We start from the raw sequence: 55,237 nt of genomic DNA, 5'->3' as shown, positions 1-55,237 counted from the left end.
TGTTGCTTCCTCGGAGGAAAACTCCCCGGCTACAGCCCAGCCCTGAAACGGCTGCAAAGCAGAGATCCCATTTGCACAGCTGGCCGGACCCCGGGTGTGTGTTGTGTGTGTGAAGGAAAAAGGGAGGGGTCCGGAGGAGGACCGGCCGGCCGAGGGCTCTCTCTTTCTCCCTTGTTCCAAGAGGCGCTTCCTTCCCTCTTACATGGGCAGCGGCAGCATCCTTCTCCCTCCTCCACCACAGACCCCAACTCATGGCCTCCCGGAGCCCCAGAAACCCCCCCCCCATATTCCTAAAGCCGCCTAATCCAACAGAAGCCACCCACCGAGGCTCCTCTCCAAGAACCAAAATGTTTTATTTGGCGTCAGTTCAAACGGTTCCCGACAGGGAAGGCCTGCACATTCGTCTCTTTCACACCTAGGCACACCCACACCCACGGTTGTGCATTATGGTTCTGGCAGCACCAGTGGGGGAGAAGTCATCATCCACAGAAGAAAACCTGCTTGCAGGTCCGTTTTTCATGCCGCTGCTGAAGCCCTGAAGAGGAAGGAAAGAGGGCGGGCTAGAGGAAATCTGGGCCTGCAGTTCCCCCTCTAGAATGGCACCCTCCCCCCCCCCCACATCCAGACCCTCAGCCTGCCTTGCTTCGGAACAACGCCCGGGGCAGTTCCCAGGCCCAGCCAACATCCCAAGCCAACTCCCCAGATTAGAGAAACCTGCTCGGGTAAAAGCCACCCTGGAAACGTCACACAATTTGCAGATAAACGAAGAGGACACTTGCTAGGGCTGAGCTGCTCCCACCCAGTCTCTTAATTGGCTCTTAATCAGCTGACTTGTCAGTGGAACAGGCCAAAATGCAAAACCTTCCAACTTGGCAAAGAGGAGGCCAAAATAAAGTGGTGGTGGTGGAGGAGGAGGGGGAGGGGGGGCTGCTGCAAAAAGACTGGAACCTGCCATGGAGTTAGGAGGGCAACGGCTGCGAAGGTTCCCTCCGGTCCTTCCTTGCTTTCTCTGTCTCTGGGTGGGCCGTCTGTCTCCTCAGGCCAGGCAGGGAAAGCATGAGAGACAGGCAGCAGCCCATCCTAAGAGCTTGGCTGGCTGAATGACAGCTGTCAGACCCCCAAGAAGAGGGGAGAGCCACGCTAAGAGGAGCCAGAAGCTGCTTGCGTGTCCAGGGGCGAGTTGCCAGAGCTGCAGAGGGGCTCTTTTCACGACAGCCGAGGAGCCCCCAGAGTTGGTGAGGACTTCCCCATCTATGGCTGAGGAAAGAGGCCTGGTCCTGGGTCTCAGTCGGGGGAAATGGCTCAGCTGACCTTAAGGTGGGGTGGGCGGTCCTAGGAAAGCCAGGCAACGTCATCACGCAAAGCATGACTTGTGCCGCCTCCAAACTAGCCGCAGGACGGTGGTGTGAACGAGGGATCTCCGCTGGCCGGCCCTTCCACCCCTAGGGCTGCAAGGAGAAGGCACAGCCAGCTCCGTCTGGACAGTCCACCCATCTCAGCACCTGGCGATGGCTGAAGCCGACGCTGCCCGAGCAGGACTGACTGATTACCTTACTCTTTTCCAAGGTATTTCATCATGATGCTGGTCACGTCGTCTTCCTTCCCTTCTGCCTCGGACCGTGGGTCAACTTTCACCCCTTCCGCGCTCCCTTGGCCCACACAGCCTTCCCCTTCCTGCCTTCGGACTCTGGGCCGGCACTTGATGCTGTCGGCGCTTTTGAAAGACACCGCCGAGCCCGAAGAAGAGGAGTCGGAGTCGGAGAGATCGCCGGGCTCCTCCTTAGGTTTCCACTGTGGGGATAAAACGGTCTTTATCTCAGATAAGAAAGTGCGCTGAGGGGCAATGTGGTCTTCAAAATGGACACTGGGGGGCCGCTGTCCACCCTTCCTCGCCTTGGGGCCTCTGGACAGGCTACTGGTGGACTGAGCTTTCCGGATGGCAGGCAGGAAGTCATCCAAGTCAGCATCTGTTTTCCGCTCATAACTTAGTGTTGGTATTTTCCAAGGAAATGGACCCTTTCCTTCGCTCGGAATCTCCCCCAGCCTCTTGCTTTGGAACGTCAGGGGCTCCTTCCCGAAATCCAGGCTTTCTTCCAAGGAGGGCTCCAGGCAGCTTCTCCACGGGCTCGGCCGTGAGGGGCCGACCACGTCTCCACCCAGGATCGGAGAGGCAACTTTGGCGTAAGGGTCCTCCGTGTTCTGCCCCAGGGAGTCAAAGGAGCCAAACCGGGAGGCCCTTTTCAGAACTGGGGAGAAGGACGGCCGCAGCCCACAATCCGGCGAGATGCTTCTCAGACTGGAGGAAGGGACCAGGTCAACTCCGGGGTTCGCACCAAGCTCCTCCAGGTTGATTTGAAAGTCCTCGTTATCCCTCAGGGTGCTGCGTCTCCTGAGGAAGGGAGCCCCGGTTGTTTGGTAAATGGGCAAGGAGGAGGCTTCCTCCAGGGGCGCTTGGGCCTTCAGTCGCTCCCTCCGCAGCCCTTCCACGTACTCGGAGAGCGCAGAGGACGCCGCCAAAGGAGAGAGTTTTCTGCTTGGGGAGGGAGAGAGAGGAAGCGTCTCTTCAGCGGCGGCTGGAGAGGACACCGGCCTCCTTGTGGAGAGGGAGGCAGCCTCTGACTGGGGGGCGCTGTCAGATCCCCCCTGGGGCCGCCCAGAGTCACGCCTCAGAGAGCCAAGGGAAGGGCTTTCCGGATCTCCTCCACACCGTCCGTGGCCCTTCCTTTGCGCACTTAGCAAGGACGTCGACTGCCAGCTTCTCTCTTGCTCTTTCTTCGCCCTACGAGGAAAGAGTTGGACAAGAAACCCTGAGCTGGATGCTAAGCCAAAGCTTCACACCACAGTCAGCGGAGCTGAGAAAACACAACCGCCCAGGGTCCACACAGGAAATAGGTATTTACACTTAAAATCTGAGATTAGAGAAGCTGGTGGGACGCAGGCTTGGGTCGCAGCTGGAAAAGGCCAGTTGCTCCCTCCGGCTCTGCGGGACCAACCGGGGAGAGAAAAGCCCCCGGACTGCCAGAATGGCGATCTGAATCCCTCCCCCCGGCATGGGCCTGAACGGTGGGGATCCCAAACTGAGTTTGCCAGGGAGTTGGGCTATTTCTTCTCCTTTGCCCTTTGCTGGGAGGCCGGCAACACCAAAGCCTCTCAAATGGAGTGAGAAGTGAAAAAGGTCCTGCTGAAAAATTGCATAGGGTTCCTTCCCTTTTCCCAATTTCTGCTCTGTTTTCAGAAATACACATTTTAACAACACTTAGCTTGGCAGAAATAAACCCTTCTGGCTAAGGAGAAGGGATGCCATTGCCATAGCAACATTCCACAGCTTGTAATCTGCAGAGCCAAGACCACAGCCAGGCTGCCCTGAAATGAAATCTCTCTCGAGACAACCTCTCGATCCATCGGCTCGTCCGCCCAGCTCCCCTGGAAGGCTGCTCACTGGCGCCCTGACTCACTTGCTTTCCCGACCGCCCACTTGCCAAAGAACGGCACAGCCCGGATCCTGCCCACCTGCTTGCTTAGCATCCCAGAGTGTGTTTACAGGAAAAGGCGGGTACCTTGGATTGGCACCCGCCCCTCCATCTCCCACAGCGCCTGGACCGTCTTTGGGGGTGGGTGGGAGAGAGTTCCACAGTGTGGCGTGAAAGGACATCAGAACCACTCAGAGGCCCTGGACTGGGCTCAGGCGCCAGGCCTCATATAAGGACCAGGAGCTCCCGGGCCCTTCTGGAAGCCCAAGGCACCCAGGCTCCAGCCTGCCACTCCAGTCGCTCTGCTTAGCCAAGCCAGGAAGGTCCAGGGCAAAAACTCCTTGCACCTTTGTTGCCTCTCTTACACACACACACACACACACACACACACACACACAGAGTCCATCAAAGAGAGCACCGAAGGAGGCTTGGCAGAAGAGAGACCCAGGGCTCTCCCTCCACCAGAGCCCCTCAGCCAGAAAACACTTGCCCTGGGCGGCCCCCCTAAATGGGCAGCCCAGGAGACCCCTACTCAGAGGCCAACCAGGCCAGGGCTCGGTGCTGTCCAGCCAAGGCAAAGCTGCTCCTGCCTGGCTCACAGACCGGCATCTCACCTTGCTCGCCCACCGATGGGCGAGGGGACCGGGACCCTTGCCCCTGCCACCACCCTGAGGGAGACCACCAGCAACTGGGAATCCTTGCAGGAGGGAAGCCAGAGGGGGAGGGGAGGTTGGTCCGGGCAGAAACCTTTGTTCCTCTACCTCTGACCGGCTTGGTGGCCGAGCAAGACCCCTCCCCACCTTGCAGGTACCTCCAAGGGAGTGGGCCTTGGGGCAAAGGTGAAGGAGACCCTCCACAGCCAAGCCTTTGAGGGGGAGATGCAGGTCAGCGTTTGGCCCTCCTGGCCAGTGAGAAGCAGCTCTTCTCTCCCCCGTTGAGGAACAAAAGGCTGCCCTGCCTCTCCGCCCCCCCTTTCCCTCCCCAGCCTGCTTTTAAGGGAGCCTCTAACGGGAGAATCTGAAAGCATCCCTGAGCCAACTGGAATTTTTGCAGTGTGCGATCTGCACCAAAACAAATGACATACAACAGTAATTAGTGAAGATTACACAGCAATTAGGATGATTATTATGCTTATGCTAGTTGAAATAATTTATGCAATAATATCTGTACTCGAATTGAAGCACAGAGCATGTCCAGAGACAAAAGGATAGAAGCGGTAATTGCGCAGAGGGACAGACCAACTGAAACGATGCTGGTTTGTGCTGTCGAGAAAAGCCAGCACTACCTGGGATACAACACGGCTTCAACCCTCCAGTGGCATCAGAAGATCCCGGGCACACATGTGCCAGCTGCCACCAGATCTTCTTCCAGAGGCTTGGAAAGCCGTTTTGCTTTGCCTCCTGCAAGGCCGGAGATGGACACCAGGATGGGGGGGCGCGGCAGCTGCCCCCCCCCCAGGAGGAGCTTCTGCCTGGCTCTGCTTGGCTCCCAACTGTCCTGCCCAGGGATGAAGCTGGACCCTCCAGTCAGCGGCCGCCTCTCCCCAAACCGAGCCTAGAAGTTTTCTGCTCTTTCTTCCAACCACTGGGGGACCCTCCCAAGCTCGATGCTCTGCCCTCCACCACATGGCCCCTGCAGCCTTCCCACCTTCCAGCCCTCCCACCCGGGCCCCACAATGTCCCCTACAATGTCAGAAAATCGCTCCTGTGGGCCCTCCCTCCTCACTCACCCCCTCTTTAAGCTGACCTGGGAACTCCCACTCCTCCTGATTGCACAAACCTTCCGCACCCACGCTGAGCCCCTCCCTGATGGTTCACAGCCCAGCAAGTCGTAGGAAGGTCATGAAGAGGCTGGGAAAATCCAACTGAGGCTTCTTAAAACTGATTCAGGCTGTGGGACCCCATGCTCAGGGGCCGCAGAGGCCGGAGAGCAAAATGACTCTCACCTCAGGCTCGGGAGGCTCCGGCCCTCCACCGAGAGCTGAGAGCTGCTTCCAGCCAGACTGGGAGCCGATGGGGACGTCCAACCTGACCCCGTCTCCAGCCACGACCGGACGCTTCCTTCGGACTCCAGATTTAAGCTCAGCGATGAACTTGAAGCCAGACTCATCTGGCTCTCCCTGGAAGAAGGAGGAGGAGGAGGAGGAGGAGGAGGAGGAGGAGGAGGAGGAGGAGGAGGAGGAGGAGGAGGAGGAGGAGGAGGCCTTCTCCGAGGAGACACGGCTCTTCCCCGACAGGTACAGCAGGGAAGGGTTGTACACGGAGGTAACCCCAGACCCTGCAGCATCTGAAAGAGCCGCTCGCCTCCACACATTTAATGCATTATTGTGATTATGAAGTTCCTGAGTCCAAGATGTGGGCAGGGAGGGGCTTTTGGGCAAAAGGCTCACAAACATCTGGACATCTGCACTCGTGTTTCTCAACCTCAGCAACTTTGAGCCATGTGAACTTCATCTCCCAGAATTCCCCAGGCAGCGTGCTGTGTCACTTGAGACCACCACCCTCATGCTGGCTGGGGAATTCTGGGAGATGAAGGCCCCCATATTTTTTTGCAATCCTCCCTTCTTCCCCTGCCCCTGGCTCCAAGTCACCCCCTTGTCTTGTTGCTGGACTTTGCTTAAGCTGCTCTGATGGAGGCAGAGGAGGGAGGCCAGTGCTTGCCCCCCCCCCCCGTTCCTTTTCCCTGGCTTCCATTTCAGTCATGCTCAGCAGCTCAGCAAGGCCCAGATCACAATCAGCCCAGTCTTTACTCTCTCTCTCTCTTTGTGTCACTCTAGGCTGTCTGCTTTTGAAAAGGACCCTTTGTGGGTTTGGCTCCTGAGATCAATTCCCTTTCCTGTTCATCACACAAACCCCGAGCTGAGCTGGAGAACAGGAAGGTGGGGGCCACTGAGGAGGAGGAGAGGCAGCCTGACTCTGCAAGGGGTGAGAGAGGCCCTGTGTTTGGGCCCCCTTTCCCCAAGTCTCCTGCTGCGGCGAAAATGGCCAAGCCTCAAGCCAAAGGATGTTGCAACGGAGCTCAGCATTAATCAGAGGCCTTGAAGCAAGACAATCAGGGCCAGCCAAGCATTGCCTGGGTGTACGCATGATGCGACCCAACTCCACGGCTAAACCCACAGATCCCAGGATGAGGGAGACCTCCCAGCGAGACCTGTCCAGAACAAAGGAGGGCCACTCGCTGCATGATAGATTCAGCTGGGAGGGAGGGCCCAGCTGGTCTAGATGCTGGAGCCAGTTATCAAACCTTCCCCAAAAGCAAGTGGCGGGGGTCACCATTGGGGTTCTTGCAGCATCAGGGAAATTGCCTTCCGGGCTCTGTCCATGGTGCTGTAAGTCTCTCGGTTCAGCCGGGCCCTGTTTCGGCTTTCCAGCTTTTCTGGCCGAGTAGCCGAAAGGACCTTGGAAAGTGGGCAGCTGGGCAAAGGCCAACCTCTGGCTGGAAAGGGGTAAAAGCTGCCCAGACGACTTCAGGGACAGAGGAGCTGGAGCAGGGCCGGCCTCTGGCGCACTCACCTCTCCGTCTCGCCTTCATCGCTCGACTGCACCTCTTCCAAAGCCACCTGCAAGTCTGCAATGCGCCGGATTGAGGTTTCCAGGTCTGCCTGCAGAGTCTGCCTGACCGCCGAGAGCTCGTCCACTTGCTTCTCCTGGGGTAACGGGAGGGGGATTCAGGGGGCAAGGCCTTGAAAGCTATTTCAGTGATGGATGCGGGGAGACAACACAGGACTCTCAATAGCCTTAACTCAGTTATTGCATTAAGCCATTTTCTGAGTCCCCCCAATGCTGACCGTAAGCGAAGCAACACGGCTGGTTTGCACAAGCCCCTTGGTGAGTCTGCTCTACCCTGAAGCAGCCACATCAACCCGGCTGTTTCTCCAGCACCCGCTGGCACCGCTGGGCCAAAGCTTTTCAGAACAAGGAACTCTCTTGCATTTGCATCAACTGAACCCCGTTTTGTATCCTTAGAAAATGGGACTTGGCCGACCCCTCCCACCCTGCAAAAGAGCAGTCGGGGGGCCAGCAATCCCTCTTGATTGAAGCTGCCAGCAATCAAATCATCATCATCACGGAGGCGACAAAGAGCAGCAGGCCTGGCCGTGAAAGCCTGAGAGTAAATCAGAGAAGGCCTGGGGTTTGTGGGCTGGATGAGTCAAATGGAAACAGAAGCCCACGAAATGCAGAGTGCGGAAGAAGAATAACCCCGCAGGGGGCCTGCCGGTTGCAGAACAGCCCAACGGTGGGAGGGAGCAGCCAGTGTCCTTCCACGAAAGGCAGGCAGATGCAACCAGTGGGCCATGCGGAAGACCAGGGCCCCACTTGCTCTGGAAGGAAAAAGTGGGAGCGACAGGTCACCCAGGGAAGGACTTGTGGCGGTTTTGCGTTGCTGGTTGTGGCTGCTTCAGGGCTTAGAATCGGAAAGAGGTGGCTCCTGTTTCCTGTGGGTGGTTTGGAAACTCGGCATGCGGAGAGATATTTTAATGCCAACGCATCAAGATACACGTGTGCGATGACAGGGAGACGGGCGAGGGGGCGGGCATAATTGCACATTTCTAAAGATATATTTCTCTCTCCCTCTCTTTTTTTGCCCTTTGCTATTTTAAAGCACACCCTGAAATCTTGAACCTGCTCAAAATCTCCCTTTGGAGCTCTGAGGGTGGCAGGTGAGCCTTTCCCTCCCCCCACCCGCTGCCTCCTCCCGACAGCCCTGTGAGGTAGGCCAAGGCTGAAGGGCAACCCGAGTTTCATATTTCCAAGGGGCAAATGGAGTGGAGAGCACACCCTCTCTCAAACTCCTTGCTATGTTTTATTCTGTTAAAATAAATGCCATTATTTTTTTAAAAAATACCCAGTAATTCACAGACAGATCTTAAACTCTGCTATCTGCCTTCTTCCAGACAGTGAAAAATGGCTAATTAAAGAAGTGGGGAGGCCAACCCCCCCCTCCCGAAGGAGCAAGGCAGAGACCTCCTCCCTTTGATGAAGGAGACTTGGCAGCATCATTGTTTCCACTTACGGACCGATTATTTCGTTGAGGAGGATTTTTCATAGCTTCTGAACCTCGACAGCAAGACTGGGCCTGTGTCTTACGTAAAATCTCTTCAACAATCCCATCTACAATTCAATTATATTTTTTTAAAGACCATCAATTCTGTTGGTGCACTAATCGAGCTCCTAGACCGAACCTCAGCAGTCCAAGAGGAAGCTGGAAAGGGGGAGGGGGAGGAGAGCAGCACAGGAACCTTTGAAGTGGGCATTGAAGGAGACACCCTCTTTTCACAGCCAACCTACCTACAGAAATAACCATAAAGCAGCAAACAGGAGGCTGAGCTGCAGCCAGCCGGGTGGAAAAACCAGAACCAATTTGGAGAAACGGTCAAGGGAGCCGTGGCCCAACTCCCTTCCCGGCTCGGCTCCCGCCGTGTCCTCGGCAGGCGAGGACAGCCTCTCTTCCTGCAGATCTGAATTGTCTGAATTCATTTTATTTCTGCCACTGAATGTCCTGGGATTTCGCTCTATCGCCCTCGATCTTCCTCTGCCGGTGAAATGAGAAAGGGCCCAGTTTTTTCAAGGCTCAGGTGAGATGGGGAGGGAAGGAAGTCCCTCGCTGCAGACCGTAACAGGCACAAACCACGATTTCTGTGTTTGTTTGCTAAGGAAAAGGGATCTTAGCTTTTCAAGTCAATAAAGGCAGCGCACATTGCAAGACCTCTGCGTCAAGGCCAGGCCTCCCGCGCACGGACACCACCGCCCCTCCCCCACTGCTCTCACCAGGTCCACCCGCTTGCGACTGGCCTCCAGCTCCCTCTGCGCCAGCTCGCTCATGTCGGCCTTCATCTCCTCCAGCCGCAGGCGGCAGTAGTGGGCGTTCTCCCTCTCGCGCGCTTCGCTTTCCTTCGCCTTCTCCAGCTCCTCTCCCATCCTGATCACGCTGTCCCGGAGACGGAGCACCAGCACCTGCGGGGGCCAGATGGCCACCTCAGGGGAGCTGAGCGAAGCCTGTCCAGGGAGCCCCTCCCCATATCACCAGCGCCGTACCTCAAACCGCTTGACCTGGATGCTCTGGAACTCCATCTTGTTCTCCAAGTCGCAGATCAGGGCCTCCTGGCGACTGACGATGGAGCGCTCCACCATCGCTTGCTCCAGGTAGGAGAGCCTGGCCTGGGCCGCCTGCAGCTGTTTGCAGAGGAGAAGGGAAGGTGGACCTTGTCCCCCCCCCCAACACACTTCTCTGGTGTGTGGGGGTCTTGCAGCAAAGCACCATTAAAAGTTACAGCTCCATCAATCCGTGGACCAGGACGGAGCAGACAGGGTCCTCCCCACACCATCGCCACCTAATTTTAGTACCACTGCAGGCTGGCAGCCTCTCTCAGAGAGGTCCCTGGCTCCAGAAAGGCATTTCTTTCCTCTGCTGACCTCCTGGCCAGCCCCCGCCCCCGCCCAGCATGCAGCTCCCGCTCTTACTCTCTCCTGCAGGCCCTGCTTCTCCTTCTTCACCTCCTCCAGCTGCCCCTGCAGTTCTCGGATCTGGGCGATGTCTGTGGCCGACTGCAAGCAGGAAGAGAAGCCAAGGCCTCAGAGCAGCCCCGGGTGGAAGGCCGGGAGGGGGGCAGGTCACAGGCGGGAGCCCCACGACAGGGAGGACGTGCTGGCTGACCCTTGGCAAGGGCAGGCAATCTCTCCAAGCACACCTCAGAACGTGGTTGCCATAACGGCCACTGACCAGAGAGCTGGCCAGCAACATCAACCCTGCTTCCCACCAGGATGTTCCCTTCAGCCTGGCCTTTTCTCTGAGCAGTGGGGGGGGGGAAACATTGGCAGAGTCTGGCTTTGGAGAAGGAGGCCTTGGAAACACAGAGCTTCCCGTTGTGTAGTTTGCTCAATTACAGCAGCACTCTCAGAAAAGGAAAGGTGGTAAGTGGGAAGGGAGGGGGCTCTGTGGGCAGGTGGGAGCACCAGCTCCTATGGGGTCTATGGCGGAAGGCCTGGTGATCTGGAGGGAGGGGAAGAAAGGGGGTGAGGCCAGACCCCCTTCAGGAGGGAGGGCTCCTCTGCCCACCCCCTCACCTGTGCAATCAGGGCCTTGTGCTTTGCCATCAGCTCGTTCAGATCCTCCTGGTCCTCCTCGATGCGCTTGAGCAGGTCGGCCTTCTCGTGCTGCAGCTGGTACAGCTGTTCGTCCACCTGCACAAAACACAGCAAGTCCTCTAGGCAGGGGCTTCTCATTGGGGCAGAGGGGGGAGGCAATTATCGAGTTCTGTACCAAGTTTTTGTTCCTGGTGGCCGTCTCCAGCTCCGAGTGCAAATTCTCCACCTCGAATGACAGCATCTTCTGAGACTCCTGGGCTTCGGCACACCTGGCTGCGCTGTCTTCCCACTGGCAGAGCAGGGAGGAAAGGGCATCAGTGGACGCTGGACTCCGCCAGCTTTTAAACAACCCTCTGTTGTTGCTGGTGTCCCCTTGGCTCTCACACAGCTACATCCAGCTTTAGCCCCTGGTGCAAGGGACCCTGGGGGGAGGCTTCCTCCTCCTCTTCCTGCCTGGGTGGTGGGAGCACCTCAGAGGAGGAGGAATGGGGCCACGCTCCAGCTGCCATACAGCTTCTTTCACAGCAGCTGAGCTGAAGAGCCGGGCTCATTAATTAGCCAATGAGGTGAACCTCCTCCAATTTGCAGAGATTAAAGCAATTCGCAAGGCAGAGTTTATAAACGATTGTTTCTCAAGCAGCCTCGACTAAATAACGGGGATTGAAAGAGCAGCAGAAAATTCTGCAAGGGAGATAGCACCTTGAGCTGCCAGCAAAGAGCATCCCTGGGTCAGAGGATTTTGCATGGAGCTGGCAAGTCTGGAGGGAGCCCCCCATGAGCCCCGTTGGGCTGCCCCACAGTCCAGATCTCTCCATGCAGGGAAAATGAGGCAGAGCTGATCCCTGACAGGGCAGAAAGAGGACTGGTCCACGCAGAGCCAACCGGGAGGTGGGGACAGGCTCTAAGTGCAGAAGAAGGGAAGGTGCATTCTCCGATCAAAGAATGTCGATTGGTGGCCCCTAGGGGGAGGGCGTTCTCTGTGGGCGCGCCAGACCTGTGGAACCGCTTGCCGGTTGAGCTCCGGATGGCCCCCGACCTTCGCTCCTTCCGGCGCGATCTAAAAACTTATTTATTCGAGCAGTCTGACCTGGTTTGATGGGTTAGGGTTGGGGTTTTAATATGTTTTTAATTACTGTTTTAAACTTGGGCATAATATTTAATCATTTTTTAACTTTTGTATTCCGTTTTTATATTTATTGCCCTGTACACCGCCCTGAGTCCTTCGGGAGAAGGGCGGTATAAAAATATAATAAATATAAATATAATATAAATATAAGAAGCCCCAAACACTTACTGGCCAAGCCAGCTGTCCCCCTCCCCATTTCCAGAGGGGGAAGACTGCATGGGGTCTTTCTGAAAGGAAGCTGGCTGGCTACTGTTGGAATAAAATCCGTGGCCCTCTTGGCCCTTGGTGAACCATGCCCAAGCGCCGGCCAGCCGGCCAATTGGAAGCAGCTCCTTCCTGTCCCCCGGGACTCTCCTGGAGGTGGCTTCACCCTTTTAATCCAAGAGCTGGCACGGCTGGATGCCCGTGGCCAAGTCCCAGCAACCCGCTGAGTTTTATTTAAAGATTCTGCTTTCCAGTCTTGCTTGTTCCAATTTGTGAGGGGAAACAGATTTGTAACAACACAGAGCAGCACTCTCATTTTGCACCCGCAATTTAGATTATAAGCCCCGGAGCTCCTAAGGCCTGATTGCCACTCCTGATTTCGTCCCCCCTCCCCTTTCCCTCCCAGCCCTCCATTTGCCTGTTCTGCTTCCTCCTTTAAAAAAAAATCTGCATAAATTTTTCCCATTTGGGAGCAAACAAACTGAAATTCCCATCAAAAATGATAAATAATGTATGAACAGATCAAACGTGTTAAGTTGGCAGCGCGCTACCATCTGTTCCATGCCTCTTCTGCCTGCTGACCAGGCTCCCTTCTCCAAAGGCTACGTTGCTGGGAATGGGAGGAAGGCACCTCCGGGGCTGGTTCTTAATCCTCGCAGCAGCCCAGGGGGGTGGGGGGTGGGGGGTTCCTTCAGCGCCTCACCCTCCAGCCATCCCACCCCCCCACACCCCTCCCTTTCCCTGCTGCTTCAACCAACCAGGGATGGTGGAATGGAGAAACCGATCCCCCCAGTGGGGGCCCTGAAATTCACGCCCTTCTCATGCCCAGCGAAAGAGGGGCTGCTGCCTGCACCTCCCTCCCCGGCACTGCCTGTCTAGAGGGCATGAAAAGGGGACGATCCTGAGCATCAGCAAGTTGAGACTATACAGCAACAGTCAGACCTATGATGGGGCCTTTCATCTCCCCCCTTCTGAATAAGTAGATCTTCCACGTCCAGGAGCAGTATGCCCCTAATCCCCACCTGGACAAATGAGGACAGGCTATCTCCGCAACACCCAATGGCAGGGATTTAAAGGCACCTATCAGAAAGAGGGCAATAGAAGAAGGGGACGACAGAGAATGAGGTGGCTGGATGGAGTCACTGAAGCAGTAGGCGTGAGCTTAAATGGACTCCAGAAGATGGTAGAGGACAGGAAGGCCTGGAGGAATGTTGTCCATAGGGTCGCGATGGGTCGGACACGACTTCGCAGCTAACAACAACAATCAGAAAGAGAGTCCTTGGGGTTTCATCCAATGAAACTGGGCGACGGCGTCTGACCGGGATACCGTTCAGGAGAGAAGCCCCCAGCGGCCCAAGTGGCTGCTGCCCTGCGGGTCCTCCTACGGTTAGCTATGCACACTGCGTTGCAGTGACCCCTATTGAGAAGACACAGGCATTACAGTGTAGCACTGGCAAGTTTGGAAAAGCTCAGTTCAGGGTCTCTCCTGAAAGGCAGTGGAAGGCCGAGTTCTGAAAAGCCCCCCCCCCCAGACAGACCCAACTGGAAATATGCTGAGGGTGGGGCAGGTTGCTCTCTCTCTCCCCCCTCTCAGCCATATAGCTGAAACTGAACTGAGGGAGGGGCTGCAGCAGGCAGAGGGCAGGCTAAGGTACCTTCCAATCTCTCCCCCCACCCTTGGTTATTATTAGCTAAGCCCCCAGAGTGCCCCCCCCATGCCAAGCGCAGCATCTTTCCAGTGCCTAAAGGGCAGCAGGGCAACAGCCCCGCCAGAGACCTGCAACTCTTCCCCCCCCCAGCCGCTTCTGCCAAACCAGGTAGAAACATCTGCACTTCACAGATGCTGTTTACACAGAATTATTATCCCAATTACCAACGTCTGTGCTCGCTGTAATTGCTCGCATCTCTGGAATGGCGTGTTTTTGATGGAGAGAAGCAAGGGGGATTATTTATTGAATGGTTCCAGAATGCTTGTGCAGCTAAATTGGAATTACTATTCCTGGGGGTCCCCAGCCATGCCCCCCCTTTCAGGTCCTCAAGACTGGCCGCCTCCTTTTTGGCTTCTCTCCCGCCCAGCCCTCGGCCCCTGGGCCCATCCGCTCTGCCATTGCCGCCGCCGCTGCTGCTGCACCCGAAGCCAGCAGGAGGGGGGCGGGTTTGCCTCTCCACTCCCAAACAGCCACATTGGCCCCCTTCATTGCTGGGGAGGGTTCCCAAGCCCTCCAACAATCCCACACCCTTCTGTCTGTCCCTGAGCCCCTCCCCAGACACTTTGGAGATGACTTTGGTGAGCCAAATTCTCCCCCCTCCACCCCACCCTCAGCTTTCCCCAGCGGCTACACCACTTACCCAAGGGCCCCCAGCCCCCCCCCAGGACAGATGCTGAGCACAAGGCTTGGTAATTACAACCAGGTAGACAGACACCAGGGAACACCCTCCATTAAACAAATTGCCTTAATTACATTCCAAACACTCCCGAGAAAGCTTCCTCTCTACACTGCTTTAAAGGGAGAGCGAGAGGATGAACATAGACTGGCTCAGAGGCTCAGGGTTCAAGTTTCAGCAAAGATTGGCTGATCCGCCCTCTCGTGATCTGTTGGGCTGGAAGAAGCCTGCAAAGTGTGGAGCTTTTAATTCAAGCTTAGGACTGATTCACGACCGTGAAGCAGAGGCCATCCAGGCAAAGCCCAAGGGACCTCCGGTCACTGCCTGGCCACCGAGCCTCTTCCTGGAGGCTCCACCCCTCACCTGGCTGTGGAGCTTGGCCCACTCCTCCTGGCTGCCTGACGGGGCTGGGTCTGCCCCAGAGGTCTCCAGCAGCAGCTGGACGTCGGCTAGCAAGGCGTGGGTCCTTTTCAGGTCGCGCCGGAGCCGCTTCTCCACGTCGAAGTCCCGATGGCCAATCTGAAGGAAGGGGGGAGGCTTGTATTTGGGCCTTTATGTGGGGTGCCCAAAGCAGAGAACCACGGCAAAAATGGTGAATGTTGTTGCATCCACTTTTTCTAAGCAAATGCTTCAACCACCTGATGCAGCAAAAGATCCAGGAGAAAACTGGGCAGACCGGGAGCAAAGATTAACGTTGTTAATTCTCTGTTGGGGGGGTTTCCTTCAGCCACGGGGGCTCCCTTCTGCATGGTGAAAGGGCCCTCCAGATGCTACCCATGCCAGCTGTTGCCGTGTGTTTTTGCAGTTGGCCTGCAGAGTGTGTAGCCTCTGGGCGCCTCTGCCAGGGTTGAGCCCAGTGGAGGACCCCCCCCCCCGCCCCGTGCTGGAGGCAGGCAGCTGCCCTTCCCTCACCTGCTCACAGAGGGTGGCCACCAGGCCCTCCAAATCCCGCTTCTCTCGCAGGAGGGCCTGTTTCTCGTCACACTCCTGTTCCCACTGCATCTCCAGCTGGCGAAGCTGCAGCCAAGGCAAAGGGAGACGTGGGGGGGGCTCACAGGCTGGGAAGGGACACACATAGAGACCCCCCCTCCCCAGGCAGGCCCTACCCGCTTCTGGCAGGATGTGCGGGTGTCCTCCAGCTCCTCCTCCTTGTCTTCCAGCTCTTTCCGGTGAATCTGCTTCGCCCGCTCCAGCTGCAGCTCCAGTCTCAGGTGAAGCTGGAGAAGGACCAGGATGAGGGGGGGCAGATGTTAGGGTGGGCCTCCCCCCCAGCTGGCTTCCACTCTGGAAAGGAAGGCCGGCGGCCAAAGGGTGGCCAGGAAGGGCCTCACCTGCTCCAGCTGCTCAACAGCCTTTGTCTGCTGGCTCAGCTCCTGCTGCTGCTCCGAGGCCCTGGATTCGAGGTCCCACAACTTCTTCTGCAGGGCGGCTGGGCTGCCGGCGTTGCTGAGCCCCTCCACTTGGGAGCTGAGCGCTGCGACCCGTTGGCCGAGGCCCTCGTTCTCCGACTCTTTTCGCTGGGGGGGGAGGGCAGAAGAGAGCAAGGAAGTAGGCACTCCGGAGGAGACTTCGGGGAGCCGGACTGGTCTGGAGCCCGGTCTGAGGTCCACTGGCCTTGCCGGCCGTGCCCACGCCAGCCTCCCGCTCCTCAGGGGCCCTGCTCTGCCCAGCCGGGCCTTGCCTCCAGGCTCTGCCGCAGGCTGCCCAGCTGGAACTGCAGGCCGGAGTTCTCCTGCGCCACTTTCTCACGGAGGCTCTTCTCAAAGGCCGACTCCCCCAGCGCCCGGGCCAGCTGCAGGTCGAACCTGCGAGGAAAGGTGGACTTTGGGGGGTAGGGTCTGCGCTGGCAGGTCTTGGGTGCTTGGGAGCTGGTGGGGCTCAGCCCCCACTTCCGGGGGCCACAGTCTGGCTGCTCCACCAGCAAGAGAGGAACTAAAGTTGCAGCACCAAGAGCAAAAATGACATTTGGGGCACAGTTTTGGGGAAGCCCCGGGGCAAGACACCCCTGGAGAAAGCCTCCCACAATGGTCTCCCCTTCTCCTCGGACCCTGCTCACGAGAGAATCCTGTCATTATTGGGGGGGAAGACCCCCCTCAGCCTCATTGGAGTATTGACGGCTGCCACTGCCTTCCTGAAAGAGCCCAGGGACTTCCCGGGGGGGGGGTCCTCCTGTGCTCCCCCTCCAGCAGGCTCTTACTTCTTCTGCTTCTTCTCCAGCTCGTGGTTGCGGCTCTGCTGGTTCTCCATCAGCACCCGGGTGTCCTCCAGCTCGCAGGTCAGCTGCTTGCACTTCCGCTTCAGTTGTTGGGCCGTCCGCCTGGCCTCCCCGTACAGCTGCTGGACCTGGCTGAGCTGCAAAGCAGGAAGGTCCCCGTAAAAAGAGGGGGCCAGGCCGGAGAGCCGTCCCCTCTATGGCACACCCTGGATGCCAGACCACCACAGGGTTGCTCAGAACCCCTTCCAAGCTGCCCTGTGCCCTTGCCAGGCGTGTCGTCCCTGGCACGGAGGAGGAGTTTGGCTGCTGCAGTGTGGCTTTGCGCTGGATTAGCACTTTTGGTGGTCAAGCAGACTCTGGCTTGGCACCGGGCAGGCCCCGGCAGAGATGCCGAGAGACCAAAGGCAGCAGCCAGGCAGCGGTGGGGAGGCCACTGTGAGGTGACTGAGTCCTGCGGTCCTCCTGCATTCCCACGTGCCCGTTTACACCCACGTGTGCCCTCTCCACGGCCTGCCTTTTGCTCCACGTCCGCTTTGGACTGCTGCTCCCGCTGCAGCCTCTCTTCCAGCTGGGCGATCCTTTTCCGCAGAAATGCAGTCTCAGTCTCTGCACAATCCAGGCGCATCTGCCACTCGTCCCCTGTCGGTGCAAAAGGACCTGCATTTGCACGGCCTGCCCGCCCTGCCCAACCCCAAGGCGGGCCGCTTGCAGTGGGGGCACAAAGGCTGGAGGGGCTCAGGGATCCACTGCCCTCCTGGGCAATTCAAAACACCAGAAATGCTCTCTGAGACCAGTGCATCTCAAGCCTTTTGGCCTCGGGACCCCTTTGCAGCCTTAAAAATGACCCCCAGAAATTTTGGTTCACCCGGGTTATATCTACAGCTGTTGACTGGATCAGAAATCCAAAGTGAGGAATCATTTAATGAGCCCCACAGTGCTGAAGCCTCTGAAGCCAGACCTGAACCGCTCGCTTTGAACCCAGAGCGAAAAGGGCCGCCCGGCTGAAGGGATCTCCTCGCTGACCGAGGCCGCCTCATCCTCACAAGCCCATGGAGTCCAGGGAGCTCTGAGTGGCACAGCCTTCCTCTAGAGCAAAGCCCTGGTGAGCCCCCCCCCCCCGGGGCCAAGGACCTTCAGCGAGCGTTCGCAGGCTTGTCCTCCTCGCAGGCGTCTGGAGAGAAAGGGAGCCGGGTGCCTTTCACGCCACGCTGGCGATAACCTTCCATGTTGCACTCAGCCCGGCTCCCAAGGCTTCCTAAGACGTCCTGACAGATCTGGAGCAGAAATTCTTCGGAGCGGCCAGAGGCGCCTAGTGGCTTGACTCAAACTGACATACCCCAACGCCCCCCACTTGTCCCGGTGCTTCCCCCCCCAGGTCAAAATGATGGGAGAGACAGGTGTCGCTTGGGAGAACTGTCAGAGCCCCAATCTAGCAGAGTGGGGGGGGGAAGAGGGGGTGCCGCTGCTCCACGGCCAAAGCGGCCTCAAGGACGTCCTGGGATTGTTGCCCCCCACCTTTCGCAGAACTGTTGGCCTCAATCTCACGGAGCTGAAGCTGCTGCTGCGTTTCCCCCAGCTGCTTTTCGGCCTCCTCCAGCCGCTTCTGAAGTTGGAGCTGCTTGCTCTGAAAGGGAAGAGAGGCGTAGAAATCCGCCTGTTATATTATGAAATGCAAAGTTCCCCAAAGAGGCTGGAATTCCCAGAGAAACACGTCCGTCGGTCGGAAGATCCCCGGCTTTGAACCCGTTTCAAGGGAGGCGGCCTTCTGGAGGGAGCCTGGGGCCGATCTGCGCCGCTTGACCAAGGAGGGCCCTAGGGGTCTGGGAGCCAGCCCCCGTCGCCCCACTTCCTCCACTCCCAGGGGGCTTCTTCACAGGCAGCGCTGACTGCCCGGGGGCCCGGCTACAGACGGACCTTCCGGCTAAATTGCTCTGGGGTGCTCTAGCGCCATCTCTGCCCCCTCAAGCCAGCTGCACCGGGCCCTGGGGAACAAACCTGCGGGAGGCTCCCTGCGTGGCTGGCCAAGGAGCGAGGCCTCTGGGAGGAAAAGGCAGGTCCAAGCAGGGCCTCCTTGTGGTGGGACGGTAATGCCTGACCCGCCCGCCACCCCAGAGGAATGGGTCAGCTCCGCTTCCTCCTTTCAGAGCCCTTCTTCAAACCGGCATTATTCTGCTTCAGCAGCCCGAAAGAGGAAGCGGCTTCAGCTGATTTTCCAGCAGCTGCTCCAAACTGAAGATGGAGACCGGGGGATTCTTTTATCACCATTTTGGCTCCTTATGTGTAGGCGGTCTCCACTGGGCCCCACGGCTGCTTCTGAATGGCTAAACTCTCTGAGCTGGGCAGGGTTCAGGCTCCACTTGGAAGTCTCCCAGGTGGGCGAGTGGTGGGGAGGAGCTGCAAACGAAATGAACCCACCCCGGTGGGTGGAAAGGAGGGCAGCTGCGGGAGCGGAGAGTGGCAGGATGAGATTACGGCTGTAGGGAGAGGTGGTGAGGATTGCTGGAGGGGGGCAATTTGCCTCGGTGGATGTCAGGCATGGAGACCGCTGGCAGCCTCTCTGCGCCCATCAACAGACACACACACCCCACGGACCTGCAGCTCTTTGGCCTCCTTCGATGCTCGCAGCCTCTCGGCCCGTTCCGCATCCAGTACCCGACAGGCGACGTCTCCTTTCAAGCGCTCGTCCGACAGCTCTGCTGTCAGGTCTATGACCTAAGGAGAGCAGAAACAAGTGGTGGGAGGGAGCCTTCTCCAAGGACACACACACACACACACACACACACACACTCTGCAGGGATACTTCGGCAGAAAGGGAACAAATAGGAGACTTAAGGAAAGCCCATGGTTTTGTTCCCTGTGTGGATCGAGAGCCAAGACAGACAGGCAGACCAGTGTTTCCCAACCTCAGCAGCTTTAAGATGGGTGGACTCCTAGAATTCTGGGAGTTGGAGTCTCCCCACAATCTCGCTAAACCCACCCTGGCGATGATGCCAGCCCTCACAGTATCTGCCAACTTCTAGTGGCTTCCAGAGTGGCTGCACAGCAATGACTGAGAGGCTGGCCAGGACTTGGGGGAAAACCGGTTTCCATTCAGCAGGGGGGGGGACGACAGAGGGACCACCTGCCCCTTTGGGCTCCCCTCTGAGCTTTGGGACAGGATGCAGCACGGATTGTAGCTTCGGGAGTTTTCCTTGCCTCACACAAATCCTCTCTGCAAGTTTATTGGAAACCTGAGACAATTTGATAATCTCCCGGGTGCTCGGGGGCATAACGATAGTGTTAATTAATTAATTGCTGAAAAGAGGCTTTGGCGGGAACATGCCAAACAACTGTTGTCTAATTCCCTGCACAGCCGAATGTGCAACAAACGCCTGCCAAGTTCGGGGCGGGGTGGGGGGCAGAGGGGGAGGGAAGCTGATCTGGCAAAGCTTCAGCATCTCCGTGGGAAGCAGGGAAGGAGGGCCCGGCTGGCCCTGGCAGAGGGAGCGGGAACTGCCGAGGGGCCTCTTTCGGCCGAAGGCTTTCAGGAACGGACCCTCCTGCTCCCAGAGCCCCCAGTCGGTCCACCTTGAAGGGCTGCAGAGGCCAGGTGCAAAAATTCTAGAGCTTCTTCTCAAGCCCTTCCCAGGAGACCAGAGCAAGAAAGACCCTCCCATGGATGTTTCTTAAAATGGGACCAGGGCAGTTTGCAAGACCTGCTCAGGGTTGTTTTGCAATTGCTCATTCTGGAGTCAGGCTTGATAAAGAACCTGACAGGAATGCTCTAAACCATCACCATAATAAAGCACAACCCTTTTGTGCTCCGTAACCCCCTTTTTGAAAAGAGCCAAGCAGACCCCCGCAGGGCTGGATAAAAGGGGGCGGGCGGGGGCTTCTAAGCATTTGATGATGGCTTTTCTCCATGCCCAATCTCACCTGCTTGCAGCAGAGGAACATGCCAAGCACCCAGGCAGGGGACCCCGGCACTCAGCAAGACCAGAGAAAAAGCCCCCCCACACACACACACCCCAGCTGATGGGAGAGGCCGGGCAAGCCACCCGCCTGCCAAGAAAGGGGCCAAAATTGATTATTTGATGGGCTGAGCCTTAGCCCAGCTGGCCGAGGCCCCACAGCTTGTCCATGCCGGCACCATCACCATCACTGCCCTCTGGTGCTTCCACAGACCCTCCCATGCTAGAAAAAGAGCTTCAAAGATTCCCCCTCTCCCCCAATGCCTTGTTCACACAAGACCTCCCTCCTGTGTCTGCCGATGCAGCATCACATCCTACCTTGGTTTCCAGCAATTCGCTGTTCTGCCGAAGCTCCTGGCGAGAAATTTCTGAGTTTTCCAACTTCTTTTGGAGCATTGCAAGTTCCTCCTGAGGGGAAGAAGGAAAGGAGAGGAACTTCTTCGGGGCTGATCCACCACCTGCAACCTCGAGTTGAGGACCACTGACGTTGGGGAGGCGACCCAAGGAAAGGGAACGCTGCCGGGCCTGCACTGGGCTGGGGACCTCAGCCCAGATATCTGGGGGTGCCAGCGGGGGAAGTTGCTAGAACCTCTTTTTTAGAGAACGGATTTAGCTTCTGCTGTCTCTAAGGAAAAAGAGGATTTGAGCCTTGACCGCTTTTTCTCCTGGCAACTCACGTGCCTCTTTGACTTGGAGCTGGCCTTCTGCCAGGCTGATGGTCAGGAGTGGCCGGATGCCACACATCAGCTGCCACCACGGCCAGCTCTGCACGGCTCGGTAGACGGCCAGGTTTTTCTGGATGCATCGGGCAGCCAGGCTCTGAATCTGAAGCGAGAGAGGGGGACACCTCAGGGCCAAAGGAGTCAAGCCACCACCAGAGAGAGACAGGATCGGAGCAGGGAGGGGCCGCTAGAGCCACCCACTTCTGCTCTGCTCAGCAGGGGACTCTGCTGAAGGCCGCCCAGCCTCCTCCGTGGGTCCTTTCCCCACTCCAACCGCCCCGGGCCCTGCTCCCCGCCCTCCTCCACCGCAAGGCAGGGCTACCTTTAACCTCTGGAACTTCTGGCGGGAGAGGAGGCCCCTGCAGGCCGCCTGGAGCAGGACCAGGCTCTGGGACAGCACTTTCTCTCGCTGCTTCTCCAGCCGCGGAAGGACGCCGGCCTTCAGGAAGACCTGCCAAGGGGGAGGGGAGGGGAGGGGGGGAGGGTGAGACCGCCCGTTGCCCGCCAGGCAGGAGGGGGCCCCGGGCGGCTGGCTCCAGTACCTGAGTGTGGCCCACCGCCAGGCTCTTCTTCTCCAGGTTGAGGGCTCGGAAGAGTTCCTCCAGGGCCTGCGGGGGGGGGGGGGAAGAGCACAAACGTCCTGCCAGACCCACAGGAGAGGCTGGGCCCAGCTGGCATCAATGTCTCCAGCGGCTACGTTCAGTCAACATTTCAGCTGGAGTTGCCCAAGCAGGGACGCAGATTTTCTCTCTCTTTCATGGATCCGCAGAGCCAAGATTGTTATGGACGTAACAGGGGAGAAATTCGCCCAGCGGAGCTCAGTGGCCGCTGGGGCTGCAGCAGAAGGCCCCTGCACCCCGGATGTCTCTTGGGGGCTCCTTTGCGGGGAGACTCTGGCTCAAAGCAGCCTCCAGGGTCACCGGAATTGACCTTGAGAAGTTACCCTGTCCCCCCCCTTCCTTCTGCCACTCAGATCCCCAGAACCCAAGACCCCCCAGGGCAGACGAGAGTCAGAGCGCTTGTCGGACGAGTCTCCCCGTGGCGCAACATGGCAGGCCTGACCTTTCCTCGCTGTCAGCGCCTCTTGTTAAGTCCTCAGCCTGAATCCCCCCCCCCGACAGGATCCACGGGGCGGCTGCTTCCGCCACGCAAGGCAGCCCACGTCCTTCCCAGGGGCCACCAGGAGGCGGCTGCTGACGGCTGGCTTTCCTTTCTTAGCAGCTGAAACTACAGGGGCCATCGGGGCCCTTCCCTCCCTCCCTCCCTCCCTCCCTCCTCCGGGGCTTCTCCTCCTGACCTCCTTCTCATCCGTCCGCTCGTAGGCCGAGGTGAACCTCTTCATCTCCGGCTGAGCCAAGCCCTGGAAACGCCGCCGGAACTGGGCCAGCTCCATGCGATCCGCATAGCCTGCCCAAACAGGGAAGGTGGTGACGTGCTTGGTGCACAAGAGGCCGGAGGAGCAAGTCCCATCTTGCGCGTTCAGTTTCGCCTGCCTACCGACCCCAAAGATCGGAGTCCTAGCCAGCCCTCAGAAATCCCACCACACCCCCAGCTGGAAATTAAACGGGGGTGTGGGGGGGCGAGATTGATAGAGGGCCTTGCAGCCCCCCAGGCCCTGAGATCCTGTCCAACAGGGAAAGAGCTCCCAGGCTGGCCTCCTCTGTAACTTGCCCAACGGCCTGTACGTGGTTAAGCTCTGGGCTGTCATTTGCAGGGCTTCTGCTGGATTTTATTGACATTATAGCCGTTTCTGAGATTTACGCTGCTCTTTTATTGAAGCTCATTGTGTTTGCACTTATTATCTTAAAGAGCGCGCTGTCCTGGGAACCATGTGCTGAAACGCACTTTATAAATTCTCCCAAAACAAGCAAGCAAAGAGAAGTGGCATTTTGTCATCGCAAATACTAACAAGCTGCTCGCAAAGTGAAGAGTCTCAGGGCAGCACAAACCAGGGAATAACCTAGGAGACCCCCAGTTCTTTGGAGAGTACAATGCCCAGAATTCCCAGCCAGCCTGGTTGTTGGTCTCAGCTGCTTCTTGGCTTCCTTGCGTGATCGATATCAGAGCCAGCTTCCAGCCAAACTTCCTCACTTCCTGAATCCGTCAGTCGCCTTTTGTCTAACCTGCCCCTCAACTGCCCTCCCCGGGAAGGGGGACCGATATTCCCTGCCCTGCACGGTGCCTTCCTTGCACTCGGCAGGGCCCCCCAGAAGCCCTCCCTTCCGCACCGATTCTGTAGAGCCGCAGGGCCTCCAGGATCAGGCTGCCGGAGAGCTGGGCGCGCAGGGTGGGAATGTCCCAGGCCGGTCCTGGGGTGGCTTCCGAGGCCTGGGTGGGGGGCTGGAGGTCTTCCGGCGTCCCAGGGTCAAGGCAATGGAGAAAGTGGAGCTGAGACCGCTTGACTAGATTGCTGAGAGCGTCCTGCGGTGGGAGGAAAGGTGGTTTCTGAGAGGTCCCTCAGCAATCCATCTCCCACGCCTCTCCTGGGGCGGCAGGAGCAGCAGCCATGCCCTGCAGAGGGTCTGTTTCCCGGTGGCTCGACACGGCCCCCCCGGGGGGGTTGCGCCTGTCTCCAAGGGCATTCTGGGAAATGGAGCTCCTGCAGTTCCAAGAACCCCTGCTCAGACTGCTTTCCCCCTTGCCAACCACATTCACAAGTAACTTCTGTGTAAAAAGATCTGTTGGAAAGCAAAGGAGGATCTCCCCGCCTCCCCCTCCCCTCGCTTCGGTTCTCCCTGCCGGAAGCTGCCTTTGCAAGCCGACCAGCCAGGACCCAAATGGATCAATGAGGAGGCAACCCAGCCCACCCTGGATGGCCCTGGCCGGGCGCTTCGCTCACCAGCTGCAGCTTGATCTGGGCACAGACGGACCTCTTCTTCACAGTGGCAAAGGCACTGGTGAAGGTCTTCCTGACGCAGCCAATGCGCTGCAGGGCCTGCTGCGAGTGGCCCTCCCAGCCCGCCACCGACCGGCAGAGCAGGGGCACGTGGGCGCGTGGCAGGAAGACTTTCCTCAGAGCCCCTCTGTGGGGAAGAAAGGGGGCTCGTCAGCAGGAGGGCCCCCCTCGGCCTCCCCAAATCCACCCAAATGGGCACCTCGATTTCTAATTTGGCTCAGCTGTTGGATGGCGGATCCGACTCTCAGCCTGGCCTACTTCAGCCTGGCCTACTTTGCAGGGCTGTTGTGGGAATAGTTAGGGGGCGCCCAGGTCTTCTGGGAAGGGAGACCCACGCACCCCTTAATTCTCACCCTCCGGCCACCCAGCCATGCCGTTCCAGATAATAAGAGCTTGCTCTGAAAACCCCCCTCAGATCTACACCTCCTCCCAGGCTGAGCGGCACGCCTGGATGCTGACCCACATCGGCTGCCTTTTTAAATAGCGACAAAAGTTGCAACTTTGCTTGGCAGCCCCCATGCCCCCCCACTACCACCTTTCTTTCTGGCTGAAGGGAAGCCAAGGGGCCGATTCCCCCCCACCCAGTTCAAAGAAAGCCGGTTGTTCAGGAAAGGAAGTGCGAGGCCAGCTGAGGCAGGAGAAGGTGGGCAGCCCGGCCTGGCCCTGACCCCCTCCGCCCAGAGGGAGAGGCAGCCCACCCCCACTCACATCCTGGACCGCTGCAGGAGCTGGATGGCGTTTTGCACAGAGAGGTTCCACTTGGCCTTGCTCACCCAGCCGGTGGCGTCGTAGCGGACGGGGTCCGTGCCCAGGCGGTGGGCAACCTCAAACTGCAGGGGCTGCTCACACCTGCGCAGGACTCCCTGCTCTGCAGCAAAGAGGCCGAGTAAAGCTTAGCTGCTCTGCGGGCGGGGGAGGAGAGGGCAGGGAGGAGGAAGGGGCCCACGATGCCCAGCAGCCTTTGTTCTACGGCCTTATTGGGCATGAAGTGGGCAACGCATACATGAATTGCCACTTGAAGGAAAGACAGGGAAAGGCCCCAAAGCTGCCCTCTCTGAAGCGTCTGGAGGGCCAGGCTGCCCCTTCCTTGGTGGGGCAGAGCAAGTGCACAGCTCCTGAGTTGGGGCTGCCTTGGATGAAGGGAAGAGACCCTTTGCCCTTCCCGATGTGGCTGGCATCGACCAGGTTTTCCCCTTGGGCCTTACCTTCCTTCCCGAAGGCCGAGCACAGGCGGTCAAGGGCCCTGCTGTCACTGGAGCCCTGGACCAGGGCCTCCTCATCCAGGATCCAGAGCAGGCCCTGGGGGCCCTCCGAGGGGCCCCCGGGAGAGAGAAGCATCTAAAGGGGGACAGACCGACTCAGCTACGTGGCACCAGGCCACCCCACGGCTTTATCTTCCCCACCCTCCAACCCACCCACCCCTCGTGCTTCGTGCCAGCCCTGCCTTGGCATCAGGACAGCTTTAGCCAGCAAGCTGCCGCCCTCCCCCTCCCCAGCCTCTGAATTACCTGGGACGGGCTCTGATCTACCAGGGCCACCGTGGCCGCCGAGGAGAGTTCAGGCAGATCAAAAGGCACCTCAACGTTTTCCTGGGGAACATGGATGGGAGGCGAGTGGGTGGGGAAAGTCCCCTCTTTGGGGCTCTTCCCCATTGGCCCCCCTCTTTTCCTGAGGCTCTGAGCTTCCATGATCTGAAGGCCGCTCCCTCAACCTCTCCGTGGCCTTTCCCCAAAGTCCTCCTTGAGGCCAATGTCCAGCAAGCCCCCGGGCAGGGGATCCCACTGCCCCCCTCCTGGGAGCAAAGTTGGACAGCTGAGGGAGCAGCAGGGCAGGCGCCTCACCTCCTGGTACCTGCCCACTTCGGACTCCAGGGAGGCTGCGTAGAAGAGCCCCTGCAGCCGCTCCTGCCCGTAGTTGTGGCAAAACTCCTCAAAGGTGGCCGCCCGCTCTCCCTTCTGGTGCCGGGGGCTGAGGAAGCCGGGGGCGTCCACCACCATCAGGGAGGCCATGGAGAGGTGGCTGGAGGAGAAGGACCTGCCAGAGAGGAGGACGGCTTCCCATCACGCCGGCCAGCCCTTGGATGGGGCAGCCTCTCCCGCCTGGGCTTTCGCTGCCCCCCCCCCGAGCAAGGCGAGCCCCAGTCAGGGGGAGGCAGTGTGGGGTGGGGTCTGCTTGCTTTTCCCAGCCAGACTCTGAACATACCGGCGACCTTTGCAAAGTCGCATCCATTATTAATAGGCAGCAGCCCCCCTGCCCTCGCCTCCCAGCCCCCACAGCCTGCCTTTCCCACACCTGCCATAGGTGTCCTAGTCCCCACCCCCTGGAAGCCCATCTTCATCAGGGGAGGGGCCCCAGGCCGGGGCAGAAGAGTCTCTCCTGGCTGCCCTATCACTTATGCACCTTCCTAATTAATTTTGGTTTTATTGGTTTTAAGGCAATGTCCCTAAGGACATCCTACACATTTAATGGATTATTGCCCTCACCCCTTCGGGTGCCACAGGGGAGCCCACCTGTTGATCAGCATCACCACGGCTGCAAACAGCTCCTCGTACAAACCAGCAGCCATGCCCTGCAGGCACTCCATCCCGCTCAGCTTGGGGCCTGTGGAAGGAAGGACTAGTGAAATCTGAGCAGAGCAAAAGACATTAAGAATCCGCTCAGCCCCCCCCCCGCCCCCCACCTATCACCTGAGTGGAACAAAAGGCGTCTGGAGAGCATAGCAGATTCCAGTTCTTATCAGAGGCGGCTTCAGTTTTGATGCCTCCAACCGAGATTTATTGCAGTCACTCTGGAATCACCCTTTGCCCACTGTGGCACACGGCGTGCCCGGCCTTGCCCTGGACTGCTAGAGCCAGGAAACCCGTTTCCGTCATCCCGCTCTCCAGTGACATTTCCGCAGGACCCTCCAGCTTTTATTTCAGTGGAGAAAAGCCAGGGTGTCCTGCGATGATGGAAACAGGTGCCCCCCCACATTTTTATTATGAAGCCATCAATATAGGAGAACTAAGAATTTAAGGCTTTTCGCAGTTGTTTAGACTGAGTGTGCAGCTGACTTGATGGGACTGTGCATAGACAGATGACCGGAAGTGTGTAGGAAGCAAAAGAAAAGGCGACACACCAGCTGGGCGATGGTGGGGACAACCCACCCACTCCCTTGTCTGCACCCGCCAACCCTCTCTGCCTTTCTGCCAAGCTGAATAATCCAGAGCTGCCAGGCCACAGGCTCCACGCCACTAGGGCACCGACCACCCATCCTAGTTTAGCAGCTGCCCATCCTGGCGCTGGCTGTGCGAGGGAGGGGACGAAGCCCGTGAGGCAGAAACGCCCGTCATCTCCTCCAAAGGGAAAGGGCCGGCAACAAGCCAGCCCAGCAGGTCTCACCTGGCACCTGGTCTGGTTGCTAGGACACCATCCCAATTGGCAGCAGCCTTTAAGCAGCAGGGCCTGGCGAGTCCCACTCGAGGCCTGGTGGCAACAGAGAGCGCAAAACCCAGGCCTAATGGAGGGGAGGGGGATGGAAAGGCAGCTGGGGAAGGGGATTCGGCCCAGGGAGGAGTGGCCAGGCTGCCTCCTTCGTTCCTTTCTGTTCACACCTCCAAATTGTCTTCCTGCATGGAGGTAGCCCTCAAGGGCCGTGTGCGTGTGTGTGTGTGTGTGTGTGTGTGTGTGTGTGTGTGTGTGTGCCTGGTGTCATGGTTCCGACAGACAAAGATGAACAAAGCAGAACTCGGGGACAGGGTGGAAAAGCAGAAAGGATCAGGGATCTCCTGAGCAGACCCCGTGTTGCAAAAGGTCAAGGCTCAGAGGTTGGAGCCCCACCTGGGTCAAGGGGGCCTGTGAGGGCACAGAGGGAGACCAAGCAGAAATCACACTGGGGGAGAGGCACATAAAAAACAGTGGGGGGCAGCCGTACCGTCGGATGGCTCCTCCAGGCCAGCTCCAGCGGTGACCTGCTCAAGGATTCGCAGCAGGTGGTGCTTGAAGACGGCTGTGGTCAGCTCCTCCGCCTCGCAGCCCAGGACATCCGCTGCCCGGTTGGCCCACTCAAACTTCAGGAACTGTTTCCTGCCCACTGAAGGAAGAGCAGGAGAGCCATCTAGAAACCCCCCCCTCGGGATTCCCCAGCTCCCCTTCCCACTCTGAGTGGCCCAGCCCTGTTTCAGCCCTTCAACCACACTGGCCTCTGCCTTATGGCGATGCGCCTGGCCAGGCTCAAGGGAGCCGCCTCAGGCCCTCCACACACCCCAACTGAGCCAACAGGAGCAGGGCTGTCCCTTCTGAGGTTAGCAGCAGGCTGAGGAATTCCCTCTGTTGGGTCTCAGGCGCACTGCGATGGCCGCTGCCCACGGGCCCTGGCTGCAGCTCCCCGACAGCACAACAGCCACAGAGGTTTGTGACGTCTCCACCACCTTGGCTTTCCAGGAAGCCCCCAAGAGCAGCCAAAGAGGGACCATCGCTGCAAGGGCAGAGCACCAGGAGTGGGGATCAGTGGCAAATTTCTGCTTGCAAACCTTCTTCGAAAGGAGAGGGAAGCAGTCCAAGTTAATGGCTGCTCGGGTGAAATGGGCAGGGGCTAATGAGCTGCAATTTCCATACGGCCCCCTCCTTGGCAAGGAGAGAGTAGAATTACCCTGACTGCAGCCACTGGGTTTCTTTTGCCTGGCAGGGGCCACTTCCCCTCTCCGGCTGCAGGAGGGCTACGGGTTCACCTGCCAAAATGGGGCTTGGCTTTGAAGGGCATGCAGAGCCCCCCCTCTGCTCTGAATCTGTCCTTGCGGGACCCTCCCCGACAGCCCTGCCTGAGGAAACACTGCCCCCGCCTCCCACCCAACCCGAAAAGCCCAGCTGCACAATGTGCCTTTTCAGAATCGCCATTTAACCCCCGGGACAATTAGTTCTGCTTGGCAGGTTAGGAGAGAGAGAGGGGGGGGGCAGAACAAGCCTGGTGATGAAAGCAGCAGCCGGGGGGGGGGGGCAGGAAAGCAGCCTGAAGCCTTCTCCGAAGGTTGGAAATGGGAAGGGCCAAGGAGGGACGAGGCTGCCCGAGGGAGGGCAGAGGCAGAGGGGGACTGAGCGCGCCTGGCCATGCAACACGAAGGAGGCCTCAGCAGCGACTCGAGAGGCCCAGCCGCTGCACCCTCTTCCCAGCCCTCAAAATCCAAGAAAGGGGAGGCGCTCCAGGCACCCCATTGCAGCAGCTTCACTGATGGGCCCACAACCGCCGGCGCATCCCGCCTGCCTCCGATCGCCTGGAAGCCTCCCACTTTTTAACCGGGATCCTTGCTGCCCACCTCCACCTGCCTCCTGCTGGTCCCGGCTCAGTTGCAAAGGCCCGGTGGGCAAATTGCCTCTGGGCGCCGGCAGGGCCCACATGCGCAAAATCCACCGGAAGGACTCTTCTGTTGAGGTGGGCATGAAATGGGAACGCCCCCCTCCCCAATTCAGGGTCCCGAACTCCTGGCCTTCAAAATCAGGGAAGGGCCAACCAGGCCACAATGAGAGACCCTGAGGCCCCCCCCAAAAGTGAGCCGACAATGCTGTGCCTCTTCTAAAACTGTCGTTCCCTCGATGGAGAAGCTTGGCAGGGGCAAAATGCCTGTGCCTGGAAGACTGAGGCGCCAACTTCCTAATTTCTTAATAATTAATCATTGATTCATGGGTGAAATTACCGTAAGGTGCAGTGCATGCTAGGGAGACATTTATGAATGGAGTCCCAGCAGATTCCCCGCCCCTGCCTGCCTGTCTCTTTGAAAGGGAAGTGCATAAATCGTCAGGAGCGACTGCAGGAGAGCGGGCAGCCTTAAAGAATTTATGAGCAACTTCACAGCTTCTCTCTCTCTCTCTCTCTCTCTCTCTCTCTCTCTCTCTCTCTCTCTCTCTCTCTCTCTCTCTCTCTCTCTCTCTCTCTCTCTCTCTCCATCTTAAGGGGCTTTGCAAACCCTCCAACAGGGCACTTGAGCAGCTCTTTAGCCCTTTGGGCACACAGCCCCCCCTCCCAAAACACAGCCCACTCCGAGCCCCCCACGGGGCTCAGGGCACAGGGAGACCTTGGACTCTACGGCCATTTGCCCTGGCAACTGCGCTTCTTCCAGCCAACTCGAGACCCCAAGAGCCGCTTGACCAGCCTCGCCCGCTAAGTCGGTGCCCCTCTCCTTGGCTTTTAGGGCAGCATCCCAGATAAAAGACTGGCAGGGCAGGGGAGGGGCCGCCCCACGGGGCTCTTGCCCCCTCTGCCCGGTTGTACCTTTGCAGACACCAGCAGCCCCCAGGTGATAAATGCCAGCCAAGACTCGCCAGAGCGCTTCCTGCTGAGCTGCCTCCACTCCTAGGGTGCCCAGGGCAGCTTGGAGCTGGACAAAGGCGGCCACAGCCTCCTGCTTCTCTTCTCCCTGCAAGAAGGACGAGTTTCCCAGAATCCCCCACCAGCCTCGGGGGGGGGGAAGGCAGAAGCGGCTGGGGGTGAGCTGGGGGAGAGACTCAGCATGGCCAAGACGAGGGGGAAGCGGGGCTGCCCTCTCCGCCCCAGAGGCCTTTGCTGGTCTTCCTGCTCTCCTCAGCAAGAATCGGACTCGGATGGAAATGGCTGATGGAACAAGTTCTCAGCAGGGGGGGGGGAGGGGACCAGCCTGACCCACAGACTTTCTCGGGGGACACCCAGCCAGGGGGCAGAGCGGGAGACGGAGCTACTCACCTTGAGGCTGGCTCTAATGCCAAAGTAGCTGTTCTCTGCCATTTGATGCAGATGCAAAGTTGACCTATTGGCAGAGGTTGGAGGGGGGCACAGAGTTAAGCACTTGCAGAAAGCGTGGATGCCCAAAGGGCCTGCAAATATTTAGCAGCCAGTCAGTATCTTTGGTGCCAGCCACAGCAATCAAGAGGGGCCCACAAAAGGACCCCTGCTCACCGCTGGGCGCTGCCAATGATGAAGCCCCCCCAGGCCTGGTAGCAACGCATGGCAGCCTTTCCTGGCTCTCTGGCCCCCTCTGCTGGGGAAGGGAAACCTCTTAAGGCGGCCGGGAGCAGCTACAGTACAGCAACCTCACCTTTAGTGGAATTTTCCTCCAGTGGGATTTCCCCATGTATTTTACCAGGAAACATAGACAGGGCAGGCTAGAAAAGTCAGCGCCCTCCTAACCATACCCAAGCGCTCCGGGTTTGTTGGCAATGTCTGTTTTGGTGAGCTAACCCTAACCCTAGAGCCTCCTCAGAGTCATGGAGGGAGGGGAAGGAGGAGGAAGGGGAGGAGGAGGAGGCTCCCCTCACTTCCGTGCCCATTTCCCACAGGAGGCCGATGTGCCCCACCCCAGCCATGCCCAGATTCAATACATTCTGAGGGAGCCTGAAGGCCACCCTGCCTTCACCCTCTGCCCCATGCCTGCCAGCCCACCTCTGGTCCAAGTCCAGCCCTGCCAGCATCTGCGAGAAGACGTTGAAGGTGCCTTCTCCCTCGGGCTGCTGTGCCACCCGGGCTCTTTCCAGCAGCATCGTCTGGGCGGGAGAGAGGAGGGGGGACTCCGGATGAGCTCCTTCCTGAAGCTGGCACCTCACCTGGGCACAGCTGGGGTCACCCCGTTGAGGATGTCGGAAGGCAGGTGCTGCTGTGCCCCAGAAACCCCCACCCACCACCACCTCCAGCCCTCTTACCTGGAGATGGGCAGCCGTCACACGCCCAGAGGCACTGAAATCCAGCGCCATGACCATGGAGAAGCGGGTGGAGGCTCCGTTAGGCCCAGCAGGTACTGTGCCAAAGGCTCTGAGCACCGTGAACATGGCCTGGATCTTCTCCACTGCAAAGCCAAAACATTCTGGAGAACGCAGGCGTGTCCCTCAACACCCCCTCCCTCTGGCCACGGGGACTGGTGGGATTTGAAGGCTGATGGGTTGGGGGGGCTGCCCAGAACATGTCCTACCTGTGACCCGGTTGTCCACGCTGCCCGCGGTGGCCACAAGGTACTCCAGGATGCTCTGGCAAGCGGCCGTCTTTCCCGTGTTGCTTCTGCCCAGGGGCACAATGGCCTGGTCCTGCCTCTGCATCAGCATGCGCCAGTAGGCCCTGTGCGCCACCGCAAAGATGTGCGGAGACATCCTGTCCCTCCTGCCCTGGAAGGCCTGGGAAAGTATGGCCCAGTGTGTTCCGTGCACAGCCACCTGGTCCCCCGCCAGAGGACCTAGAGGGCAAACTGGCCCTTCACCCAACAGCCAGGTTTCTGTACCTTTCTGGAGCTGCTGGCCAGGGAGGGAGCCGGCCTGAGGGCCACCAAGTGAGGGCCAGCGAACGTGTACGGCAGCTGCGCCTGGCTCCTCTGGCGGAGGACGTGGAGGACGCTCGCCTCGTTCAGGCTGACCAGCGCAGCCAGGTCCTCAGTGCAGTCCAGGCTGGACGGATTGGCCTGTTGAGGGGGGGGAGGAGGTGGAACATCTGACCACAGAGGAAGCCGCCTTCACCTGCCCGGTTCCCTTCGTCTCTCCAGCAGCCAAAGGAATGAAAGAGACCCCCACCCGGATGCTTCCAGAGAGTCAGGGCAGGCAGAGGATCGTGCCAAAATGACCCCCTAAATTCAGTTGCCTTCAGGCAAGGATAGAAGCCCCCACCTTCTGGACATCCTCTTCATCCACCTCCACAATGGAGCCATCGGCGTCCAGGCGAGCGCGCACGGTCCCTGGAGGCAGCTCTGGAGTGCCCACGTCTGGTTTCAGCTCAGTGGCTGCAAAATGAAGGCTAACTGTAAGGCCAAACCTCCCCTCCAGCCTCCGGGGGGCCACTCTGCAAAGGCAGCCAGCCTCCCCCAGCTCAGAGGAGCCCCCATTCTCAGCCCGTGAGGAGGGGGCTACCCGGGGTCTGCTCTGGGTCAGGAGCCGCCACACGGAAGGCGTTGGCGCCTCCCCCAGTGACCCTGCCTGCCTCAATCACTGCCCACCTTCCTCACACACAAACACACATGCACACCAGTCACAAATGCAAATAGCAAGGGGAGAACAATCTTTGCCTTTTACTTATTTATCACATTGATATTCCACATGAGTTCAAGGACTCTCAGCAGTTTTCACGATATGAAAAATTAATTAAAACATCCATGGTACATGAAACATCAAAAAAAATCTTAAATCCTAAAATCCTAAAATAATAAACCATCTCAGTGACAAACGTACAAATAAAATAAGCCAAAGCATAAAACCCGGCATAAGGCATGAACTCAGTCCCTCCGCTCTTCCCCTCCTTCCAAAGTCACTGGGGAGGGGGCTGCTCCTACCTGCCTTGAGGGGCTACGCTCCCCCCCCCAGCCCCTCAGCTGCAGAAGCCAAACCTACCAAGAGCAAACTTTTCCTTCTGAACCAGCCAGACTTTCTCCGTTTCAAACCAGACGTCCTCAGGGACCTGTTGGAGGAGGGGAGGCTGGCAGCGAACAATTTCACTGGTTTTCTAGCAAAGCTGGGGTGGGAGCTCCTCAGGACCCTTTGCCATCTGGGGAGTGTCCAGCCCCGTGCCCTCCCACCCCCTTTGCCCCTGAAGGCCTGGCCCCCCTCTCTTTTCGGCCCCCGCTTGGGGTCTCCCCATGACTCCCAGTGCCCTGAACCGCTGTGGTTTCCTTTCCTTATTTCTCATCTCTTGCACAAAAAGGCCACACCCGCCCTCCCAGCGGGATTCGGGGGGGGGGCGTGAGTGGCCTTGTTTTATTGATGCAAAGTGGATCCGTGATGGAAAGGCAGATGGGGAGAGCCAGAGGGCTGCCCAGGAAATTCAAAGGAGGGGGGGAAAAAGAATTCTAAGCATCGTTTCCCATTTTGGGGGGCAAGAGGTGGGCAGTCTGGGGAGGAGGCAGCCCAAGGGGCTCTGAGCATTCGGTCCTGCCAGGCATGGGACGCACCGGGCAGCTCCAGGCTCACCTGGCTGGAATCGGGACTCTCTTCCGGATCCTCTGGTCCGTCTCCTGCCAAGACCTCCGCTGCTTCTTCCGGGGCCCCCTTCACCTCTGCTGCTGCTCCAGGGGGGGGCTGCTCCCTTCCTCCTCCAGCCGGAGCCTCGGCTTGCTGGGCTCCCTCCGGCCCCCTTTCGTGGCTGGCAGCTGCCAGCGCCTCTCCTGGCCCCTTCGTGCCTTCGGCCACGGTGCCCCCTTCCCTCTCTCCTCTTTCTTCCCTCGGCTCCCCCTCCTCTCCCGGCTCCTCTCCACCTGCCCCGGTCCCTTTCGCCCCCCTGCCCGGCTCGGTCCTTCCCTGGGCCGTCTCCTTCGTGGGGCTCTCAAGGCCTTTGCCCCGGGCAGCTGCTGTGCCAGGCCTGGAGCCCAGCGGGCCTTTGCTTGCTTCTGCAGCAGGCACTCCGGCCAGGGGAACCTTCTCTTCTGCTTTGGGGGGAGCAGCTGGGGCCGGATCGGGCCCAAAGAGCTTGGCGTTCCTTCTTGGGGGGCCTATCCTGAAGGGCAGCGTCTTCTTCTCTGGGAGGGCAACCCTCCCTTCCCCTGATGGCTTCTCCCCGTTCGGCCTGCCCTGGGCCATGCTGCCCCCCCCCTCCAAGCGGTCGTCTTCCTTGATCACAAACTGCTGCACGGGCCCCACCACTGGCTTCCCGGGAGGCTGCAAAGCAAAGCCAAGCCCATCAGAACTTTTGCCCAGGGACCGAAGGGCACCAAGGGGGCAGAGATTTCTCCCTGGAGGCAAAGCACGGGGGGGGGGGGGGGCAGGTGGGAACCCATGCAGAGTAGGCCCCTCCCGAGGATTCTGAGAACTGGGGGGGCCTCCAGGGCCCCCGACACACTGCAGGGAGATCCAGTCTGGCTCTGCTTGTGCGCCCAGCAAGGACGTGATGCCCCCAGGGAGGCTGTCGGGGCACCTTCCTCTCCAGAGGGGGCCCCGACCTCAGAGCAGATCTCAAGGCAGCTTGCACTCCACCAGCCCCCCCTCCCCCCACCACTCACATCTTCCTGGGAATTCAAGGCAACTTCCTCTTTCAGCCTCAGCGCCTTGGACTCCTTTTCGTTCTGCCGCACGAGCTGCTTGATGAACCCCCCAGGAATGATGGAGAAAGGCAAAGGCGGGGAGGCCGGCGGGGGGCTCCGGTCCTCTTCCCTAATCTGTTCACACCAAAGGGAAATGGAAGAGGTCAACTGGAGCAGATCCCCCAACCGCCCTGCCTCAGGGGACAGAAGACCCCCTCCCCAACCCAGAGAAGCTCCCCCCCCTTACAAAGAAGATGGCTCGGAGACCAAGCCAAAACCCCAGATGCGCTGCAAGGGGGGGGCTCTGCACTACTCTGTACATCCGTATGCACACACACACACACACACACACACACACACACGCCCACCCCGTTTGCAAGTTTCAAGGTACAGGAAACTGCCAGTTTGTTTGGCTAGATGTGATGCTTCAGCGGCCTTCAACGCTGGGGTGAAAATTCGAATTAGTTGCTAGTCAAAAGCAGAGCAGCTCGTGAAAAGAAGCCAACAATGCAGAGGAGGAATCAAGCCGTTAATAGCAAGGAGGGCAGCTCAGCAGCCGCCGGGGCTTTGCTCGGGCCTGCAGGGGCGGCGGGGGCCTTTTGAGGGCACCAAAGCTCCCCCCCAGCTCATGCCACTCTCCACGTTGCCTCATGCGAGCTGCGTCTGCCAGGAGATCCACTTCCCTTCTGCTCCCACAGAGCGAGTCGTGACGAGATGGCCATGTTGACGGGCAGCTCAGAGCGGGGAGAGCTTCACAGATGGAGACAAGGAGGAAGGATGGCGGATGGAGACCCGGAACAGCAGCCTGCATCCGGATGGAGCGCACACCCAGACGGGCCGGAGGAAGAGGAGAGACCGGTCAGGCTCAGTCGGACCCCCTCACCCCATTCGGAGGCCCAGGCAGGGCAGGGCACTCTGAGCCTCTGGTTTTCCAGACCCCTGGAAGGAGAGACGGCTGCCCCAATTCTCACACTGGTTGGCTCCTTCTCACGGGGACCACCTTTGCCAGCCCTCCCCACTCCAAGGCTTCCCCTCCCCCCACCCCCCAGCTGAGGTCTCCACCGTGAGAAACCCTGATGCCTGGAGGGACCCTCACCTGAGCAGGCCCACCTTTCAGGCAGCCCCTCCACAATATTGCGGGGTCTTCTGAGCTTGGACTCCACCCAGCTCCATGTGTCTAGGAACTGCTAGACCTTTGCAGGGGTTGGGCTGAGTCTTAGCCTGCAAGCTGGGGCCACCCAAGAGAGAAATTCCTCAAATGCTTCCCACCGGCCTTCAACGGGGATCAGGACCGACCCTGATTAAAGCCTGGCTTTATCAAGAGCCCTTGGAAAGAGGAGGCCCTTGGGAGGTCACCTCCGCTGCTGACTCTCCTCTCTGGATCAGCCCGGGGGATCCTCCCAAACCCATCAGCGACCAGCAGCCGCTTTCCAAAGCCGTTCTGCTTCGGAATCGCTCTGGCCTTTATTTAAAGGAAGCCTCGGAAGAAGCTGCATAAGAAGGGCTCCTGCTGGCTGGAAAGAGGGCTGTGGACAAGAGCTGAATGTAGGGCACCATTCCAGGCTCCCAGAGCCTCTTAATCAGGGGCATGCGTATTATTGTCATTATATACACACATACACCAAGCCTCTCTGTTTCCAAGCGTGTCTTGAGGCAATTGGGAAGTGCTAAAATCTACCTAAATGTAAATGTCTTCTTGGTGGTTCTCATTCCCCCTCCCCGTAACCATGGAGACATTTTGAACTGCCAGCTGGCTGGGTCCCTCGACCACAGGCGAAACTCCTCAGAAATCCAGTTCAAACACCCCTACAGTAAAAGCCCCAACCATCAGTTCAGGCAAGAATGAAGACTTGAAAAAGAAGTCCCGTGGCCACCTGGGCACTGCTGCCCTCGTCCCTTGGCCCACTGGCAAAACTGCCCTGGGCTGCCACCTCCAGCTCCTCTCTGTGGACAGGCTGAAATAGGAGCTTCGCCGACCCACAGCTGCCCGGTGGGCGAGAGAGGTGGGCCTTCTGCAGAAACCCGATCCCTCCTGCCCAGCGGAGAAGCTGGCAGGGGCTGCCCTGGGCCAGTCGGATCTTTCGGCAGAGTCTGGATCAGCCTGCCTGGCCAGAGCCCAGCCCGCCTCTCCAGCGGCCACATTGCCAAGGCCTCCTTTGCTGCGCCGACCGCCCACGGCCAGGGCACCCAGCTGGAAACCATGGTGGGAGGCCACTGCCGCTTCGTCCCGACGAGGCTCTCTTAGACCAACAAGGAGGCGTCCTTGTGCGTGGCCACTTCTGCGATCTCAGGTCCAGCCACGTCCCTCTCAACCACCTTGCGCCAGAATCATCTCTCTGCTTTCTGTACTCCCATAACCGTTTCCTCCTGCCTTCTGGGCTAAGCCGCCATTGCTTACACAATCCTGGTTTACCCTGCAAGGCCTAAGGTCACAAAACACCCTAAGGAGAAACCAGTCATGGCCCGGTGCAAGGCACGGACCTGCCACACACAGAGACTGTATTGATACAAAAGGCCTCATTTGGTTTCTGGATTAACAGAACACACAGCATCAGGAATTCACTCACCCCACCCCCCAAAGTGTTTGGCAACTTGGCTCATGAGAAGGCACTCCTGGGGAGGAGCAAAAGAGTGTCTTGGATCACCCTTATTTTATTTCATTAACTGGGCGTCTGTATCGGTTCAAAACAAAGTACGCTCCACCCATTGACAAGATCCAATCACTCTTTGGTGACAGGAAGAAAAGATGGTCCAGCTATTGACATTTCCAAACATGACAGACGGCCAACCTCCATCTAGTTACTGCCGAGAACTGGGAAGCAACTGCAAACCCATTTTATGGCAGGAGCTCAGCACAGAAGCTCCCTGGCACTGCAGGTCAGCCCCCACCCCACAGGGGTACAAGACGTGTACACTTGTTTGCGGGTTCCTGCCACACCAGAGCAGCAAAGCAAGCAGTTACCCAGACGAAACTTGGTGGCCATCACTAGAAATCCTGAAAACCCAACTCTGCCACTATCTGTGCCCACTACGAGACCCGGGGCTCTTCGGTACATGAGTGCCCCCCCCAACTTTGTTCTTTTTGTACACAGACACGATCGCTGCACCTGTCACCTTTTGGATTCTGATTTCTCCAGATTTGGGCTACAGAAAGGCCCCTTTCTACAACAGAGGAGCACCCACATCCCCACATTAAAATAACATTTCAAAGGAAAAGCCAGTTTGATCGCTTAAGATTTCTAACTCTGCCACCCACGTCTTCTTCAAAGGCCAAACTGGGATCGGCAGCTGAAGGCCCAAATCTGGCCAGGATTCAGACCGGCCTAGGAAGGCCCTCCAGGGGTCCAAAGGCCTCTCCTGATTAACATCTTCAGAAGCACTTCTGGCGGACAATCCTCCAGGGAGAAGGGACGGGACCGTCTTCCCAGCTGAGCTGCTCCTGGAGCCTGGGCTGAAGGAAGGCCCTGCTCCGCCATTGCTCTCCGACGCTTCCGCAGGCTGTTCTTTCAGCCTGGCTAAAAATAGCCACCTGCTGACCCTCAGCTGGCATTTGAGAGGCCAAGGTAGGCGCCCACCCCAGACCTTCTCCCCAGCTTCTCTCCCCCCCCCACGCAGCCCCAGAGGTCACCTACCTTCTCTATCAGCCACCTGGCCGGCAACAGGTGAGTGGCTTCCTACACAAACGGCCCCAGCAGCAGCTACAGGCTCCCAGCAGGCAGGAAAAAGCAGAAGGAGGAGGAGGAGGACGGGGGAAGCGGCTAAGCGGACCCCTCCCCTCCCTCCCACCCCCCCGATGAGAGCCAGCAGCTGAACAGGAGGACATGTCATGGCTAAAAATACACCCGGGTGTTAGGCTGCCTGCCTGAGACAGAGGGACCCTGCCAAGCAGCGGGGCCGAGGTAAGGGGGGCTGGTGCCCTCTCCCTTGGGCACACTCAGGGGGCCAGCATCTGCACGTATGGCCTGGGACACCCACCCAGAAGAACAGGAGTCGGTGTGGACTGTGACTTCTGCCCCCCAGGCTGAATCCTATCAAGCTCAGAGGGGCTACCCCACTCCCACCCCCAGCCAGCAAGTCAGCAGTCCCAATTAACCACAAAGCATTAAGCTGAATAATATCACCCAACACAACCACAACTTCTAGATCTCACTCCAAGAGCAGTGAGGGGAATGAATATTCCATTTTTCCCAAAGGCTACTCCAGATCCATCTACTGCCAAGACGTCTTGGTGAGTGGCCAAGAAGATCCCTGGATCCTTTTCCAAGCCTCCCCCACTTTGGCTGTCAGCTGCTACAGCCCAACCGGTACCCACGCTGTTTGCTTTTCCTGACCAGCATTGCCCACCATAGAGTAATATGGCTTTGCCTACTTTTGCTGGGCCAGAGGTGTTTGGTTGCTGGACTTTTGGCAGGCCCTGGCTCCCATGTGCACCACAAGAGTTTTAACCTGTAACGCACTCACCCCCCATAACAGTCTCCATGAGTCTCAGGACAAGCACAATCTTGGAAATAAGAATGACTTACATGGAAGATCCAGACGTTGCTCCAAGAATTCCCAGGAGTCTTTGTGCTGCTTCTGCTGCCCATCTGTGTCATCTCTTCCACCACGTCCAGCGCGGCCACTCACCCCTGGGGATCATCCTCTAGGGAAAACCAGTCACTGGATACCCTGAAAAACTCAGCCATTACTTGTTTTTGGGGAGGAACGCTGAAAAAATTTGGCTGGGAAGCTCGGAAGGGGGAGCTGATTCAGCTGCGCAACTGGCTCCCAGCTGCTGTCCCTCCATTAAATGCGTCATGCTCACAATCGGGGCATTGGTCAACTTCAGGATCTGGTTCGAAAGGACAAAACATCTATGACTTGGTTACTAAAAAGGCCGAGCTGACCAAACTGCCTGAATCCCTGATGGGAACAAGAGCAGCCCTGGTGGAATCAGGCCAAAGGCCTCCTGGTCCAGACTCCAGCGTCCCAGCAGAGGACACCGACAGAAAACCCCCAATCGTCTCTACTCTCACAGGGGCAAACTTCAATAGCCCCGTAGAAGACCCTGTGGGGGCGGGGGGGGGAGGGGGGACCCTAAAGGTCCCTTCCTCACCTGCAGGCAGACCTCACAAGAGAGCTGTGACTGTGGTCATTAGGATCTCAGTCCTCCCAAGGCTTCCATCCTCGCTCATTTTCATGTGAAAATGTGATTGTTCAAAAAAAAATCACCCAATAGATGGCAGCAGATAGGAACTTTTGGGTGAAGAGCAACACGTAAAGCTCTCCAGGGAAGCCACCTCGACCCTGCGGGGAAGACCTCCTGCTCCTGTTCCAACCTCCAGATGGAAGTCCTTTCCTCAGCTAGTGGAGGAGAGGGAGGCAGCCCCAAACGCCTCCGCTCAGGCATGCTTAAATGCACAGCAAGGCAGAAGGATTGGAAAATAAACGAACCGGATCATCTTTCACTGGTTTGCATCCGGGAGAAGCTAGACTGCAACGTTTTCAAAGGCAGGGTGGGAGTCACTGTCCAAGCTGTCAGCCTGGAGTGGCCGAGTCCTTTCTTTTCTGTCCTCTGGTCAGAACTGCAGAAGGGGAATAGTCTTCCTCCTGTGGAGCTGCCCTCCTAAGGACTTCCTGGGACCTCCACCTGGCCTTCTCCGTGGCAGCCCCCGATTCCTTCCTGAAATCCAGGTGTGACCCTGCCCAGGCTCACCTCTGCAGACTGGCACTCCAGAACCAGCCTGCCCGGCCTGGCAGACCTGCAGGCTACACCGACCCCCAAATCCCGGACGCGGCCCCGTGTGGGAAAAGGCCGGTGCGTTCCCAAGACCCCCGAGGCCAGAGGAGGGAAAAACGAGAGAGATCTTTTTTCTCTGAACTTGTTTTATTAGGGATGGCTGGACAGAGAAAATCCCGTTTGAACAGCACGTTTATGAAAACTGTAATAAAAAGTTATTGAATTCAACTGGGAAAGGATCCTTGTTACTTAAATAACATACATAAAATAAAGAAAAAAATGTACAGGGAATTAAGTAAACCAAGGTGTCCAGACTTAAAAATAAATAACATAAAAATGCCTCTTAGTCAAAACATAATTCTTGGATTTTTTAAAACTACTTCTGAAGACAAAAGTAACTTAATGTTGTACCAAAATAAAACTTTGATTATTAGATTAACACTTAAAAAAACAAATTATCCGATGCTCTAATATTCAGTAGTCCTAAACCACATATTTACATCATGGAATATGACAGCAGGCACAAAAATTTTTTATGAACTTTTGGCTATACATATATTTTTCAGTGTTTTTTAGATATATTTCTCCCATTTTGTGTAATACTGAAAGTAAGCAATAGAATCTTAAGATCTCCCAAAATGTATATTATCCCAACATTTTTTATTGGTTTTTAGCTAGAAGTTCTTCTCTACAGCACAGTTCAAAAAGAGTATGCATATATTGTAATTCAAGAGGGTTAAAGTGCTCTAAAACAGACTTCTAATATAGCAGTGCATTGCCAGAGGGGGGGAAACGGCAAACTGCAATTGGCCCTCAAGAGATGCTGCACAGGTGCGCTCTCCCTGGCGCCCTTCAACCCCTCCGAATCGGTGGCATCGCCACCACGGCCAGATCCTCCGGCAAGGGCTGGTCTTGCAGGAAGCCCCAGGAGCTGCAACTTGCTATGGACGGGCAAGAGACGATGGCGGGATTTTCAAGTAACCACGGGGGAGGTAATTTTAAAAAGGACTCTGCAAACCTTCGTTTTCAGAACGTATTTCCCATCTTCCACCAATCAAATGTCCCAGTGAAATGTTTCCCTTACTAATTATCATTAGTAAATTGATAATAATTTGTATTATTACAGGTATGAAGTCCCTCCCCGTTATTCACACCTCTCCCAGCCCAGGGAGAAGCTGTCGGCCACGCTCCTTTCTTGATCTCAAAAGCTAGGAAAGGAAGGGGCATCCTTGCCCAACCTCCTCAGCTTTTAAATGCACCCAGAGACCCAGCCCCCCCCTGTGCATCGGGGGGGGCAATGAAATTGCCTGAAGGCTAATTCTAGTGTTCACATGCTCCACTTTTAGTTACTGGATTTGTTTAAAGTGTTTTTTAAAAGTGCCACTAAAAGTCACAAAAGCATTCGTCACGTGGCTCTCCCCGGCAACTCTTGTGTGAGACGAGGAAGACAGACACACCCAAGCGCACAATCACCATATTTCCCCAGCCAAGCTCCTGCTTGCACCAGTCCAGGCCAAGGTCAACAGAGCGGAGCCCACAGCGGACGCTGGCAGGGCGGGCTGGGCAGCTGGTGAGGGACATAGAACCAGAGTCCAGAGTCACTTTTGCCGAAAAGCAGCAGCAGCAGCACAACACTGGAAGCCACACAAAACATGTCTTCAGTTGGTCCGGATGTGTGAAGGGCCCCAGTGAGACCCAGAGGTCCCTTCGGATGGGTGGACGCAGCCAGGGAACCCCCACTGAGCCCCAAAGGCCCACAGTGCCATCCCAGTCCCATGAAGCAGGCAGGAGCCCTCTCCCGATGCTAGGGCCGGATGGCTGGGCTCCTCCGGCCTGGGCATCTCCCTGCCCCTTGCATGTCTCCCTGCCTGGCCCCTGCCCAGACGCTGCCCTTTGCAGGACCCCACTCTGGGGCAACGGGGGGAGGGGGGATGACAGCCAGCCTCCTCCCCAAGAGCCGTCACAGGCCGTTGCTGTTCCTATGGCTCAGCGGGGGCTTAGTGAGCTCCACCCCCGCAGAACGGGACTTGTTCAGGAACTTGGGCGCCCTTCGCAGCAGCTTCTGGGCCTCCGTGAAGGCCTCCGTCAGCTCCTTCTTCCACTGCAGGGACTCCGGGTCGCTCTAGGAGGGAGCAAATGAAGCTGCAGCACCCCCCAGAGACCCCCGACGCCCAGCCCCCGGGAGGGCGGGCTGCCCAGGACAGAACGAACCCACCATCTCTGCCACACAGAGCAGAGGATGCCGCCTCCGCCCCCAACAAACCCGGCATTGCAGACCAGGTGCAAGGGAGGAAAACGCTATCACTTTTTCAGCAGCTCAAACTGCTGGTGAGGTAGGAGCCACGAAGCCCCTCCCAACAAATACCCCCTCCCTCTCCCAACCCCGTTACCTCGCACTGCAGGACGAACTGCTTCCCTCCTTTGATTCGGAGCAGGATGCACTTTTTATCCTTGACCTGCGTCTCCTCCACCGAGAGGATCTGTTCCATCGTCAGCAGGTTTTGCTGAGGGGCGAAAGGAATCCAGAGGTTGCCCAGCCTGCGAGCAGCGGGGGTGGGGGCGGGGGCAGGGGGGGACCACTCACCCGGGACTCTCCTTCCCCTCGCCACTCCAGCCGGTTGGGGAAGAGGTAGAAGTAGCGCCTCTGCCACTGCGTCAGGAAGGGGTTCCCCAGCTTCAGCATGTAGCCGTGCATGATGCAGTCCTTCCCCAGAGCATAATCTGGGGGAGGGGGGGGAAGCCGCCATGAGTAAGACAGAAGGGACCCGTCTGGACATCCCCCACAGCTGGCACGCGAAGCAGGAGGAGGGCTGGCCTGGGCTGGGCCTGAGCTGAAGGGCTGCCCAGTGGGAGAGCCACCGCCATGGATGGACATACACTTCTTAAGGAACGCATAGCTGGCAAAAGCCCAGCAGTTACAGTTTTGCCCTTCCTGGGCAGGAGGCAGCTCAGTGGCCCACCCTGCCAACGGAGGGTGGCAACACCTGGGTCCTTGGGGTAGCTGAGGTGTACCTTCCTCGTGGCCCAGCTGCTTGTTCTTTGCTCGCTTCCGCATCTCCACCTTGTCCGTGTCGGCGTTCACCGCCTCAAACACCGTTTCGGCCACTTCCTGCTGCCAACGCTCAGAAATCACCAGGGGAAAGTTCTTGTACAGCTCTTGGTCGCACTCCAGCAGCTGGCAGCAGGGAGAGGAGAGAAAGGATTTGCTTCCAGAACCATCCCCTGGTTTGCAAGCAACACGCAGCTCCTACGCAGCACCTCGAGGAGCCAACCAGCACACTAGTCCTCAGGAGGCCCCCTGGCCTTAAACAGCCTTCATTCCACCAGGGCATAAGGCTGAGGTAGCATTGGATGCCCAGCGCCGTACCAGCCTTATCCTCTCCTGCCCATCATCGGCCCCCCTCCTCCTCCCAAAAGCCCACCCACCCACCTTAATGCCCTTTGTGTCCTCTTCATCGAAGGAGCCAATGTCAAAAGCGTCCGCCGCATTGACTTCTCCCCTGGGGGGGATCAGGGGGGGTGAATACTGGCAAGGCAAGGAGAGCAGAGTTACAAACGGGCTGCCTGCAGAGATGAAAATCCTGGCTTTCGTTTATTTATAAGGGCGGCATCAGAAGCTTCAACATAAACCAGGTCTTAGCAATCGGGTTCGAAATTCAGCAATGAAGGGCCAGCGAAGTGTTCATTCAGAATTTCTGTAGCATCATCGTTTGTCGGGTAAAGGGGTCTGCATGCGGAGGGGTCACCGCTAGGCTCACCTTTTGCAGGTAAACGTGCTGCCAATCAATTCCTTGGAAGAAAGGGTGAGCCTTGACCTCCTGGGCACTGTGGGATGAAGCACAAACACAAAGTGAGCTTCACAGCCCCAAAGCCGCGCGGCTGTCCCGTCTCCTACCCCGAGTGGCTGGATCCAGCCCCGCAGTAGGAAAAATGGATCTCCCGGTGATAATCATCTTCAAGGACCAATGCCAGGGACAGGAGCTCAGGCACTGCCCAATCGAAGCGCAGGGGCCTGCCCTGCCAGCATCCACCTGACAGGGTAGACGGGTGGCTGTGAGAAGATCTGGGCTGGACAAACCAGGAGTCGGCCTTGGAATAATCCACTTTGGTCCCACAAAGAGCCCTTCCCCAGCACAGCCAGAGGAGCCCCTTTGTTTTCGGGGCTCAGCCCTGGCTAAAAGGGAGGGGGGCTCCAGCTGCAGGTGGGGAGCAGATCTGCTGTCAATGGGGCCCTTCCCTCTCTGCAATTATTTGAACTGGCATGGAAGAGCATCAGGATTTTTGCAAAATACACGCAAGGTTCTTTAGCCAATTAGGTTGGGTAAACCACGGAGCCCCCCCACCGCCCCTGTTCCTCCCCTTTTCCAGTGGGGACTCACCCACCACCTTGGCAGCCGAGCCGCTTCGCGACGTCCCGCTGGAGAAGCCCCCCCAGGAGAGTCTTGAGTTCAGGGGAAAAGGAATCCGGCAGCTCCACGTTCTGGGCAGGGGGGAGCAAAGGAGAGTGCTCTGGGGGGAGCTGGATCTGCCCCGAGAGGCAGCTTTACGATCTTCCAAGAGTACCCGGCGGATCCCCTGTGCCGGAGACCTTGGCTCCCCCAAAATGGAAGGCCGGGGGGCCCCGCAAGGCTTCCAGGACAGAACCCCCCCCCCAAGGTAGGAGAGCTGCAGCCGCAGCACACGCAGACTGGAGCCTGCGGCTTTACCTGCACCGTTAATTTCCTTCTAAGCCCCAGAATACAGTGCCATGAAACACCTCTGGCCCTGCCGGTTCTTGCATTTTTGTTCATGTCTTTAAAACTGCTGGGCGCAGTCAATGAGGAAGGGTGCCTGCTGAGCGCAAAGGAAGGGGGCCTGACCCGCCGCTCGGAAGCCCCACTTACTGCAGTGAGCGTCAGGCGGTCGATCGCGTGCTTGTCTTTGGTTTTGTGTTGTCTGAAAGGGCTGTGCCTGCCGGGAGGAGGAGGAGGAGGAGGAGGAGGAGGAGGAGGAGGAGGAGGACACAGGCGCAAGCCGAGACTCAGCAGGGCAGAGAGGGGGGAAATTATTAGCCCCCTATATTAACGGCCAGCTGCTCATCTCCTGGGCCCCGGAGGAGCCAGCGGTGACTTTCCTCCCTTCCAGCTGTAAACCGAGGTTTCGTCCCTCAGCGCCCCCCCTACCCCCCCCCCCCGAGCAGCACCCCGGCCGAGGAGGCTCGGCCAGTCCGAGGGGGCCGGACTCACCCTCTGAGAAGCTTGAACAGCATGCAGCCCAGGGAGAACCAATCGGCCGTGCTGTCATAGGCCGTTCCCTTCTGCAGCACCTCTGGAGCCATGTAGCCATGAGTTCCACTGGAAAAGGGATGCACACATGGGACGGGCCTGCAGAAGGGACCAAGGCCACCAGGCGGGGGGGGGGATGCCCAGGAGCAGCAAAGGGGGAGCTGCCTTCTTCCTTGAGCACAGGCCCCAGGCGCAAACTCTGCCATTGCCCACAGAAGGCATCCAGGGGGAGCTGCTGCTGGGGGGGGGGCAGCCAAACTCAGGGCTCGGCTGACAGGCTTTCCCCCTGCAGAGCAGGCATCCTTCTCTACTCACACACTGGCGTGGGGCTTCTTCTTGGAGAAATCACAAGCTAGGCCTAGGTCAGAGATCCTCACGTGGCCGTGTTCATCCAGAAGGATATTGGCCGGCTAGGGAGAAACCCAGAGGCACCTGTGGCTCTGCCAGGCAAACGGCCGGGCGGAGCAGCAGCCCAAGGACGAGGGCAAATGCAGAGAAAGTCACGCCAGACGGCTGAGAGTGGAGCCCAGCCCTCCTCTGAGCCCTTTGCCGAGACGTCCCGAGGGGAGGGGAGGGGAGGGCAAGCAGATGGGCGCAAGGTCTCCGTAAAGCCCCAGAACCTTGCAGACTTTGCTACTGACCAACGCTGGCCTGAAAGAGCGTCCCCTCAGCCCACGGGGCCCGTTGCGCCCTTTGCAGAAACCTGGCAGGGGTTACCTTCAGGTCTCGGTAGACCACGGAGCGGCTGTGCATGTGTTCCAGCCCAAGGATGATCTCGGTGGCGTAGAAGCGCATCTCCTTCTCCGAAAAGACCCCGTGCTGAGAGAGGTGATAGTGCAGGTCTCCACCTAAGGCCAAGAAGGGCCAACCTCAGCAGCAGCTCTCTGTGCGGAAAATCCCCAGGTTCAAGCCGCACCGCCTGGGCCCTGCGGGAGTCCTTGGGATGGCCTTTCCAGACCCCCACGGACAGCCCCTGCTGTGGCAGTCTCTGTGGCCTGGGCCTTCCTCTCCGCACATATCCAAGAGACACACACGCCCTGGCCCCACTCCCTGCAGGCCAGCAGCAGACCGAGTCAGTCATTTACCATTCATCAAGTCCAGAATGAAGCACAGCTTGTCCGGTGTGTGGAAGGCGTACGTCATGCATACAATGAAAGGACAGTCCTTGGGGGGGGGAGGAGAGACTAAGATTGGCATGATGCAAAGAGCCCCTCCCAGGCACAATGGCCCACCACCCACCATGAGAGAGGCCGTGAGCCGGGCAGGAAAGGAGAGGGGCTGCCCAGCTCCTGACGGACTGACCAAATTGGGGGCCCCAATGGTGGCGTTCTTGCTCCAGGATCCCCCAGGATTTCTGCAAGAGCCAACTCCTGTGGCAGAGCTTCAGGCTGCTCAAAAAAGCCGCAGCTTTCCTGCAAGAGGCCACCGTGAGGGAGACCTCCGCGTTTCCCCCTGCACTGCAACCTGACTGGAGGACCACGTACTCACCCCAGTGCTGACCAGGGAGAGCATGATGCGTTCATTCAAGGCCAAGGTCTCCCCCTGCTTCATCTTGATCCTCTTCTTATCCAAGCATTTCATGGCGTACCTGAGAAGTTGCACAAAGAGGCTGAGGCCGCCCCAGGATGTGAAAGGGCCGGGCTGCGTCCTCGCTTGCTCCCAGGACTTGCTCTGCGATTTGCTGGTTTATGAATTAAAAGGATGAAAGCCAGGGATTCCATGGGGGCAGCACCAGCGCAACAAGCCTTCCCACAGTTAAGCAATCAGTCGCCTTTAAACATTTTGTCGCCTTTAAACGAGAAAACGTATGGGCCACAGCTGAAGCGCGACTCAAGCAAGAGGGGAAGGTGTCCTTTGAAAGAGAAAATCTTCCCCCAACTTCTGGAGCACTGGGGGAATTAAGCACGTAAGGCAGTAAGCCTAACCCTACCCCCTCTGATTTCTAATGGCTTTGTCTGGAACAGTTCACGTTTCTCTCATCATACAGACAAGCAACGCAACTGACATTTTCCCTGTGTCCGCTTTACGGCAACCGTAGACTTCTCCAAAGCCGCCTCTTCCAATAATCCGATGGACACTGAAGTCATTCATGGTCAGCTGTGGAGAGAAGAGGGCGACAACGTAGAACCACTCTCCCCCTGATCTTCTCAAGCTTCACAGGGACACATTTGGCAAAAACTTTGCAGTGCACGATTACATGCTGAACTCTTACTGCCCAATACTGTGGGGTCATCCCAAACTGGCACTCTGGCTAAAGAATATTTCTGGATCACATTGACCCCTCTGAGATGGCCCTTGCTGAAACAACCCTCAGCGACGAATCCGCCCATTCCTGGTTTTATAGACGTACATCCGGCAAAACACGCCTCAAAGATCAGAAAATACTTACGTGAACATTCAGCTCCACGTTTTTCCACTGACAATATCTTGTAAACTTATCACTGGAAATAAGAAAGAGGGGAAAAGGTTATAGTCCATGACCACAGTAAAAACAAAATTTTCTCCTAAGATGAATTGGAAAAAGAAAACAAAATCAAGTTTCTGATTTTAAAAAGGGTCTCTTGATCAGCTATTTTTTTTCCTAATCAGGTGTCCTGAAATCAGAGTTGCTTATGATGCTTCTCCTAAAACGTGGGAGAGATTCCAGTAAAAATCGCTGCTGAAAGAATATCAAGCTTCCGTATTTCCTAATCCCTTAAGATTCTATTAGAAAAGCATTTTAAAAAGTGCTGAAATAACTCGTGGGGGGGGGAAACTGAACACTGCAATTCAGAGAACTCAATTCTCTAGTTTTTAATTAAAAAATAAGTGCGCTTATTCCTGAAGTCCCTTTGTAGACGCGCCCCCCCCAATACAATGCAAAGGTTCCTGTTGTTCATTTTGCAGGAAACATCTGGGGTGCAAGTAGCCCCAAAGAGGGCACCCACATTGGAGAAGGTCCACCCTCCCAGAACACCCACAGCATCCCATCCCAGCGGCCATCTCCTCCTTCCTCATCCTGCAGAGACCCCCGAGGGCCATCAGGTGGGGGGGCACGGCAGAGAAGGAAGACGCCATCCAAGCCCTACCTTTCCAGAAAGAGCTGGAAAATGCTTCCTCGCAAGCTGTCACAGATTTCTTCTAAGTAGGGCTACGGGGGGGGGGGGAAGCCAAGAATATTGCAATTATCCAAACCACACTGGCTTACATACCACAAACCCAATAATAAAATCAACTTTCCCCAGTCTGGGGAATCAACTGGGGCTATGCCTGTACTGGCTGAGGATGATGGGCATCAGAATTCAATACATTTTAAGGCTATCAAGTTGTGAAACGCTGATGTAGACTCTGAGTCCATCTCTCTTCTGGAACGGGATCTTAACCGTTCCTTGCTTTCTGCACAAGTGAGTCACTTCAGTCCACAGATTGATTAAAACTGTCGTTCCGCAAAGACAAACGAATCTCGCATTCACCTGGAAAAGGGTGATTGGGACCTGCTTCTTGGCCAAGCGGGTCTGCACGTGACTGACGGCTTGTTTTGAAAAGGGCTGCAGGGAAAGGACTCGTATTTAGTCATTCGGGTATTTTGGGGGACAGAAAAGACTTGAGAACATTTCCAGCATGACTGGGGTGCCTCTCTTCACCCTTTCAGGCAGGAGGAGCACAAAAGGGGGGCTCTGTGACCCCCACCAATGGCCCCTTTGTTCAATGAAGCGCCGGGGCAAAACACCCCAAACCGTGGGGTCCCAGCCACCCCAAGCCGAACAGAGACTCCCTCAGGGACCAGGATTTCCAAGCTGGACCGGGCAGAAGGCACCGGACCTCCCCCTGGGCCCGGCTGCGTTGGGATGGCCACCCACTACTCACATGGGAGCAGGACAGCAGCTCCTTCATTATGAAGGTGTCGTAGATTTGGCGGCTCCGGACGAGACGATCCTCCTCCGAGTCCAGTTTCTCGTACTCTTTGATCTGCAAGAGCCAACAGGGCGAAGGGCGGGTTAAGCCCAGGCTTTGCCCAAGGGTGGGGGGCGCCTCTGGGTGGGCTGCAGATCGGGAGTGAAAAGCCCGGGGTGGGCTTTCCACAGAGAGCATTTGCAGAACTCAACACCAGCCTACACAACTTCTGGAAAGCCATCCTGAGAAAGCGCCCGTTACCTGACAGCCGGGGTGAATCACACTTTGCCGCGTGACTCACAGAGCAGCAGATGACTTTCCTGGAATGCGGAGGCTCCCCCCCCCACTCTCTCTCTCTCTGCTCTTTGCCACACCGTCCTCTGATCAGATTTACTCAAGTGTCTAAACGCACCATTACTCCACCGATTCCTTAAACACACTAAGACCCTTTTCATCTCTTTAAAAAAGACCCCCAGCTCCCCGGGAGAATCAGAAAAGTGCGTGGTCCCACCTCTTCGTAAAACTTCAGCTGCGGAACGCCTTCCTCAAGGTCAGTCTGGCAAAAGTCTCTGAACAAGAGGAATCCTAGGAGACAAACGAGCAGCGGTCACAGCTGCGAAAGGAGGAGAAGGCCTGATCCCAGGCAGGGGCACCAGCTTTCGTCTCCCGTGTCTGTCCCTCCAGGAAAGGGAAGTCGGAGCCATGAAAAACACAGAGATGGCTGCTAGCTTGCAAGGAGCTGCACAGCCACACACGGGAAGAGGAGAAGCATCTTCCCTCCGCAGGGAAGAAAAAAAGGAGGAGAGGGGATACTGATCAGCATGAAAATAAATCGCAGAGAAGCCTCCGCTGAGACTGTGAAATGCCAGCCCGAGCAGCGCATGGGCCGAAGAGCCAGCTGGGGCAGCCATCTTTTAAACAATTCTCACGTGGGGGATTCCCCTGATCGAAACAAGCCCCTTCAGAGAAGGTCAGCACAGAGGAAACCGCGGCAAGGGCCGCTTTCCAATCCGAGCCCCTGATCTAAGGGTTCATCTTTTCCAGGCGCCAGAGAAGACTTCCTACCGCCAGCCTCCAGGTGCCGTCTCGTCGTGAGGCCAGGATTTCTTAAGCCCCAATCTGATCATATCGGAACAAGAATGAAACGAGGAGAACCTCCCCTTCCGAAGGGCCCGGAGCAATTGGCCGGATTATTCACAAAGCCCGCTTAGGGATTTGGCTTTGCAGGCATGAGACACTCTGGCTCAGCGTCTCCCTGGCATTGTTTACCCTTCTAAGGGCAATCTTTCCCGGGATTTCTAGAAACTGAGCTGCTGGGGGCAACCCCCCACCGAAAGCAAGCACTAAGCCTGCGCTGCCAACTCGAACAGCCCGTCACACATCAGGCTCCCTCCAGGAAGCTTCAGCCGCTGCCGGCAAAATCCTGAAGGCGAGAAGCAGGCGAGGGTCCGGCTCTGCCACAGAGTTGCCCGTTTGGGCACCACTGTCCCGCTGGGCGAGCCTGTTTAGGGAGCTGCCGTAGCTGGCCAAAGCCAGTGCCTGAGCCAGAACACCTGCTCAGCAGCTCCTCTGAGCTGCACAAGGGTCTGTGCACGTTGCTGGCGGGAGGGGGGGTCACCCAGCAAGGCCACGGCTCAGCCACCCACTGCGCACCAGCTCAGACATCTGCACACTGTCACAATCCCTCCTCTGAAGCGCTTGGAGGTCCAGCTTGGCTCCTGGTGCCCAGTGATCCCATCAAGGCAAAGTCCCCAAGCTCAGGCTGGGCATCGCCCTGCGTGATCCTGGACCCCAGTTCACCTCGAGACTTACCGATCTTCTGATTGAAGACCTTGTCAAAGGCCAGCTCTCCCCTCTCCTTCAAATACTTCTGCATCACGCTGCGGATGCTGAAAGGCAGAGAAGAAGAAATGGGTTAGTCCTGGCTACGTTTGAAAGATGGGCGAACTCCTCAGGAGCCGGGTTACTAGTGAAGCTCTGCGGGGCTAACAGGGCCGCGTGACCCCCAAGCCCCTCCTGCAGCAACCGTTCGCCAGGGGTCTTTGGAAACAGGGGAAGAAGCGGGAGAGGGAGACATTTGTCTCCTCTGTAGCTCCGGGCGAGCCCTGCTGCTCAAGCACAGCCATTCTGGCTCCCAGCACAAACATCAGCAGCAGCTACACACGGGGTGGAAGATGTTTGCCTTCATTCATCACCAGGGACAGACACCCACCCCTTTCTCAGCTTGCAAGGCTTAAGGCTTCCCTCTGAAGCCTCCCTTTACCAACAGGTTGCATTAGGCAGGAGAGAAAAAGTCAATTAAGGCGGCATTCTCCCTCCTTGAGCCTGCAAGAGCCAAGCAGAAGTGCCTTGTGCTCCAGATGTGCCCCAGGGGAGCCCTAAGTGGGCGCCTGACTCCACTCTTCCCCGGGCTGCACCCGGCCATCCGCCCCCCCCCCCTCAGAAAGCGTAAAGGAGCAAAGGCAGAGCAGACATTTCAGCCCACAACAACCAAAGCCGTCCTGACCCCCAATTCTTAGGCAGACAAGAACTGCCCGCTGTCCCTGGCACTGCTCTCCCTGGCCAAGCCACAGCCAGTCTGCCATCAGTCTGGATGCTCATTTAACAGACATTATTTTTAAAAGCCACAGAACTCCTGTTCTGCCGATTGGCAAGAAAAAAAATCAACCCAGAGTTCTTGCTGTAGAAAATATAAATAATACAGATGGGAGAGTTTGTCTGAGAGGAGTTTTGAAAATCCCCCCACCCTCATTCTTTCATTTCTTGGTGAGAGTCAGCTGGGACTTTCACCTGCTTCTCTCAACCTCAGCAACTTTTAAGCTGTGCAGACTTCAACTCCCAGAATTCCCCAGCCAGCGTGCTTCGATTTGAGCAGACTGAGAAACGGCAACTTCCTCTCTCTCTTATCTTCAAAGAGCAGAAATCCAGGATCTCCGGAAGTTGGGAATGACGGAGATGCCAAGTTGGAGCATTCTGGTCTAAGAACAGCTTTGGCCCTTTGCTTTCACTGCCCCCGTCCACCCACGATCCAGAAACAGCCACCAAACATGCAGGAACCCACCTCCCAGTTCACACAAGTGAAACCCAAAAGAGGAAGGGATGTTTTCTGATCCCAGCAGGCCTCTCCCGATTCCACGGGTAGCCTCCCCTCCTCTAGGCTGGGGTGGGCAGCAGAGCCCCCTCTTCCTCCCTCTTGGACTTTGCCCTTGGATCTCCCTCTCAAGGAGAGGAGCCAGCCACGCAGAAGGAAGTCACGTGGGCAGGAGACCCAGGCAAGAGGTGGCAACTGGGTTGCCCGGGATCCCCGTCTCCAAGACGGTCTCTGCTTCCCCTGGTCAAGCAGTACCCGGAGGGATTCTCCGGGGCCACGGAGCCCATTTCCATCCCAGGGACTGGCTTGAGGAAAGGGCCCTCCAGGGCCCGTCCCAGTTCAGCCGTTCAGGTTTCCCTGGGGGAGGAAGCAAGGCGGGGAGCAGGTGCAGCAGCAACTGCAGGGACAAAGCCTGCTGCCGGACAACAGGCCCCGGCTCAGAGCAGCGGCCTCCAAATTTGCAACGATTTGGCCAAGAATACAGGGCGGATTTCTTAGCTGGGAATCCAGCGTCAGGACCCTTCGGCTAAAGACCAACGGGGGACAACCCTGACTCTAAGAACTGGGTGGGAGGGCAGCAGCAAAGAGAGACACCAAGGCCAGACCCCTAAGCCAAGTTCACACACTGCCCAAGGACCTGTTGTTGGGTTTCAGCTGAACAAGCTGGGTTTGAAGCCAGCCTTATAAGCCATAAATGGTGGCTTGGTATGACAACCGGGTCCTAGGGCCAGAGGTTGACTCCACCACTGGCAGCTGGCAGGGGCCATGGGGGGATCCGGAGAGGCCTCTGAGCAAAGCGGTATGAGGGACTGACAAGAAGGGTGCCCAGTCAGGGAGGGGCCACCCTGAATCTGGGGGGTCACTCTAGTGTTTGCATATTACCTGGAGTAGGAAAAGTTGGCCAATAGACAAGTTTAGCCCCCCCCCGAAAAGATACGTCCACATCCGCTCAGACACATTGAAAGGCACAGCCGGCTATTGGAAGCAGCAGCTGGTCTGGGGCTGCTCAGGCCAATTTTGGGGAGGGGGTGCGGTGCCACCTGGAGACCTTGCTCATCCCCCCCCCGTGGAGCCCCCTGGATTCCAGCCCCTTTGGGGCAACTGGAAGATAGGACGGTCCCAGGGTGAGGGAGCAGTTCGGGGGGGCTGCCTCGTAAGCCCGGGGGGGGGGCTAATTGAAGGAGAAGGGGCGCCCTTTTGCGCCTCCCGGGGGGGCTGCTGGAGGCGGGGAAGGAGGCCGTTGCTGGGAGTTGGGGAGGGGGCTGCCAGCCCTCCCCTCCCTGCTGGCACCAGAAAGGCGGCAAGATGGAGGCTGCCGGGGTGGGGGCCTCCGAAGGGCCGAGAAAAGGGCCTCCCCCGGCCCCGGCACGGCGGCTGCCCGGCCCAGAGAGCCGCCCTCGATCCCGCTCGCTCCCCCGCCGCCCGGGCCGCGCCGCCTCACCTGGGCTCCGGCAGGGCGATCTTCTTGCTGGCCCGGGCCGCGGGGGAGCTGCGGCTCTTCTCCATGGCCATGAGATAGCTAACGTCCGCCAACACCGCCTCCAGGTCTGCCATCTTGGCGGGGCCCGCCGGCCCGGGGACCCCCGACGCCCCCCCCGGCTACCGCCCGCGCCGCCCCCGGCCCGGCCCGGCCCCGCAGCAGGGGCGCCCCTCGGGGGGCATGGCCGCGGGGCTCTAGGCGGCGAGGCGGCGGAGGGCTGCGCTGCGCCGCCCCGGCATCGTCTTCGGCGCAACGGCCCGGCGCGGCGTCTCCTCGCGCGGCTGCACGCCGCCGGCTCGCCGCTTGCTGGCCCGGCCGCCGCGGAAGGAGGAGGAGGAGGAGGAGGAGGCGGCGGCGGCGGCGTCCTTGGAGCTGCGGCGCTGGGCTGCGTCTCCGGGGCGGGGGGGGCGAGGCTGCTCTGCTGCGCCGCCCCTCAGCTCTGATTCCCTGCCTGACTCGCTTCCTCCGTTCCCATAACCCGCTGACCCCGACGCCCCTGGAGCCGCGGCGGAGGCATCGCTTGCCCCGAGACGGAGGCCTCCCCACCCCAAAGAACAGAAAAGAGACGCTTGGAAGTTTGCCGATATATGCGGCTGGAATTATTACAACCGATTGGATCAATTACGAGTTCTTTCATCCGGTCATCAAAGCGACCAAACGGTGCACCGGAAGATTTCTCAGGGGTTTTTTTTCCTTCTTTGCTGTAGATTTGGTTTGTATCAGTCATACGTTTGGTGCATTTAAAAGAATTTAATTTAGAAGGAATAAAATAATGCTGTGAACACGAGTCAGGCAGATTAAAAAAGAGTGTGATTTTCAGTGTTTC

General features: G+C 57.9%; 2 protein-coding genes across 3 annotated transcripts; both read right to left on the bottom strand.

The window, feature by feature from the left end:
* Positions 1-212: 212 nt before the first annotated feature.
* MYO18B (myosin XVIIIB) lies at positions 213-39,598 on the bottom strand. 2 transcript variants are annotated; one of them, XM_081338792.1, is made up of 43 exons: positions 38,617-38,747; positions 35,670-35,789; positions 34,964-35,121; positions 33,939-34,622; positions 33,363-33,429; positions 32,646-32,758; positions 32,267-32,443; positions 31,964-32,162; positions 31,698-31,840; positions 31,441-31,541; positions 30,745-30,808; positions 30,298-30,442; positions 27,967-28,125; positions 26,564-26,654; positions 25,895-26,087; positions 25,562-25,642; positions 25,259-25,391; positions 24,762-24,921; positions 23,997-24,180; positions 23,386-23,578; positions 22,455-22,564; positions 21,700-21,765; positions 21,480-21,608; positions 21,117-21,260; positions 20,754-20,843; positions 19,078-19,197; positions 18,001-18,109; positions 17,000-17,124; positions 16,468-16,622; positions 15,952-16,075; positions 15,602-15,787; positions 15,377-15,487; positions 15,183-15,287; positions 14,634-14,789; positions 10,731-10,844; positions 10,535-10,651; positions 9,932-10,015; positions 9,506-9,643; positions 9,239-9,424; positions 6,983-7,116; positions 5,416-5,589; positions 1,551-2,779; positions 214-535 (listed from the first exon to the last, which is right to left on the bottom strand). In XM_081338792.1, exons 2-42 carry the CDS (start codon positions 35,704-35,706, stop codon positions 1,552-1,554), a joined length of 6,987 nt encoding a protein of 2,328 aa, XP_081194918.1. In that variant the 5' UTR covers positions 35,707-35,789; positions 38,617-38,747; the 3' UTR covers positions 214-535; position 1,551. The 2 variants fall into 2 exon arrangements, with proteins under 2 accessions (XP_081194917.1, XP_081194918.1); XM_081338791.1 differs by lacking the exons at positions 35,670-35,789; positions 38,617-38,747 and adding an exon at positions 39,508-39,598 and having other exon boundaries at positions 213-535; positions 34,964-35,119.
* A 2,941-nt stretch (positions 39,599-42,539) lies between these two features.
* On the bottom strand, positions 42,540-54,485 carry GRK3 (G protein-coupled receptor kinase 3; the record flags this gene model as incomplete). Its single annotated transcript, XM_081339059.1, has 21 exons — positions 42,540-42,825; positions 43,094-43,207; positions 43,288-43,424; positions 43,716-43,878; positions 44,134-44,229; positions 44,462-44,528; positions 45,083-45,183; positions 45,587-45,653; positions 45,929-46,036; positions 46,283-46,377; positions 46,685-46,815; positions 47,053-47,131; positions 47,456-47,555; positions 47,973-48,064; positions 48,357-48,408; positions 49,036-49,097; positions 49,420-49,494; positions 49,814-49,915; positions 50,352-50,425; positions 51,653-51,729; positions 54,373-54,485. The coding sequence occupies 21 exons, from the start codon at positions 54,483-54,485 to the stop codon at positions 42,664-42,666; spliced, it is 2,067 nt and encodes a 688-aa protein (XP_081195185.1). The 3' UTR covers positions 42,540-42,663.
* Between the last annotated feature and the right edge of the window lie 752 nt (positions 54,486-55,237).

The sequence above is a fragment of the Vipera berus genome, assembly GCF_964194415.1.
Source record: "Vipera berus genome assembly, chromosome: 14".
NCBI classification, from domain to species: Eukaryota; Metazoa; Chordata; class Lepidosauria; order Squamata; family Viperidae; genus Vipera; species Vipera berus.
Note: the sequence above shows the minus strand (reverse complement) of the source record. Positions and strands in the feature narration are given on the sequence as shown.

Excerpts from the sequence above, each read along its gene's own strand:
- MYO18B (XM_081338791.1), bottom strand. The coding sequence starts at position 39,579 with ATGACACAGATGGGCAGCAGAAGCAGCACAAAGACTCCTGGGAATTCT. Across the intron at positions 26,655-27,966 it reads CCTGGAGGAGCCATCCGACG|GCCCCAAGCTGAGCGGGATG; the intron begins GTACGGCTGCCC and ends TTCCTTCCACAG. Across the intron at positions 16,076-16,467 it reads CTGGAGAAGAAGCAGAAGAA|GTTCGACCTGCAGCTGGCCC; the intron begins GTAAGAGCCTGC and ends CTTTCCTCGCAG.